The sequence below is a fragment of the Miscanthus floridulus genome, chromosome 1 (genome assembly GCF_019320115.1).
Source record: "Miscanthus floridulus cultivar M001 chromosome 1, ASM1932011v1, whole genome shotgun sequence".
Classification (NCBI taxonomy): Eukaryota; Viridiplantae; Streptophyta; class Magnoliopsida; order Poales; family Poaceae; genus Miscanthus; species Miscanthus floridulus.
Genome location: NC_089580.1, coordinates 187,539,467 through 187,600,414, shown reverse-complemented (window position 1 = coordinate 187,600,414; position 60,948 = coordinate 187,539,467). Strand labels below are relative to the sequence as shown.

General features: G+C 48.0%; 1 long non-coding RNA gene across 1 annotated transcript; it reads left to right on the top strand.

Moving 5' to 3' along the window:
• Positions 1-21,568: 21,568 nt before the first annotated feature.
• On the top strand, positions 21,569-23,846 carry LOC136505657 (uncharacterized). The gene is made up of 3 exons (XR_010771275.1): positions 21,569-21,795; positions 23,225-23,326; positions 23,504-23,846. It is a non-coding gene; the product is annotated as an uncharacterized lncRNA (long non-coding RNA).
• The last annotated feature ends 37,102 nt before the right edge of the window (positions 23,847-60,948 follow it).

Sequence of the window (60,948 nt, the reverse complement as noted above, 5' to 3'; positions counted from 1 at the left end):
GCACATTTGAGTTAGAGAGCACTTGCACTTGATCATCTTCATCATCATTCACTTGCCTAGGCCTCAATTCACCAATATCCATGTTCTTCATGGCATTTGAAAGTTGAATACCTCTAACATCTTCCAAGTTCTCATTCTCTACTTGTGAACCCTTGGTTTCATCAAATTCAACATCATGAACTTCCTCAAGAGTACCACTATCCAAATTCCAAACTCTATATGCTTTGCTTATAGTGGAGTAACCAAGTAGGAATCCTTCATCACATTTCTTGTTAAACTTGCCCAATCTTGTGCCTTTCTTCAAGATATAGCATTTGCAACCAAAGACCCGAAAATATGCAATGTTGGGCTTTCTACCATTCAAGAGTTCATATGGTATCTTCTCTTTCAATAGGTGATAATAGAGGCAGTTGCTACAATAGCAAGCCATGTTGATAGCTTTGGCCCAAAAGGATTGACTCACATTGTACTCACTAAGCATAGACCTTGCCATATCGATGAGTGTTCTATTCTTCCTCTCAATAAGGCCATTTGATTGTGGAGTGTACTTGGTCGAGAATTAATGTCTAATTCCAAATTCATCACATAACTCATCAATTCTAGTGTTCTTGAACTCACTACCATTGTCACTTCTAACTCTCTTTATGATTGTTTCAAACTCATTGTGAATGCCTTTGACAAATGATTTGAATGCTGCAAATACATCACTTTTGTCCACTAGAAAGAATACCCATGTGTATCTAGTGTAGTCATCCACTATCACAAATCCATATTTGTTTCCACCGATACTAGTGTATTGTGTTGGCCCAAACAAATCCATGGGCAATAACTCAAATGCTTTACTAGTGCTCATCATGCTTTTCTTAGGATGGGTGTTTCCAACTTGTTTGCTGGCTTGACAAGAGCTACAAAGCTTATCCTTTTCAAACACAACATCTTTCAAGCCTTTAACTAAGTCATGCTTAATCAATCTATTCAATTGTTTCATTCCAACATGACCAAGCCTTCTATGCCATAACCAACTCATGCTAGACTTAGTGAACAAGCATGTAGATAATCTAGCTTCACTAGCATTGAAATCAACCAAGTATAGATTCTCATATCTAAAGCCTTTGAAGATCAAGTTAGAGCCATCTACACTTATGATTTCTACATCATCTACTCCAAATATGCATTTGAATCCAAGATCACACAATTGTGCCACGGATAATAAATTGAAATTCAAGCTCTCTACTAGCAACACATTGGATATGCTCATGTCATTGGATATTACAATCTTACCAAGCCCTTTGACCTTGCCTTTGCCATTGTCACCAAATGTGATACTATCATAACCATCATTGCCATTGGTATTGATTGAGTTGAACATTCTTACATCACCGGTCATGTGTTGAGTGCACCCACTATCAAGAACCAAATGCCTTCCTCCAGCTTTATAATTGACCTACAAAAGAAGATCAATTCTTTTTAGGTACCCAAACTTGCTTGGGTCCTTGAAGGTTAGTAACCAAACTCTTTGGCACCCAAATGGCTTTCTTCTTTGAGCCCATCCATGATTTGCCAATGAACTTAGCCTTTACACCATTTGTACCCTTAGTAAGCATATAGCATGAATCAAGCTTAATAAAGGACACATTAGCATTTTTGTTCTTATTTTTGCATTCTTGCTCTTTGTGACCAACTTGCTTGCAACTAGTGCAAAACCGACCATTGTTCTTCACAAAACTAGTCTTGTGAGGAGCAAAGGCCGCTTTGCCTTTCTTGGGGGTATAGCCCAATCCCTATTTGTAGAGAGAAGCTCTTTGGCTACCCAAGGCCATAAGCAAGCGGTCCTCACCACCATAAGCCTTAGCTAGGTTGTGAGTGAGCTTAGTGACCTCCTTCTTGAGGTTTTCATTCTCAACCGCTAGTGAGGTATCACAAGTGAGACCATCACTACTAGATGAGGTAGAAGTAGAAGTGCTATAAGAAGGGTTAGTAGTAGCAACAATGATAGGCATAGATAGTGATGTATCAATTAAATCACAAGTTACACCTACATCACAAGTTTCAACATGCTTCTTTTTATCTTGTTCATTAAGCAAAGTGGAATGAGCTTTTTCAAGCTTTTTGTGAGCCTTGCCAAGCTTCTCATGGGCTACCTCTAGCTTCTCATGAGTTGCTTTGAGCTCATCAAGGGCTTGCTTAAGGGCTTTTACTTCCTTCTTCAAGCTCTTGCATTCCCTTCTCTTAATGTCAAAGTGTTCTTTAGCATATTCTAGCATGTCAAATAATTCATCTTTAGTAGGTTCATCATCATCACTATCACTATCATTTTCACTTTCATGTTCATTATTATTAACGTGTTCTTCATCACTTTCATCATCACAAGATTGTACCTTAGTGGCCTTAGCCATGAAGCATGATGAAGATTCGAAGAGAGAAGGCTTCTCATTGATGGCAATGCTTGCAAGAACCTTCTTCTTGGTGGTCTTGTGATCATCACTATCATCATCATCATCACTTGAGGAAGCATCACTATCCCAAGTGACTACATATGAACCACCCTTTTTCTTCTTGAAGGCCATCTTGTCCTTCTTCTCTTTCTTTTCCTTCTTATCCTTCTTCTTGTTGTCATCATCATTGTCACTATTGTATGGGCATTGAGCAACAAGATAATCTTTGTTTCCACACTTGAAGCACCTTCTTGACTCTTCTTTGTTCTTGAATAAAGATTTCTTTCTTCTTGCACGATAGCCCTTCTTCACCATGAACTTGCCAAATCTCTTGACAAATAGAGCCATCTTCTCATCATCATCATCATCCCATGAATCATCTTCTTCACTAGAGGTTTCTTGCTTGGCTTTGGCCTTAGATGATGTGGCTTTGAATGCCACGCTCTTCTTCTTCTCATCCTTCTTCTCATCTTTCTTCTCCTTCTTTTCTTCCTTCTCATCATCATCTCTATAGGTGTCATCGGTCATTATATCTCCCAATACTTGGTTTGGTGTCATAGTGTCCAAACCGCTTCTTACTAGAATGGTGACCAATGTACCAAATCTTGAAGGCAAGCATCTCAAGAACTTGTGAGAGAAGTCCTTGTCCTTCACCTCTTCTCTAAGTGCTTTGAGATCATTGATAAGCACTTGGAGCCTATGGAACATCTCTGGCACACTCTCATCGTCCTTCATCTTGAAGCTTGCAAATTTCTCTTTGAGAATGTATGCCTTTGCACCCTTCACGGCTTGAGTGCCCTCAAATGATTCTTCCAACTTCTTCCAAGCTTCATGTGCCATCTCAATATTCTTGATTTGATCAAATGTTCTTTCATCAATTGCATCATGAATGGCACTTAGAGCAATGTCATTGTTTTGGAGAAGCACTTCTTCGGCGGCGGTGGGATTCTCTGGATCACCAATCTCAATTTTGGTTTCTACCACCTTCCACACCTTCTTATTGATTGACTTGATGTGTGTGGTCATCTTTGACTTCCAATAAGGATAATTTGTGCAATCAAATTAGGGTGGCTTCTTAGTGTTGTTGATTTGAGCCATTTTAACACCGAAGGTTGTTAAGCCTCAAATAACGGTGACCTTGGCCCCGATACCACTTGAAAGGTCCTAATGGCTAGAGGGGGGGTGAATAGCCTAATAAAATTTCTACAACAACACTTAATAAAAGGTTAGACAATTATGAGGCAAAGCAAGTGTTGCGTTAGCCTACTCAAAATGCAAGCCACCTACCACAATTCTAGTTTAGATAGTGTCGATTCACACAAGAGGTATGACACTACCATATGTTAGTGTGCTCTCAAAGGCTAACTAAAGAGCCACACCAACCAAGCAAGCAAGCTCTCACAACTAGTTACACTAAAGAGCTTGTCAACTAGTTTGCGATAATGTAATCGAGAGTGATCAAGATAGTTATACTGTCGTGTAGATGAAGAACCAACCAATCACAAAGATGAATAACAATGATGACCAATCACCTCAGAATCAAAGATGAACACAATGATTTTTACCGAGGTTCACTTGCTTACCGGCAAGCTAGTCCTTGTTGTGGCGATTCACTCACTTGGAGGTTCACGCGCTAATTGGCTTCACACACCAAACCCTCAATAGGGTGCCGCACAACCAACACAAGATGAGGATCACACAAGCCACGAGCAATTCACTAGAGTACCTTTTGGTGCTCCGCTAGGAAAGGTCAAGAACCCCTCACAATCACCATGATCAGAGCCAGAGACAATCACCACCTTCGCTCGATGATCCTCGCTGCTCCAAGCCATCTAGGTGGCAGCAACCATCAAGAGTAACAAGCGAAATCCGCAGCAAAACATGATCACCAAGTGCCTCTAGATGCAATCACTCAAGCAATGCACTTGGATCACTCCCAGTCTCACAATGATGATGAATCAATGATGGAGATGAGTGGGAGGACTTTGGCTTAGCTCACAAGGTTGCTATGTTAATGAAAATGGCCAAAGATGTGAGCCATAGCCGGCCATGGGGCTTAAATAGAAGCCCCCACGAAATAGAGCCGTTATACCCCTTCACTGGGCACACTACGCTCTGACCGGACCCTGGACTTAGCGTTCGGTCCACTAATGGACACCATGTGTCACCAGCTTCAAATGTTGTTCATCATATATCAACGGCTATGAAGCTGACCGGATGCTCTGGCAAAGCTGACCGGACGCTGGAGCCTCAGCGTCCGGTCGAATACAGTATGGGTCGAAACCTGGTTTTCTTTGACCGGACGCGTCCGGTCCACCTTGACCGGACACAGCCCATCGTCCGGTGGTTAACCCTAGCCTCTGTACTGCCAGTCAATGCGACCGGATGCAGCCAGTCAGCGTCCGGTGATTTTGGATCCAGCGTCCGATCACTTGACCGACGCTGGCATCAGCTCTGTTTTCACTTCTAACTTCTCCACCCTTGCTCCAATGTGCCAACCACCAAGTGTGTCACCTTGTGCACATTTGTTAGCATATTTTCACAAATATTTTTAAGGGTGTTAGCACTCCACTAGATCCTAAATGCACATGCAATGAGTTAGAGCATCTAGTGGCACTTTGATAACCGTATTCCGATACAAGTTTCGCCCCTCTTTATAGTACGGCTATCAAACCTAAATGTGATCACACTCTCTAAGTATCTTGATCACCAAAACAAAATAGCTCCTATGGTTTATACCTTTACCTTGAGCTTTTTGTTTTTCTCTTTCTTCTTTTCAAGTTTAAGCCCTTGATCATCGTCATGCCATCACCATTGTCATGCTATGATCTTCATAAGCTTCTCTACTTGAAGTGTGCTACCTATCTCATGATCACTTTATAAACTAGGTTAGCACTTAGGGTTTCATCAATTCACCAAAACCAAACTAGAGCTTTCAATCTCCCCCTTTTTGGTAATTGATGACAACCCTTATACAAAGATATGAATTGAAATTCAATTGAATCCATGTTGTTTGCCCAAGCATATTTACCATGTGTAAAAGGATATGGACAAGTTTCATGAACCCTAAGTGGTAGCATTTGCTCCCCCTACATATGTGCTAAGAGTTTGGATTGAAGCTTGCACACATGCTTAGATAGGTAATGTAGGAGTCAATGTCTACCAAATGATGCTAAGGTATAAAAGATGGACCTTTGAAGCGTGATACCAATCGGAGTGCACCAATTTGCCATCCTTAGCACCATGGTTAGTTCTATATCACTTGGAAACATACTTTTAAAAGATATCACTTATAAAGACTTACTTGGAAATGAAAGTTATCTAGTGATTTCATTTCATCATTCAATCTTACAACTAACATTTATCACACAAGCATGGATGTGTAAGTTTAATACTTGTGCCATGCAAGCAAACATATGAAATGCACATTCAAATGCACTATACAAGTTCATGAGCTTGCTCCCCCTACTTGTGTGCTCAAAATTTTAGTTGATCCCTTTCCTTTATTATATCTCTCCCCCTATGTCATATATCTAGATATCTTTATGTTTGTTTCTCGCACTCTTATCTTTCCCTCTTATCTTTGTTTGTCTCTCCCCCTTATCTTTGTTTCTCTCCCCCTTTGTCATCAATGACCACAAAGGTTCTAAATAGAATTACTTGTAGGGTCGAGATTATCAATGTCAATCAATGGGGTGAGGGTTATTTTCCCAAATTTGGTTCAATTCTAGATTATTCCCCAAAGATATTTAACTCGGTTTGATCGAAGCACAAGATTCTTCACCGCCCGTTCGCCGAAGATGTCCGCACTTGTTGCGCGCTTCCTCGATGCAGGAACCTCCGCACACCGTGCGGCCTCCTGCTCCTCACTAGCGGACATCGCCGTAGGGTCGCGACGCTCCGCCGAGGTCACAGCGACCCCCTGACTCTCCTCCTCATTGGAGAAGACCGTGTCATCCAAATCCGTAGGATCATCCGACGTGAGTTCTAACTCGACGTCGCTCCTACGTTCCCTAGCCCTCATGCGTTGGGCAACCTCCTTCTTCTTCTCTTCCTTCCTCTGAACCTCCTGATGAGGACATCGCCACGCTAGACACACCGACGCCATGGTCTTCCCCAAGTTGCAATTCGTTCCTAACTCAGCTGCCACGTCGCCCTCAGATTCAGCAGACACGTCGTCGCTGTTTTGGTCATAACTTTCTCATACAACATCGAAACGGGCCGTTCTTGGATGCGTTGGAAAGGGGACGACGACGCCGTCGTTTTGGATCTGGTCCTAGCTCCAGAAGGTCCGTGGATCATTCTGTGTGACCACGGCAAGGTGTTGCATCACCTATTTGGGCCAACTTGGCCATGTACCGTGTCGGGCCTTAAGCCCAGGTTGTGGGCGCCCAACCCCTAACCGTCCCCAACCCTAGGTCGAGTCTTAGACTATAAACACAGCCACCGCCGCTGCTACACAATTGGGTTTTGTTTAGAGTTTAGTTTTCCATCGAGAAACTGAATCGTTCATTGTAACTGTGGTGACAAATCCTTTTACAATGATCCAGGGCCCCGTTCTTGATCTCCTCCACTATGTCGATTAGTCCTTTGGAACCGAGTTCTTGAATCCTCTATTGCTATTCGCGTCATTCATATTTGCAATTTCAGATTGCGTGTTTTACCTTCTTGCTTGTGCTCTTCGATTCGCTTGCAGGAAAAGCGTTCTTGGCGAGGTCAATCAAGTTGTGCTTGGTTGATAACCAACGGAGCAGTGGTATAACGGTTGCAGGGTTCGAATCGCGTCTAATTTGAAGCCAGATCGCCAACGTCGAGATCTCCACAAAATCGAACTTACCGGCTACCTCTCGAAAGATTGGGCCTGTACTCATCAATTGGTATCAGATATTTCAGGTTTACCGCGAGGTATAATCTTGTTTGCCTTAGATTCATATTTGTTCATTACCTAGAGTCCACAAAAAGCCCAAAAATATTTCAATTTCCGCTGTCCTATCGCCCTTTGTGCCTTTGCAATTTCGTTTCAGATTCGTGTTGTTGAGTTTGTGTCCGTGGTCGAGTCTTGTTGCTGGTTTAGGATTGTGTTCGTGGTCGTAGTTCAATTGCCCGTTGCTGTGATTTTTGTTTTCCGCCGCTATCCCATCCACCGTTCCCAAACAACAAGTCGAAGCCACCACATTACTCGACTTGCCCCGCTAGCCGCCTTGTGTAACTTCTCACCGCCGCGTAAACCCTAGATAGGTTGCCAGCCGCTCTTATTTTGCCTGCATCGCAGCCCTCCTTACATCATCAGGCGAATACCTACTGCTATTAGTCACAGTGATGATCCTGTGATCGGTGTTAGAGTTTAGGGACGCTTTGCCCTAACTGCCACCGTCGTGTTGTGCCTTCCGGAAAATATACCTTGAGATACCTTCGGTAAAACAGGCATAACTTTTCGCTCGTTTATCAGAAAAATCTGAAATTTTTTCAGCAGCTTCTTGACACCATTTGGAGCCAACCCAAACTTGGCTACGCCTTGTTTGGTTTCATCAGAATTGCCAAAAAAATTCGGGAAAATATAGAAAAAAATTGTCAAAGTTTTTGCACGCTTTTCAGAGAACCTGCTGAATTTCTGTAGACCACATCCCACCTCAGTTGTAGGTGCCAATTTTTGTGGTTGCATCTTTTGTGATCCTTGTTCAGAGAAAAGTATATAAAAATAGTGAAAAAATAAAAAAAAAGTTTGTTTCCTACTAGTGCCTTTTGGAAGAATCCAGGAAAAAAATTCAGGAAAAACGGAGAAGTCTGGGCTATTTGCTTGTTCTGTGAGTCCTTTCGATCGTCCTTTGTTTTCACCTTGTTGCGCTACGTCTCGACACATCTTAGCCAGCACCTGTGATTTGTACTTTGGATCCAGATTGAACAATCGTTACTCTGCACTCGTTAATTGCTAATCCTTGCTGTCATATTGTGTGCCTACACATAGCTCCACATATTCTTCTGTCAGCACAGGTTCATCTTGCAACTGTTACCCACGCTCAACAACAGATTGCTTCGCCACTTTGGTTTTGCTCCTGTTTGGCGTTGGTAAGAATACAGGCAAGACGGTGGTAAGCTGCTTGTGATTTTGCATTCCACTTTCACCACCATCACCACCACCACCACTTCTTTCCTTTTAGTTGATAGGGATAATACTTTGGTGTTGTCTTTTTCTATCTTCTAACCATGGCAGGAACTCCGATGGACTTCAATGAGTGCGTGTCCAAGGGCGAGCTTACAACGTTCATGACTGAACAACGCAATCTTATGACCGAGCTGATGCGCAATGTGAACAATTTGGTCACCCGCATTGAACAGCTTGAGCAACGCCCTCCACCTTATCGTGCTGATGATGAAGATATGGATGCTTTTGGTGATCAAGATGCGTATGCTGACGGTGGTGCCCGTCGCCACCTCAACTTCAATCGTCATGGTATGGAAGGTAATAATCATGGTAATAATGATCCTTTTGCTAAAATTAAATTTAGTCTACCTCCTTTTGCTGGTAATGTTGATCCAGAGGCATATTTAGATTGGGAGCTTGCTGTTCAACAAAAAATTGATTCTCATAATGTTCCTGCTGAGCATAGAGTTAGACTTGCTACTAGTGAGTTTACTAATTTTGCTTTGTTCTGGTGGAGTGATCTTTGCAATGCCAATAATGCTGCTGCTGTGCCTCAAACTTGGAATGTTTTAAAGCAACGTATGAAATCTCGTTTTGTTCCTCCTTATTACCAACGTGATTTACGTTTGAAACTACAAACTTTAAAACAAGGTGATAAAGGAGTAGAAGCATACTATCAAGAATTGCTTATTGGTTTAGCATGTTGTGGTATAAATGAAGATGATCATGATGCTAGTGCTAGATTTTTGGTGGTTTAAACCATGATATATAGAACATACTTGATTACAAAGAATGGCGCAATTTTTCCCAATTGTATCATCTTGCTATTAAGGCAGAACGAGAAGTACAGGGACGCAAACAACACCAGCCTTTCAGGTCTAACAATGGGAGGAATTTTTAGCAGCGTTCCGAGCCAGAGACGCCCAAGCTTCCTGTTGCACCACAGCCATCTACACCTCCATTTTCTTCTGGGGTAAGTAAATTGTCTAATGTGTAGTTTTCACAGCTGAAGAAAGGTGGCACTCCGGGTGCTTCTACTAGCTCCTCCTCGTCTAGCTCTAAAATCATTTGCCACTGATGCAAAGGCATGGGACATGTCATGAAGGAATGCCCCAATCGTCGCGCTTTCATTGCTACCGAGGATGGATATGTAAGTGCTAGTGATGTTGAAGATGATTTAGCCCCTGCTGCTAACATTGATGTAGATCCCACCGAGGGCGATCAAGACAAGAAGGCCATCACCATTAACTCCGTGGCTGTTGCCACAGACTACCCTAGCCTTCTTGTGCAGCGTGTGTTGAGTACACATGTGGGACATGAAGACAAGATGAAGATCCAACGCCACAATTTGTTCCACATGTATCTCATTGTGCAGGGTTGTCGTGTTCTCACTATCATTGATAGCGGGAGTTGCAACAACTTGTGAGTTCAGATTTGGTTGACAAGCTTGGCTTGACCACACGACAACATTCGTATCCATATAAACTTCAATGGTTCAATAATAGTGGTAAGACTAAGGTAACTAAATCAACACGCATTAGCTTTTTCACAGGCTCTTATCATGATACTGCTGATTTTGATGTTGTCCCTATGCAAGCTTGCTCCATTTTGTTAGGTCGCCCATGGGAATTTGATAATGATGCTTTACACCATGGTAGAACTAATACATACACTATCATACATAAGGACAAGAAAATTACATTGCTGCCTTTGTCTCCTATGGATATTATTAAACATGCTAATGAGATCAAAAATAAACCTCCAACAGACATTGCTAAAAATAATGGGATTAAGTTAAAAGGAGGTGCTTTTCTTGCTACAACTTATGCTACTACTGAGTTATGTGATAATCCTGATGCACCATGTTATACTATGTTTTGTCAACCTTTTATGTCTGGTGCATTGCCTGTTGTCACTAACCTTTTGCAGGAGTTCGCTGATGATGGGATGGAGTCGAGGACGACTCCAAATCTAGAAGGAGGGGATGATGAGGACATCGCCAAGATAGAGTCGAGGACGACTCCAATTCGAGAAGGGGAGGATGATGAGGACATCACCATGCTGGACACACCGACACCATGGTCTTCCCCAAGTTGCAATTCGTTCCGAACTCAGCTGCCACGTCGCCCCCGGATTCAGCAGACACGTCGTCACTGTTTCGGTCATAACTTTCTCATACGACATCGAAACGGGCCGTTCTTGGATGCATTGGAAAGGGGACGATGACGCCATCGTTTTGGATCTGGTCCTAGCTCCAGAAGGTCCGTGGATCATTCTGTGTGACCACGGCAAGGTGCTGCGTCACCTATTTGGGCCAACTTGGTCATGTTTCATGTCGGGCCTTAAGCCCAAGTTGTGGGCGCCCAACCCCTGGCCGTCCCCAACCCTAGGTCAAGTCTTAGACTATAAACATAGCCGCCGCCGCTGCTACACAATTGGGTTTTGTTTAGAGTTTAGTTTTCCATCGAGAAACTGAATCGTTCATTGTAACTGTGGTGACAAATCCTTTTACAGTGATCCTGGGCCCCCGTTCTTGATCTCCTCCACTGTGTCGATTAGTCCTTTGGAACCGAGTTCTTGAATCCTCTATTGGTATTCATGTCATTCATATTTGCAATTTCAGATTGTGTGTTTTACCTTCTTGCTTGTGCTCTTCGATTCGCTTGTAGGAAAAGCCTTCTTGGCGAGGTCAATCAAGTTGTGCTTGGTTGATAACCAACGGAGCAGTGGTGTAATGGTTACAGGGTTCGAATCACGTCTGATTTGAAGCCGGATCACCAACGTCGAGATCTCCACAAAATTGAACTTACCGGCTACCTCTCGGAAGATTGGGCTTGTACTCATCACCTCCCTGGTTCTATTCTTCTTCTGGGCATCTACCGCCTCCTTCTGGGTGGCCTGCTAGGCCCTGCCCTCTGGTCCCTTAGGAAGGTGTGGCCAGGACTTGTACCTTTCAAGCCCCTACAGAATGGATGGCCAAGGATTAAGAATCAACAAAAGCAGAGGAAGAAACACAAACAAAATAAGGGATCATACCAGGTTGGACACGACCAAGGCATTGAATGGTATGGGTTTCCCCACAACCGTATCCTTGGACCTCAACTACAGCACTCAGCCAAGGTGACTCCAGACCTCGTCATCTGGCAGGTCCTCCGGCAACACATGGTCTGGGCCCGACCGGCTACCGTACATCCACATCGGCTGCGTCCTCTCTGTCAACGGTGCAAACCAACTGCGGAAGAGGGTCTGGAACACCTGCACCCCATCAAGGCCATGCCTTATGAGCTTCCGAAGCTCCTCCTTGATTACCTCCACCTTGTGGCTCTCCATGCGGGCACAACCCCATGACCAACTTTTCTGCTTCACCGGCCGCACACCGGTGAACGCCGAAAACGACGCCTCCACCAGATTCTGGATGTAAAACCACTCCCCATGCCACCCCCAGTTGGAGTCACATGGGGTGTACATGGGATACGAGCCTCCCACGCTCAGCTTCCTCTGCAGGGCGAACCCCCCCCCCCCCACCGGTGTGGTCTCGACCGAATTCCCCGTCGTCATAGCTCTCCCAGAGAAGAAAAGCTGGAAGAGATCCACGTGCGGCTCCATCCCGAAGAAAGCCTTGCAGACGGTGACAAAACCAGCAATGTGCAGCACCCCATCAGATTGAGGTGCTGCAGCTCCAGACCCCACTCATTGTGGAGCCCGCGCAGGAACCAGTGTACGAGGTATCCTAATCCATGCTCATGAAAGGTAAGGAAAGAAACCACCTCGTTGGGAAGAGGTTGTGGGAACTCCTCCCTCCCCGGGACCCTCCAGTGCGCCACCTCCTACGGCGGCAGAAACCCCTTCATGACGAAAGCCTCCAGCACCAACGTCCTCATGGTGGACGACCTCTAGTCCAACATTTCCATGAGTTTCTCTCTCCTCCCTCACTCTCTCCCCTTTCTTTCCTAGAAACCTCCACGGCTCTCAAGAACGCTCACGGCAAAAGGAAGAGAGAAGGTGACGGTAGATGAAGAACAGGCAAAAGAATGGAACGAAAACCCTCTCCCTTCTCCTACTTAAGGAAAAGGGAACAACAGTTTGGGAAGGACGTGTCAATCAGGGAAGCTAGAACGATGGAGTGAGAACCTCTCTCTTTTCCATTTAATGCAGATAAGATGTGCCCTGAACGATGAGACATGCTCTGCCCGATAGAACGGCTCCTGATCAGAAGGGACGTGGCCTGGTCATGGCCCACCACTACCACACAATGGGCATAGGAATCAGGGAAGGACGTGGCCTGGTCATGGCCCACCACTACCACACAATGGGCATAGGAAAAGGGAATAGCAGTTTGGGAAGGACGTGTCAATCAGGGAAGCTAGAACAACGGAGTGAGAACCTCTCTCTTTTCCATTTAATGCAGATAAGATGTGCCCTGACCGATGAGACGTGCTCTGCCCGATAGAACGGCTCCTGATCAGAAGGGACGTGGCCTGGTCATGGCCCACCACTACCACACAATGGGCATAGGAATCGAGGTGCCACCGCATGTGGGTGGCTCCCCACTTCCCTAGGACAGACCTGGGGAGACCAAAAATGAAATCTACATCGAGAAACCATCCGACCCCCTGAGTCGATCAAATCACTCTGGATAGACACCAAGAGATAGGTAAGGAAGCAAAGGGGCACCCTGATGAGGACATGGCACCTTCGGATATGAACAATGATTATAAGGTACGCTCGTTCCTACATTTGCATAGTGGCTTAGGTTATAATTCACTTGGTTCCACATATACATGTCACTATTTGATTATAGGTTCAAATGTGTTTCATAATGGAAGTTCATCAAAGTTGAACTTTCGGTTCGTCGGTAGCCCGATAGTGCCTCATTGGGAAGGCCATAACTCATCCATCCGGAGTGCGATCGAGGTCAATGAGCACTTGATGGAAAGCTTGTTTGATAAGCTTTCAAATAGATCTAGTCCCATCTCAATATCACATTGGCAAGGCCTCCAAATCACCAATATATTCTGTCGCTATTTCTAGTGAGAGCCACACTGTCGTCATGGGCTTGTTAGACATCCTTGGGACCCAGGCTCAAGTTGGAGCACGCCCCAAGAAGATGGAGAACACCTAAGAGATGGCCTTGGATGTCCTCCTCCTTGGCCACCACCTTAGGAGGCCAGCAAGGACGTCCAAGCCAAGCTAGAGGCCCAGTCCAATCCGAGTTCGAGTCTGCCTCGGCAGTCAGTACCAGTCTGTAATAAAACGGACGCCCAAGACGCATCCGAACTCCGTTTTCGATGATCCACATATGGATGGAAAACTAATTTGATAAGGAAGCCAATCCAAGTGGTTTCACGTCAAAACCTCTTCGGAATCAACAGGAATCGTCATGCCCTATGTAGGCCATGCTGATTCCATCACAAACAACGAGCACGGGTCCCGGTCGCACATTTCCGACTGAAGCTCTCCGAACCCCATCACTCAGGTCATCAAGGTGAGCATGTGTTCATTAAATACAAAAACTATTCACACAAGGGCTCACCCACGATTGACAAGCATAGGTCCTAGTCGGACACTTCTAACTAAAGCTTTCCGAACCCTATCACTTAAGCCATCAAGGTGAGCAGTACCGAACCCCTCTATTTCCTTATAAATCATTTCATACATCCATATGCACATCTCATTCCATACGCCCATGCCTCTCGGACGATTCAGGCCCTAAACTACCCGGGGGCTCGGGAACTAAGCATCGCACGTGCAGCGAAATTCACCACAACGCTCCGTGTTGCGTCACGAAGCGGTGGTTGCCTCATTCGACATGAGCAACCAACAGAGCCAGGGGAGAAAACCATAGATGAGCCCCGTGCGGCCCTCGCCCAGTCTGGCAGACCCAGTCATCTCAACCTTCTCATTCAATCCTAAACCTCTCGCCAGGCCCACAGAATCTCCATCGAGGGAGGCCATAGGCCACCCGGGTCGATCTCTAGAACGACATAGGCATCTATCGGGTTGCAAGTAAAGGAGTAGTGGAATGTTATAAGAGGGCTATGCCGACCCTGTCACAAACGACGGACCCGGATTCTGCTCAATCACACCTGTTAGCGAACACATCGAGCTAGTCTTCGAGCCCGAGCGATCGGGACAAGCGACGAAATTCAGCCCCTCCGGTTGCGAGGAACCAAGGATGGGGTAACATACACAACTCACATCGACCCCCATGAAGGCCCGACAGGGCTCGGGGGCTCAAGACAAACGCCAAAAATCTAGGGACCGCGACTCCGAACTCGCGTAACGGCTTCACTTCCGACTACGCTCCAAAAATCTAGGGACCGCGACTCTAAACTCTCGAAACGGCTTCACTTTCAACCGTGCTCCAAAAAATCTAGGGACCGCGACTCCGAACTCGCGTAATGGCTTCACTTCCGACTGCGCTCCAAAAATCTAGGGACCGCGACTCCGAACTCACGTGAAAACTAACTACCTCGGCCGCCCAGGCTGCGCCAAGGCCAGGATCCACGACTCTGACCCACTCGGTCCCATGGCGTACACCGACACCAGGACCCACAGTCTCAGTCTTGTCTGACCCCTAAACTAACTATTTAGAAACCACGGGACACACCGACACCAGGGTTTGTCCAAACTAACTCCCTCACCCGATCCCACGGCGCGCATCGACGCCCAGACCAGTGAGCTCTGTCTTGTCCAAAACTAAACTGCCTCACCCGATCCCACGGCGCGCATCGACGCCAAGATCAGTGAGCTCTATCTCATCCAAAACTAACTACCTCACCTGATCCCACGATGTGCATCGACGCTAGGATCAGTGAGCTCTGTCTCGTCCGAAACTAACTGCCTCACCCGATCCCATGGCACGCACCGACACTAAGATCAGTGAGCCCTATCTTGTCCAAAACCCTTGACTGACTCCCTCGCTCGATCCCATGGCGCGCACCGACGCCGGGATCCACAAGCTCCCTCTCACCCAATCTCTCAAAACAAACTAAAAAACTGCCTCGGCTGCACAACGACGCCTCGGATGATAAAATTCTATCTCAGACTAAAAACACGCACATATGCCCACCAGAACAACACCCCCTAGATGGTTCTGCCTGAACCGCTCGGGGGCTCGGGGGCTACACCTGCGGGTGTGCTCACGTGCACCCCCATCGGCAAGACAAAAATCCACCGAACGATTCGACCCAAATCGCCCGGGGGGCTCGAGGGCTTCTGTCGGGTTCATAAACTTGGGGTCCCCTCGAGGACCGGCTTCTGCACTAAGGCTTGGCCCACGAGTCTAAATACAACAGGCCAGAAGGACAGCCCAGTCGCTGACCTGGACCGAAAGGAGCGGCGCTCGCTCATCGACCCCTTGGGCCCACCACTTCGATCAGAGCACTCGCTTTGGCCTCTAGTCACCTCCGGATGCCCTCTTCGATCAGAAGGCCTGGCCCAAAGCGCTACTTCTGACTTTGACCCTGTGTCCCTCCGACTAGGGCTCATAGGAACCCTGCTCACCGCTCTTCTTCGATCGGCGCACTCAGAGCCGACTAGAGCCATCCGACCAGGAATGCCCGTTCGGTAGGAACTAGAAGACGTGCGGAGAAAGGCAAGGCAAGGCTCACAAGTCAAAACCACTGTACCAGGGACCATACCGTACATGGAACAGTACTCTGCAGTGGTTGGGGAATAGGTGAAGGAATGGGATGAAAGCCCTCTCCCTTCCCCTATTTAAGGAGGAGGCGTAGCAGTTGGGGAAAGGCAAAGGATTGGGGCAAAAAAAACCTCTCCCTTCCCCCATTCAATGTGGATGGGATGTGACGGGACGTGCCCTGACCGATGGGATGTGCCCTACCCGAAGAGACGGCGCTTGGTTAGACGAGACATGGCCTAGGCATGGCCCACCACTACCGCATGTTGAGCACGGGAAACAAGGCATAACCACACGTAGGCGGCCCTCTGCCTTCCCAGGCAAGACTTGGAAGGGCCCAACAATGGGATCTCCACCAAGGAGAGACCAATGGGCTTCCTAAGTCAATCAGACAGCTCAGGCGAATATCGAGCGACAGGTAAAGAGCAGAGGGATGCCCCATGGGGGCCATGACCGACTCCATCATGAACGACGAGCGTGGATCCCATTCGGACATATCCAATAAAAACTCCTCAAGCCTGTCACTCGGGTTATCAAGGTAACTCTACCAATCCCTCTTACTTTATTTATTTGGATACATGATCATTCATTCATCCATTCTCATACACATATTCGCACATTCATTTGCACATTCATTCATCCCATACATCCAAAGCATCACATATGCAGTTAATGCATCACAATGCTTCATGTTGCATCACAAAACGGTAGTTGTCTCATTCAACATGAGCAACGACCGACTAGGGTTCGAAGGCCAGCCCACAAAGGGCTCGAGGCCGCCTCACGTCAAACAGAGCTAGGGGAGAAAAACATAGATGAGCCCCAGCGGCCCTTGCCCAGTCTGCTCTAAAGCAGACAAGGTCATCTCAACCTTCTCGTTCGATCCTAACCTCAAGTCATGCCCACAGAATCTCCATCGAAGGGAGGCCAGCGGGCCACTTGGGTCAGTCTCCAAAATGACCTAGCCATCTATTGGGACATGGGTTAAGGAGTAGTGGAATGCCATATGAGGGCTATGCCGACTCCGTCACAAATGATGGACCTAGATTCCACTCGAACATGCCCGTTAGTGAGCTCACCGAGCACGTCACTCGAGCCATCGAGGCAAGCAATGTTAGCTCAGCCCCTCCGGTTATGAAGACCATGGATGGGGTAACGCACGGAACTAGACCAATCCCTGCCAAAACCCAATGGGGCTCAGGGGCTTAGGTCACCCGACACTGACTTAGGAAATCAACAGACCACGCAGGACACGGTCGGGACAAACACGGGCAAACACCCCGAACAATAGTCTATGGCCCCAGGAAAAAAGAGTACTAAGTTACTCAGCCTCCAACCGACTCACCAGCCAGATGCAGGCTCGGGGGCTATACCCGTGGGTGCGCTCGTGCGCACCCGCTGTCAAAACAAAAATTCCCTGCTACCAAAATGAAAAACCCCCAGACGATTCTATTCGAATCACCCGGGGGCTTGTGGGCTACACCCGTGGGTGCGCTCACGTGCACCTATCGTCAAAACAAAAATCCCCTCGCTGCCAACAAAACCCCCCAGACGATTCTATTTGAATCACCCGGGGCTACACCCACGGGAGCGCTCGCGCGCACCCACCGTTAAAAAAAATTCCCCCACATGAAACCCCCCAGACAATTCTATCCGAATCGCCCGAGGGCTCGGGGGCTACACCCGTTGTCAAGACAAAAAAATCCCCTAGATGATTATACCTGAATCGCTTGGGGGCTTTGGTCGGGTTCATAAACCCAGGGTCCCTCATGGACCTGCTTCCCAGCAAAAGCTCGGCCTAGCAGACAATGTTGCGAATGATGTGCAAACTCCTGGGCCGGCCCAAAAACCTAACGACAGGCTAAAAGGGTGATCCAGCCTCCAATTGGAAGGCCTGACCGAGGAGAAACAACGCTCGCTTTCGACTCTAGGTCGACACTCCAACTGGAAGGCCTGGTCAAGAAAAGGAACGACGCTTGCTTCCGACTCTAGCCCGCCTCACTAACTAGAAGGCCTGACCGAGGAGGGACGATGCTCGCTTCTGACTTCGGCTCGACTCTCTGACCGGAAGGCCTGGCCAAGGAAAGGAATGGCTCTTGCTTCTGACTCTGACCCGCCTCTCCGACCGGAAGGCCTCGCTCAATTCTGACTCTGGCCTACCTCTCCGACCGGAAGATCTGGCCAAAGAGGAACGATGCTCGCTTCGGACTCTAGCCCGCCTCTCCGATCGAAAGGCCTAGCCAATGAGGAACAATGCTTGCTTCTGACTTCGACCCGCTTCTCCGACCGGGAGTACATCGAACCTCTGCTTATGGCTCTTTTCCGACCGACGCGGTCTGAGCAATCTAGGAAACAACCAAATAGGGATGCCTGCTCGGTAAGGACCCTGAGCAGGCGAAGCAAGTAAGATAGGGTGCTGAAGTCAAACCGCAATACCGAGGATCGTACCCTACACACCAGCAGGACAATACTATCAGGCCATGTCAGAAGGGTGCTCTATAACCTTCTAGACATGTCAGAACATGAACAATGTTGTGGGCGCCGACATTTGACCTATAGTATGGTAGGCGTCGACATTAGCCATACCAGAAGAACATGATGAAACCAACCACATGCATCAGAGCGTCAACAATATTGTAGGCGCCGACAAACCACCTTGTACCCGACAGCGTGGGCAACAAGACTAGGTAGCACACACACTCTCTCCCTCTCACACACTCTCTTGTAAAGCCATCCCCTTCATCTATAAAAGGGATGTGCTCTCTCCAAAAAGATGATGGATCGAACGAGGATCGTTTGACAAATGATTCGAACAACCTATGATTCGAACGATCACAACAGAGCACACGCTCAAATACTTAGCGCATGTAGGAGCTTCCATCTCTCTCGGCCCTTCGGTTCAGAGTCCGATCGGACCTCTTGCACCCCCATCTTATTTCCTCTCGTTTGTAACCCCACAACAAACTTTGAGCACCTAGGCTTAGGAATAAAGTCACCGACCAACTCAAACTGGACGTAGGGCACATTGCCTAAACTAGTATAAACACTATGTCATTGAGTGCTAGGCCACATCCGATCACAACGTACGGCAAAACTACAAATATTTACGTGTTGGTCACTTATCGCACTGACAACTACTATATTTGGAGCAATTGATCTTCACATGTGCTACAAGCCTCATAGAACTAGGGATGTCAATAGGCCCCGATATCCAATTCCTCATGGTGAATTCCTCTATTAGGAATAGGGGCAGATCAGTTCTTCTCCATGGGGATTTAAACGAGGAAAACACATCCCAATGGGCACGCGGGGATGGGGATAGTTCTTTGTCCCTCGTCCTGATCCCTGCATCCCCGCCTAGTTTTCATATATGCACTTATATATCACTAGAATTTAATGATGGAATATATGTATATGTTGCAATTCGCCAATTTTACACTTATGTTAAAAATCATTAATTACTTTTATGTTAAATATGACTTACCATAAATATTCTGGGAGCATCAATGCGGGGACAAGGATCCTCATGGGGGATTATTCTCCACGTGGGGATCGGTATAAGGACCAAAACTCCTCTATGAGCTTTCGCTGGGATGGAAATGGAGATTTTTCCTCCCCATAGGGATGGGGATGAGGAGCCATTCTTCCTGTCTCCATTATCATCTCTACATCTCTACTCCAAAAAAGAGCAAACCGGACCCATTCATTACCTGTGGTGAAGCCTGTTCGCTTGATCATTTCTGTGGCTTATAAGTTGGCTGATGCTGTTTTGTTCAAAGAAAAATATTGTATCATGGCTGATACGATCAAGCGAACAGGGTCGCCCCCAATCTCCCCTGCCTCCGCATGATCGCAGTCGTCTCCGCAGCCCCGCGTCACCGGCACTCTACCTCATCCCCCGTGCTCCTCGTTACGCAAGGCCGCCCACCAGCCCCTGCTCCACTCCACCCCTATCTTGCCCATCCACTACCCTACTCCACCACGCTGTTGGGCTACCCAACCGCCCTACCTGCAATTCCCTAGTCGCTGCTCCCTCTCCCACTGAAACGATCTGGCAAGTGGCTAGAGGGGGAGGTTGAATAGGTCTCTTTCTGAAATTTAATCAACTTCACAAAACCAGTCAGAACGTGGAACCTTCGGGCCAGAGCGTGAAGGTTTCGGGGCTAAGCGTGGAACCTCCGGGATCAGAGTAAGAAATCGATCTACTGTGGAATTTAACGAATGAAAAATAGATCGAATGTAATACCAGCCTTCCTGAGAAGTGTGTTGAGCTATCCTAACAGTTGGTTGCACCTAGAGGATGAGGGATTCATAGATCGGATGCAAACCCTAAAAATCAATTCAAATCACAAGTAATAGCAATAACAACAGCAATCACAGAGGACACGAGGATTTATCCTGCGGTTCAACTCACCACAAAGGCTTGTCTACGTCCATGTTGTTGAGGTTAGCCACAAAGGCTATGAAGTCTCTTTCAACTCGCTCCTCTTCTCCAACCTATCACCAAGGCAATAGATTGGAGGGTTCCACTAAGTCACAAAGGGTAATACAAACATCCCGGTGCTCAACCACAACGGATTGGGAGCTACCGGACGACCGCTAGTCGTTAGGAGCCAAGCTCCAAGAGTAACGAACACACCAAGCGGCTAGGGCTTCACCAAGTGCACAAGAACAGAGAAGAATGATCTTCTCGAGCTTTCTCACACTCTCTAGAGCCAAATCCCTCAAGGAATCACAAAGATTTGAGCAAAGAAGTTTGGAGCACCAAGCTTGGGAGAGAGAGAGCTTCTGTTCGTCAGGAATGAAGGAATGGAGAAGATGACCGTTGGGGGCGAAGGTGTATGGTATAAATACCACCCACGTCACCGACAAAATGGTCGGGTCTGATAGACCCTGGAGCCTCCGCGTCTGGGCGCGGAGGTTCCTCGTAGGCCAGAGTAGATAGGAATTCAGTTCAGCTGGCTTTTTGTGGCTGAGATTATTTGAGATGTAGATGGAGTTTTGAGCACTTGAGTCCACCCAGCACACTATTAGTATCCCCTTAATAGTACGGCTTATCCTATGACTCAATTATAAAATATAAAATGAATTAAACTAGCTCTTAAAGCTGTTGCAAGCCATTCATTCGAGTTGGGGGTCTCCTCCTTTGTTTCTTTGCATCCACGATTAAAGATATGCTGTTAGACATTTATCAAAGCTATTAGTCATTTAATTATGTGGTCAATATCATCAAAACCCATTTAGAGCTTGATTGCACTTACACCCACTCTAGATCTGCAATGTCGGCCTCGAGACATCGAGAGCGCTGAGGTGGAGGCCGATTCTCCCGATGGCGTCATGGAGAATAAGACCTAGCCGGCCAAGGGCCTGCGGCACCGCCATGCCCTGCTAAGGGCAGTGCTGTCGCAATGGCTTTGGCATCCAGCGAGAACAACCCGCCCTTCTCTCAATGACTCAATCCCATCGGTTCCAGGGGCTCCTCACCTTCGCCACTGTGCTTGACCTGCCCACCAGTGCCCATGTAGTCGCGCCCATCGCCGACCACGGCAAGCCTGTGGCTTTGCCTACCCCGACCTCAGGTATGTCCACATCTCTTAATCTCTTCTTCTCAGGATCTCTAGATCCTGAAATTTTTATCTCTTATTTCTGATGGGGTTTCTAAACTGAGAGATTGTTGGATAGATAGATGATTCAACGCGAAACAAACAATGCCCATGTTAGACAAGGCTTTTAAATTAATGCTAAGAGATTTTTGCTGGAACGAGTTTCTTCCTCTTTGTGGCCAGATCAAGAAAGTGAATTGTTCAACAATTAGATTAGAATTATTGGAACACGTGATTCCCTACTCACTTTTCCCTTCCTACACCTGCATCGCACGCCACAGTATTGTTTAAGTGAATGAAAAACGATATGCGTCGATCCACGATGCTACTATCTCTCTATCTATCAACTCCTTAACTGACAATCTGTAGCTACGTTATTTAGTTTATATGATTTGACTCCTTAGTCTTATATGGAGATACCTTTAAACATGCATCTTCTTTATGGTTGAACAACATGAAGTTCAAAGAGTTCTTGAGCAATGCTAATATCTCTATATCAACTGGTATCCATTAGCTGAAAACATGAAGTTTTAGAGTTGGTCTTTCTGGTTTGCATGTCTCTGAATATTTTCTTCTAGGATGGAATCTTACAACTGCTGCATGGACGTACATGGATCTTTGTCTTTGATATGCAAATCTTGAACTTGTAAACATGGTTGCAAATTGGAAGCTGATTACTTAAATTGCGAAACTGTGTCAAATCTTGAACTTCTAAACATGGTATGCTCTTCTTTTTCTGTACTGATAATATGGAGACGCATGGCCAAACATGGCCAATATTTGCTACTGCTTCACAAATAAAGTTAGGGACACATGTTTGGACTTTGGAGGTTGAGAACTACAAAGCTAAATGACAAACAAAAAAAATTCACCGTCATATTTGTTCAAATATAAAGAACAGGACTTCACTATAGAAACATAAATTTGTGAATATCTTTAAGGCATAAATTTGTGACAACAAAGAAGCTGCAAGCATAGGTAGGTCCTTCTAATCCCTTTAAGTTTTCAGAAAAACCAATATAGCGAACAACCACACACACATGCTAGCAGCCGGCCAATGTTCCTAAAAAACAAAGATTTCACATGCTGTGCAACACCCTAGAGGAAATATAGAAATTCAAACATATCTCGCAATTGCAATTTGAATAGAACAACATCAAAGTAGTCTATGCTCTATTGGTAAGTAGGAAAATATGTTAACTCATGACATGCTCCACTGGTAAGTAGGAAAAATGTACCAAGCTTCAATTCCCCTCAGCACTTCCAAAGTTAAAGCAAAGTTTCTTCCTTTTCAATGTTTCACTAACAATATGTTATACATTCGATCAAAAAAGTAGCTTGCACAGGAATCGAAAGTAGATTGACCATGATTTGTACTGCCCTCATTTCTACCATGCAAACCTAGGAGAATACAAACAAGATGTACTCTTTTCTACTGAAGAAAGGGCATTTCATGGCATCGGATTGACCAAACATTTCATCTGAGATCAACCAACCACCATTGCAGGTATGTAGTTAGAATTGGAAATAATCCAAAAAAAAGGCCTTTACATCTGTGCATTGCAGAGAGATTAATTGCTTAGTATGGAGGAGGGTATACAAAACTACTAGCTGTGTTATAGCATCGGCAATGCAAGGATTCTATTTGGTTGCACATTCAGACTAACTGCACTATATTCTGCAGTAATGAAAATTTCAGAGCAGATTAATTGCCTGAGACTGCAAGTTTCTACTCCGTGTGACAACGAGGCTGGCAGCAACAGTAACTGGCTTCCATGAACTGGAATACTCGATGGCCTGGCATCCAACGCTGGCACACCATCTGTTTTTGTCCAGCATTTAGCTACTTCTTTGCATGCGACATGTAGTAACTATTATATATAACTATCTGTATTTGGCATTCCAAATTTTAGTAGATCCTAATGTCTAACGGCCTTGATAGCTGAAATAGATGTGTTGTAATGAATTCCCTTGCAAGTTTCGCGGTCGTGGATTGATGACATCAAGATTGAATCATCTTATATGTATGGTTTGATTAATATATTTCCACTTGTATCAGTGATGCAAATTAATAGATCATGTGTCGTTTTAACTTGTTTTGAAAACCTTTCTTATGACAATAACTAATTGGATTAATATAGTTTTTTCATCCGTAGCAACGCACGGGCATTAGCTAGTAGAACCATAAAGACGATTGGATTAAAAGGAGGTTGTAACTATCGAGCAACTACTATGGACGGTTGACGTGGCTTAACATTAGAGGAAAGTAATTAGGTTTTATGACCCTTAAGGCGTCCACTAACGATCCTAGCTAGCTGCTAGCTATTTTGTGTCCACATTAGCTCATTTTACGAGATGGCAAAAGTTACCCACCAACAATCTAAAATACAATCACAAGCCAAGGAACATGAGGCCCAAGTGTTGGAATTTTTTTATCCTTTTCGCATGGAAGATTCATCTTTGTTGTTGGAAAAGGTTCCTGCTCGCTGCCTACTCTCCCTCGTGTCGTTTCATAGCAAGTATAATGATTAGGTGGAGGAGGGTAGAGAGAAGGGAAAGGAGAAGCGGGCTGTAAGTTTATAGTCCGTTTAGGCACAAGAACCAAAAAAAATTTATGAGAGAGACATATGGCCTATGTATTAATAGTGAATAGCTAACTATTACATGGGTGAGCTGAGAGAAGGCTAAAAATAACCTTCCAGCCGGTTGCTCGCTGTATTATTAGCCTTACTCTCATATGCTACAAGCTAGTGACGAAACAGTCATCAGCCAGTTTTAATGGGCATTTCTTGAAGGTTTCATACACATTAAATAGAATGACACGTTAGCAAAATCGAAATCTTTGCATGATTTGAGGACGCAGAATGGAAACGTTCCGTGGGGTGAAACGTTCCAGCTCTGTTTCCCAGACTTTTTTTTTAATTTTAACCCTTTTTGAATATAATTTTAAATCTAACACTGTCAGTTTTTTTAAAACTAACATGTTTGGCCACGCCTATTGCTATGGCGCGGCCAAATGCATGTGCCGTGATATGCATGGCGGCGCGGCAGAGGCCTTACGTGGCAGCGACCATCACTGTTGACCGCTGACGTGGCAAGGCTCTGCCGCGCCACCGATCTTGGCGCGGCAGTGCCGCGCCCTGATCCATGGCGCGGCAGAGCCCGGTATAAACACCGCCGCTGCCTCTTGCCCGAGCAGTCGGCGTTCCGCGAGAAACACAGCAAGGCAGTGCCGCCGCGCCCGCCTTCGCCCGCGCCTGGCCACGGCCGAGGACGCCGCCACCGCGCCCGCACGCAGGCGCGCCTCCCCCTCCGGCCGCCTCCATCCCTCCTCGTCCTCGTTTAAGGTTCTGATGCATATTTTATTTTCGTTTGAATAATGGATATGATATTATGAATGGAGTTAAGGTTAGCTGAAAAATTTTGTTTGGGAACTATGGTGAAGATATAAGTTTGAGTTTGTCAATGTTAAGGTTAATTATTTAGTTAGAAGTATGTTTGCCATGCAATTTTTTGTTGCTATAATTGTTGTTTATAATATTTTAGTTCCATTGAAAATGATTACATTTTTCATTAATTTGCGTTGTTTTGATTGATGTTTAATTTGAACCGTTTTATTAGATGGAAGACATGCTTCGGGAGCAGTTATGGCGAAAACGGGGTCGTCCTAGAGAAATGTACCCCGACGAGTCTAGCAAAGATGCCCCCGTCCCTCCTAAACTCCCTGTCCCTAATTGTGACTGTGGTCGTCCGGTCGACGTGTTTCAATCGAGACATCCGGACACAGCGGCTCGTTGCTTCTACACGTGCAGTCGTTTTAATGTAAGTAATTATTTCCGTATATTTTTCTTTCCATTTGTATTACTAGGTTACTAATATTTTGTTAAATTTTTATTGTGTAGGACCATGAGAGGTGCTTTTTCTTTCAGTGGATCGACGGTGCAGACAAGTTTGACCCTAGGTACCTCCTTTTCGACGATTGGTGGAGAGGGCGACATCCACGAGAGCACTTCGAGCGGTGGGTTCCACCTCTCCCTAACCCCCCTCCAATGACAGTTAAGGAGAAGCACTTAGCCACAGTTAGATGACTCGAGGAACCTCCTCTATGCCATTGCGGAGACCGATCCGTGATAAACCCTGACAATACGTTAGAGTTTGTGTGTCCAAACAAGTATGAAGTAAGTGCAAAGTGTATTTGTTCAAAAGTTGAGGTATATGTGTCATGTGCTAATGTCACGTTATTTAGGTGTATTCAATGGCGAAGTGTCGTTTTAAGGAGTGGTTGTATGGTCCTAAGAACAAATGGCCCGAAGAACCTCCAAAAGCAAAACAAAAGAAGCTAGATGAGCATAGAAAGCGAGCTGATTGCACCGTTGAATCACCGATTGTGGTGTCTAATGAGGGGGAGGAGGAGGAGGACGACACTGCAAGACTAAGCAAGCTCATCGCTCTAGCAGAGGCGGGCTTGCCAGTGGAGGAGGCTGAGGATGACACTGCCAGACTGAGCGAGCTCATCGCTCTAGCAGAGACGGGCTTACCGGCGGAGGAGGCTGAGGACGACACTGCCAGACTGAGCGAGCTCATCGCTCTAGCAGAGGCGGGCTTGCCAGCGGAGGAGGCTGAGGACGACACTTCTAGACTGAGCGAGCTCATCGCTCTAGCAGAGACGGGCTTACAAGCGGAGGAGGATGACAACGCGTTCTTCACTCAGGCCGCAGATGAAGCGGAGGCCGCTTACTACAGGTAAAAGGCAGATCAGCGCAATGCAGGTGACCCTAGCCACAGCAACAGGGTTGTGGTTGAGGATTGCTACTCGGACGACGAGTTGCCGACTCAATATGTTTCTGACTGAGAGTTTTTTATTGTATATTAAGTGATCACAACTGTTTGTATCATGCATTCAAAATTTATAAAACGAACATAATCATTTGCCGCGCCGTAGCCCGGGTTCAGTTGCCACATAGGATGGTTCTACACGCCATAGACCACGGCGGTCTGTGTCGCGCCATAGTACATGGCGCGTCAGTGACGCGCCATCGCACATGGCGCGTCAGTGAGGTGGTCAGCCAACGGCCAGCCAGCAATAATTTAGTTGTTGTCGGTGTTGTGTTAAACTACAGGTGCTGTACAAAATGAACATTAAGCTAATAAATGGACGACGAGTTGGCACATAATATTTTCATTTGTTTATGAGTACAAGTTTTCAACGATAATATTCGTTCGACATAAGTTCGACGTAATGAACTAAGTCCCACGAATGTAAGGAACCCTTGAACGCCTCTTGGAAACCTCATCGTCCAGTAGAAGAAGGGGGTCGTCGTACTCCACATCAAGAAGGGGGTACAGCTGGTGCGGCGTGGGAGGGGCCATCCTATTACAAAATGATAAACAAAGGGTTAGTGTATTCAAATTAATATTTTTCAGATAAACATTATGTACCATAGCACAATTTAAACTACTTGTTATGTAATATGAACACAATATAAAATCACCTGTTGTCTTCTATGCCGGCTAGCCTTGTGGCCAGATTGCTTGCAAACGGAGCAAAGATTCCTGCCACGAGTCTCGTTGAAGTCTCCCCCGCTGTACATGTCTTCGCCGTACCCTCTCATAGCGTCCATGTCCCCCTTCAGTCGCTTCTTCTTCCTTCTACCCTTCCCTACCTTCATTAGATCCGGATGCGGCACGTAGTAATAACCATTATAAGGTGGCCACTGTATTGAGTCTAGGTATGGCTCGAAGCTCATCTCCTAAATACTAACGGTGTTCGAACGGAGATACAAGGTTAACATATATGGTAGATCCTCATAGTTGTACCCGTGAACCCTACAGTCCATGATCATATGAGAGCAAGGGGCATGCATGATCTGAGGGACGTTTCAACTGCACTCTACCTTCTCAAGATCAACTCGATAGTTTCGTCCACCATAACGTTCGCCGCCCAAGCTTGTGCCACCATTGCCCCGTACACTAAAGATATGACGGCAGGGTCCATACGGCTCGGTGGTGTGCTGCTTGGCCAATTCCTTGGCCTCCTTCAAATGTCCAGCTCCGGCCTTTTCAAAACGCCCCTGCTCAGCTATATTTCTCTGTGCAAGTTCCCACATCTTCACAAAATATTCGTTGCACTTATGAAAGGAGAACTCAATAATTCCAGACACAGGCAATGATCGAACTCCGCTGAATATACGGTTGAAGGACTCCGAGGAGTTAGTAGTCATGATGCCATACCTAAAACCCCCCTCGTCATATGCTAACACCCACTGAGCCTTCTGTTCCATCTACGCCTCTAACTAGGCTTTTCCCGCTGTATTTACCATCTTGTCTACTTCTCTCTTTGTCTCCTTGAACTCGTGCTCTGTACGTACACAACATAGAGCCTTTACTTTGTCACATACCTTCTTCTTCCACTGACGCCGCTAGAAATTTGCGGCAAAGTGTCTCATGCACCATCTATGTACTAGAGGCGGGAACCCATCTATTTGCTCACCTGCAATATTAAGAAGCCCTGCGTGACAATTGGAGATCAAACATATAGTGCGAGTTGGACCAAGCACTTCAACATGTAGTAGCCGCATGAACCAAGACCATGATTCATTGTTTTCTCCCTCTACCAAAGCAAAAGCCACGGGTACTATCTGGTCCTCAGGATCAACAGCAACAGCCATCATCAAGGTGCCCTGTAGTTTCCTGTTAGGAAAGTGCCATCAACAAGTACGACTGGCCGACAAAACTGGAATGCATGTTCTGTTTGCGTGAACGACCAGAACACATGATAGAGGACATGCCTCAATGGGTCCTGAAAAAACATCCCTCCGGTGTCCACAAACCATTTCAAGCTAGGGTTGTAATAATGCATTGCACATAAGATGCGGGGCACCCTATTGTATGCTTCCTCCCAAGTACTCCATCGAATCGCGAGAGCGATTTGCTTAGCACGCCAAGCCTTTCCGTACGACACATCGTACCTAACGAATCTAGATATGGACTGTTGTAAAGAAGACACCGAGATGTCATTATTGTCATCAATGAGGCCCAATATACGACGGGCAAGGTAACGTGCAGTGAGCTGCTGATGATTTTCCTTCCCCCTATTGTCTAGGGAAGTGTGGGGTTCAATAACTTTAGTTATCCTCCACTTGCCATCACTCTGTCTCCTTTGTGCATTTAACCTCCATAGACAACCGTTTTTGCATATCAAGTGGTACCTCAACTCATGGTCCGAATGAGTTACGGTGTACGGTCTATGGTGGTACACAACATAGTCCTGAAGGAAGAGTTTCATCTCTGACATTGTGTTGAATATCATCCCCTTCCTAAGGGGTTCTTTCTCATGGTTATACAATGAATTCCTACACAGCTGGAGACCGGTATCATAAACTGCCATATCCGTCATGCTGACATCCCTATAGTTCGGAACGCCCCTAAAAGGTACGTTCTTGGACCTTAGTTGCTCAAGCTCAGCCGCTGTGTAAGGTGGTGGTGGAACATATTGCTGCGCTTCGCTAATTCTGGCCCATAAATCATAGGGGTTATCATCTGCAGCCAAATATGTGACTAGTCTACCCTGAACATGGACACCATGTAAAACCTCGGTTCGTACTGGTAATGGAATAGTATGAACCGGTACTGGCATGGCATCAGTCGGTGTTGCCACAACATCTATACCTCATTAGGCATCATCAGAATCATCTGAATCACTGCTAACTACATCACCGATCCTGTCCTCCGCCTCCTACTCCTCTTCCTGTTCGAACTCATTCACATCGAAGTCATTGCTTATACAGTCTACTATAGTTGAATGAAACTGCTCCCGCATCAACTGACTGTCCAAATCCATGTTATCCTGACTTGCTTCCCGTTCGACACATAATTCTTGTTCATTGCCTCCAAAACCATCAATGGACGGGCCGTCCTGCACACCATGCATCCTGTACCCATTCTCCACCACCACCTCAGTCATGGGCACATTGGAACCTTGAAGAACCCTTGTGTAGCGGGACCAGTGAGCAGGGTCGCGCGAGGGCATGAGGACATAGTGTGCCCTAGTCTTCCCAGTATCAAACCTCCCCTTGAGTGTGAAATCACCCCCAAACTTTGTATTCAAACGGACACAAAGGTCGTTGAAGCTAGGAGGTTCATCAAACCATTCCAATTCTTCTTCCACATCCTCAAACATACCATCTTCTCTCTTAACACTTCATCCGAACAAAACTCTAACACAACAATCCATCTGCAAAAACATTTCAAGAAACTTCATGAAGTCGTCGAAATCATCGTACGTAATGTCCATATTAATATTATTACATTTTCTAACTATAACTATTCTAACCAATCAAATATTAACATCTATATAAGGCTAACTACAATAACTTATTAGACTAAATCCAATGTACAACTAGAGTAAATAACTGTACTAACTAAACTATCTTACTTTACTACCTATACTAACTTATTATATTACGTATACTAACTAAACTAACTAACTTTACTAACTATATTAGCTATACTTTGATAATTTTACTAACTTTATTAATTGTGCTAACTATATTAGTGAAGTACCTCGCTGCAGCACCTAGGCGGGCAGCCGCCCTGCGTGACCGGAGGTTCTGGCCGGAGGGGGAGGCGCGCCTACGTGCGGGCGCGGTGGCTGCACCGGGCGATCGGCGGCCTAGCAGGCGCGGCTCGCTTACTGCCTCGGCTGGCTTGCTGGCGCGGCGGGATAGCTGGCATGGGCGGACGCGGCCGCGGCGGACGGCGTCCTCGGCCGCGGGCAGGCGCGGGCGAAGGCGGGCGCGGCGGCACTGCTGTGTTTCTCGCGAAACGCCGACTGCTCGGGCAGGAGGCAGCGGCGGTGTTTATACCGAGCTGGCGCGGCACTGCCGCACCAAGATCGGTGGCGCGGCAGAGCCTTGCCACGTCAGCGGTCAGTGGTGATGGTCGCCGCCACGTAACGCATCTGCCGCGCCGCCATGCATGGCGCGGCACAGGCATTTGGCCGCGCCATGGCAATAGACGCGACCAAAAGTGTTAGTTTAAAAAAAAAACTAACAGTGTTAGATTTAAAATTATATTTAAAAAAGGGTTAAAATTAAAAAAAAATCGTTTCCCACGACTTGGAAACTGCACGACACAACCATTGAGAGCTGTTCGTTTCATCACCGGGATCCCGTACGGCTGCAGCTTCACGCGCGCTACTACTTCCCTTTTCAATTCCTCGCCGCCTTCTCCCGCCATTCCTTCTCCTGCTGTCTTCCGTTCTCCATCCCCTTGCCGCCTTGCGGAAAGTGGAGCAGAGCAGCTCTCAGCAGATGGATCCAGCAGCTCCGACGGTGGTCAGAGTTTCTGGCCGGCGCGGCTCCGACGCGGGAGGAAACTGGCGTGGGAGCAAGCAGCGCATGCAGAAGGTAGCGGTGTCGCCTGCGCCACTGTCGTCCTCCTCACCAGTGCCGCTATCGTCCTCCTCAGTCTTCACCAGCGCCGCCGTCTACCTCGTCACCTGCGCCACCACCGTCGCCTACAAACTCGACCGCGCCGCCACCACGTCTACTTGCACCACGGCCACCTCAAGTAGCAGAATGGGGACCCAGACCAAATGTTCCATCCCCCATGGAAACTTCTCTCAAGACCCATGGTGAGTTGTTTTGGATTCCAGATCCGAATCTTCTTGGTGGTTGATCTCCATTTTACCACGACCACCTCAAGTACCTTCTTCTTCTTTTATCAGAACCTGAAAGTACCAACGAGATGTAGGCAAGGATTTCCATGCATGATGTTGTAGGCAAGGAGATTCTTCCGTTTTCTGTAGTATATGCATCCTGTAAGATGTACCGATTTAAGGATAAATCCTGATCTGAATGTGAATGATGCAGTGTGAAAATGGCCCTGTGAATGGTGTTTTGTGAAAGAGAAAAATTTATGGCCAGTGCCTCAACTTACACGAGTTGTCAACTAGGTCCCTCTACTTTTAAACTGTTATTTCTGGGTCCTATGAACTTGCATCGGGTGTCATCCAGTTCCAAACAGGTCCAAACCCGCTTTGGATGCTGACATGGCACACTGATTGTACACTTGCGTGGGTCCTACACATGGGGCCCACATGTCAGTGGTTATATTTTTATTTAGTACACTCGTTGGCCGCCGCGTGCGCCCCCGCCGGCCGGGGCCACGCCCTTGCCCTTGCCCCGTTGTCCGCGGCGCCTGCCCAGCCACGAGCTTTGGCACTTCCTGCAGCAAAGGTATCTTCTTCGGAAGCGAATCCTCTTCGACAGTGGAGGCAGAAAGACAGAGAGGTCACGGCGGTGCGGATCTTCTTCGGCAGTGGAGGCAGAGAGGGAGGGGGAGAGCGAGCGAGTAGAAGGGTGAGGGAGAGAGCGGCGGCGGCGGCGAGCCAGCACACGGCCGACCTAGGGGCGCGGCGGTGCCCGCAGCGCCGAGCCCGCGCGCGGCCGACCCGCGGTGACGTCTGTGAGCTTCAGGCGCCGGCGTGACTGCCCCGGCATGCCCAGCTGCTGCTGCTGCTGCAGGAAGCTCTGGAGATCACGGCTGGGCGGGCGTGCGCGGCCCCGGCGGCCACTGGTGGGTGCGGCCATGGCGGAGTGCGGCGGTTTTACATTTTCCTTTTTTATGCTGTGCAGAAAATTAAAATAAATAAAAATATAACCAACTGACATGTGAGCCCCACATGTAGGAGCTTAGCTAGTGTACGATCAGCATGCCACGTCAGCATCTCGAGCGGGTTTAGACCCGTTTAGACCTGGATGACATCCGATACCAAATTTATAGGCCCAGAAATAAGAATTTAAAAGTAGGAGGGCCTAGTTGACACCTCGTGGCAAGTTGAGAACCGGCCATGAATTTCTCTTTGCGAAAACTACTCTCTGAAATACTCCGTAAATCAGTGGTTAAATAGCTCTCTGAAATGCCTGTATGCCTGTTCTGAAAAGCCTGTATGCATGTTCTGTATGCCTGAAAATAGCTCTCTGAAATGCCTGTTCTGCGAGTCAGCATCAACAAACACTTCCAGTCTTATTTTCTTTGCTGTTCTGTATGCATGTATTTGATCTCGTGCTTAGGATCCAACTCCAGCTTGGAAGTTTGGCTACATAGTTTATATGGCATATTTGATCACAACAGAGTGCAATAATTATTTAAAACAACGAAATGAAACGGTTAAGAATTATTATTTAGTAATTAATTAGGGATTAATCTAAGAGGTGTCTTTTCACCCCTCTCTCTCACACACTTGTAATCGCCCACATAGGCCTAGTGTATATATATACACACACTGTTTATTGGAAATACACCATGAACATTTGCATCTCTCGCTTTTGTCTCGCCCTGTGCTTTCAACACGTTATCACGCACTTCGTTCTCCACTGAGCAACTACCGAGAAGAACAGGAGGCTGCTGAGGCCATGCATCTGTTCTCACCGGCGACAACAGCGAACGTCCGCACATACTGCAACGCTGCCGTAGGCTAGCATCGTCATCTGCATCCTGCATGAAGAAATGAAGACGGCGGACTGCATCAGCAATACGAACCGCACTACCGAAGCATCATACTGGAATAAAATGCCACGGTATCTTCGTCGAGGAAGGAGTACAGTCAGAAATCATGGTTATTCATTAATCTACGATGTTCTTACCTTTCTAAGAAAGCCAAGATTATTTCTTCCAACTCTTTTGCCGGAGAGGTCTGTTGTGGCGGCGTTCGCGAGCCCCAGGCTGTTGGCCATGGTGCTTGCTTGGCCGCGTGCGCCTGGCTAGTGGCGACGCTCCTGTACCGGACGCCCCGTCGGCGGCGGCCGCCGGTGGTTGCGGTGACCGCGTGCGCCCAGCCAGCGGGGGCAGTGGCTCCTGTGCGCCTGCGCGCAAGGCCGGAAATGGCGGCAGCGCACCTAAACTGAGGCCGGCAGCGGTGCTCGGGCGCCCGGCCGGCGGTGGCTCGCCTTTGCGGACCAGACCGGTTACGGTGTTCGCGCGCCGGTCGGTGGGCTCGCTGCGAGGCCTGTGCGTCTGACCGAGCATGGCGGCAGTGGTTGCTGGCGGCATCCGGCACCAGAAACGCCGGTAGTGCCCGCGTCTGGCCGGCAGTGCCCGCGGCTAGTGACTCCACGATCGGCAGCCCTGCGCGGCTCCGAAGGAAAGCGACCAGGCAACCGGGACAACAGAGCGGCCTAGAGACGGCATCCCGCGGGGCCTCGTCCTCGCGGTAGGCGGCCCAGCGCAGCCTGGTACCCGCGATCGCCGGCGGCGGCCGGCTGCTCCCTATGGCGTCGACCAGGCGACACTCGCACCGGTGACAGGCAGCCCGCGCGGCCTCCGCACTCACGGCCGGCGGCAGTTGTTGCGCTCGTTTGGCCGTAAGGACGAGCGACGGTTTCGCACCGTCCGTGGCTTCGAAGAGAAGAGGGTAAGATTGTGCCATTTTTCTTCTTTTTTTGCACATAGACCTTTCCGGTTTATGTGAATTACATGATAATTCTTATCAATTATTAATGTATTTTCGTTCCTATGGTTTAGCCCACTCATTTTTAACGCAAAATACTACTACAATATACTGCATTTATATTTGATGATATAAATGCTTGTTTTAGACCTAATGGTTTAAACAAATTATGATGCACATTATCTACTAGCGTAAATAGATTATTTTTTAAGACTTATGAGTCTTTAGAAATTGCATCATAATATTTTATATTACGAATAATTTTACTATGTTAATTTTATACATATTTTATGTATCTATGATCTTCTGTTTTAGTCATGGACTCTAACAGTATTAGTATTGTAGAGTTTTTACTTCTATACATTGTTTTGTTTTTAGACCAGAAAATTGATCATGTCTAAACATACATAGTTTGCTGTTTTTGTTGTGTCGGGTTCATAAACCCAGGGTCCCTCGGGGACCGGCTTCTACACTAAGGCTCAGCCCAAGAGTCTAAAAACAACAGGGCAAAGGAACGGTCCAGCAACCGACCGGAAGGCCAGGCCCAAGAAGAGCAACGCCCGCTCATCAGCTACTTCGGCCCACCTCTCCGATTGGAGCACTCAATTCGGGCTTTGGCCGCCTCCGGACGGCCTCTCCAATCGGAAGGCCTGCCCCGAGCCCTACTTCCGACTCTGACCCCGCGTCCCTCCGACTGGGGCTCATAGGAACCCTGCTCACCGCTCTTCTCCGACCGGCGCACTCAGAGCCGACTGGAGCCATCTGACCGGAGACGCCCGCTCGGAAGGAACCAGAAGGCGTGCGGGGAAAGGCAAGGCAAGGCTCACAAGTCAAAACCACTATACCAGGGACCATACCCTACATGGAACAGCACTCTGCGGCCACCCTGACACAAACAGTATTGTAGGCGCCGATGTCTCTCACTACAGTATTGTAGGGGCCGCTAAAACTCCCAGTAAAACCCCCCGCGTGTCCCTGGACATCGATAGAGGTATGGGCACCAGGATTTACCGTACCGGGAGAACATAGCGAGGCTCCTCACATACCTCTTGGCATCAAATAGTTTTTTGCAGGTAGTGACGTCAACCCTTCCTAAAGAAGATAGCGCCATCTCCCACGTGCACCTGACATTCTACAGTGACATCAACAGCATTGTGGGGGCCTACCACTATCCGATCCTCGTCAGCGTGAGCAACAAGGCTTAAAAACATCCGTACCCTCTCTCTCTCACACCTGTAAAGCCATCCCCTTCATCTATAAAAGGGGATGGACTCCCTCCAACAGAGGAGACCGAATGATCGAAGACCGATTCCAGTAGGCTAGAGTTCCTTAGATCGATAGCTCACAACCACATAACCACCAAGTTCCGACCGCAAGCACACGCTTGAACACCTAGCTCATAGCGAAGTTCCTGTCACTCTCGGCCCTTCCGGTCGGAGCCGACCGGACCTCTTGTACACCCCATTTTTCTCCTTCTCGTTTGTAACTCCACTGCAAACTTCGAGCACCTGGGCTTCGGAATAAAGTCACCGACCGACCCTGACTGGACGTAGGGTACGTTGCTCGAACCAGTATAAATCCTATGCATTGAATGCTAGGCCACCTCCGATCACAACGTATAGCAAAACTATAAATATTCACTAGTTGGTCACATTCTGCACCGACAGTTGGCGCCGTCCGTGGGGAAGACGCTGTACGTTCAACACCTTTTTGGTCATCGGATGGCCCATACTTCTGCCACCCCCACTGTGGTGGGCTCGGGCAATACGATTCGCTTCGGGTCGTTGGAGTTCCCCGCACTCTCGCCCACCGGGATGCGGGTTCCACCCGTCTTCGAGCCATCCTAGGCCTTTCTCTTCGGAAGCCTAAACTTCGTCGCCTACTGGCTCGGCATACTACACCTCCACGAGGAGGCTCGCGACCCAGCACTCATCGGAGGGACGTCCTCCATCAACTCCGGGACACGCGACTTCGACGACATGGCATCTGCGCTTCATTCCAAGCAAACTCTCTGCTCAAATCCCGTTGTGAGTAATATACACGCTGTTATGTACTCACTATTCTCTATCTTCCGCCGATTACCCGGTGGAACCCTATTGTCCCTAACGCAACCACCGTACGGCCAGTTCCCCTACGGCCTCACGTCTTCCGCTCGTGCCGCCCCCTCTTGCATCCGAATTCGTCGGAATGGTGAGCTATGCTCCCACTTGTTTCTTTGACCTCATGGATGACGATGGCGAGAGTGATGGCTCTAGCATCGGCGACATGGCACCTAGCCACCGTCTGTCCTAGGAGTACGCCATGGCGAACCCTCTAGGACACCCACCGATGGAAGCGGAGTTCTCATGGACTCATGCCCCTCCGGGCCCTCATGCGGAGACCCCCGAGCTCACACGTGAGCACGGGGAGGAACTGCGACAACGATGGCTACATGAGCCACCGGCTGCACCAGCGCGCTCGGTGCTCCACACTGCGCCCCATGCGCATAGACCGGTGAACGACGCTTGGAGTCACGCCCGTTAGCCCCAGCGCAACATCCTGGTTCGGGGGACTAATCCCCCGTAGTTCACTCAGGCCAGTCAAAACATTGCCGCCGCAGCAATGCTCCTACGCGACCTGCCCGAGCCAAACAACCCTCACGAACGAGCGATCCACCAGAACCTTCGGGCACTGCTAGAGACCGCCACCGTTCAACAAGCGGAGTGCTCCATATCACGATGCCGACTCGTGACCTCGCTCCCCGTCCGGGGAATAGGGACACAACATATGGGGCACTACACCCTATCACTGCAACAACCACAGAGTGTGGCATAGGAAGCCGCAATGGCACCTCACCTCGACTTGATGACCGCCCCATGCCGACCGCCTATCTACGCGTGGCTCGAGCCGAACGAAGACACGCGTAGCGTCGACCAGAGTCCCAGCCCTGACCGCCTGGGACCATGGATCTTTGTCCAACCATTCTAGCAAGTGTCGTTCCCACCACGCTTCAACGAAGGCCACGACAAAGGAAAGGCCAAGCGCGAGGATCGAGATGAGGGCCCCTCCACGCAGAGGGGAAAAAGAACAGAAAGGATCGCCGCCAACCGGCTAACTTTGTGTTGGTCGCCGTGGCCGATCATGCGGGCACGTAGCCCCAACAAGACCCTTCGGGCCACTTCCATGACCTCATGGAGAGCCCGTGCACCAACCACGACTATCCCGTCAAACACCTCTACAAGGACTACCAGCTCCTCAAGCGCATGCTGAGGTAAGCTGGCAGGCCAAAGGGAGAAAAAGGCGAGGAAGCAGCAACCGAAGAAGGGGCATAGCAGGCAAGGATCTAGACGACTGAAGGATGAAGTGATCCGACCGGACATCTACCAACTAAAGGACAACAATGACGACGCTCTCTCTGAGCACCTTGGAACAGCTATATCGTTTCTTCTTTTCCTAAGTTTCAGTCTTACCTTTACTTAGCGAACGCTCCTATAAAAGCACCCCGACCCGAAAACTTTTTGGCTCGAGGCGCTTGGGGATCCACTAGGGGGCTCTACTACCCCTCTATTTTTGTTTTTACTTTAAGTACTCTTTTACTTTCATATGGAGAAACTCCTTCCTACCCAAATAAAAGGGCAGTTCGTTCCTTTGATTTACCTTACGTAACTTTGCTTTAGAATATTCCGACTGATCGCACCCTGCCTTTTCCTATGGTTACAACCGTCCGAGCCTCATGGGCCATGCCTCGGGCTTGCAAAGTTGCAGCCTATGGAACAAACAGGCAGGTACGAGAAAGAAAGAAATTTAAAACAAAATTATGCTACAGGAAAACTAAGGAACAAAAGGGAACAAGCTTCCCCGAACAGAGCAACTCCATCACAAAAACAAAAACCGATTGCAGTCATTAAAACACACACGAGCGTTTTACACAGGGGTCCCCCCATGAACTTAAACTTCTTACGTTTACTAATTACTTATATTTATCAAGGTATTAAACCAGCCCAGCGGCATCAGCTGTCGGCGTGACTGACGAAGGCACAGGCTGCTCATTCCCCAGCAGCACGACGTTCGACTCGATTGGGGCCGAGGCAACATTCCCCCCCTAAACTAGGCTCCATGCTATCTGCAGGTTCGGAGGCATCCTCACCATGCATGCTTCGGGCCATGTCTTCACGGCGAACATCTATCACCCACTCGGCGGAGACTTGCTCTAACACCGACCACGCATGCGGCAGTAGGCTCTCCCCGATTGATTGGATGTCCTCCATGCTCAGGCCTTCAGCATACCCGCCATAGATAGTGGCGAAGTCTAGATTCGGGTGGTACGTTGCCACCGAGGTCAGCACCCCCGATGCCCTGTAAAACAGCCTGCTCCTAATAAGGTCCTTGACCACGTCTGGGACCTCCGCTAGCTAGACAGCAAGCGTGCTAGTGCTTGGCACCGACCGAAAGACTTCTGAGACGACGAGCTGGGCAACGTTGCAGATCTAGTCAAGGTCTCCCTCAAGAGCACATCGCTCTTCATGGGACTTGGCCAGCTCCTCCGCATTACGGCTGAGGGTCACCTTGGTCGTCTCTAGGTCCCGCTCCAGCATCTTTACCTTTCCATCCTACTCTAGGAGAGGGGCGACAAGCTCAGGAACAGGTTGAAGAAAGAAACCAATGCAATGAAAAAAGGGAACATACCAGCATGAGAATTCTCAAGGGTAGAGAACTACTCCACCTATCGAGTCGCCTACGTGCATAGCCAGGTGTTCACCTCCTTCGTCTCCATCACCCGATGTCAAAGTGTGAGCACCTCCTGGTCTACCTCTGACCGAGCCCTCTGTTCCGCCTCTAGGGCCTTCCATGCTGACTCCAAGGCGACCCGCTCTGATGCCAGAGCACTCCGCTCCAGCTCAAGGGCCACCAAGGCCTCTTGAAGTGCCATCTCGGTGCTCGCCAGGGATGCCCATAGCTCCGCCTCAGTCTCCGCCTAGCGGGCTTTTGTCGCCTTGAGCCCTTGCTCGGCGGTAGTCGCCCGCTCCACTGCACGATGTCCCTCCGCCCATGCCACGGTCGCTTCGGCTACCTAGTCCTGGGACTCACGGTGAGCAAACTCTACCCGACGCTCGAGCTCAGCCATCCGGGCGTGTTCCGCCCAGAGGAAGGAAGACTTGCAGGACAACATCTTCCTTATATCCTACAAAAAACAAGCATGCTAAAGACAACCAACGAAAGATTCAAAGGTTGAGGACAAGTACTAGAAACTCACCTCCACAGCGAGCTGCAGGTCACCCTCAACCAATTGCTGAGCGAACTGAGCCTGTTTTTGGGTGCTTTCAAACTTCGCGGATAGCTTGGTAAGCTTGGACACCGCGGCATGCCCTTGCCCCCCAAAAATGTCCCAGAGCTGACACTCCTAGGAATCCCAGAGGACGAACCTCACCTTCAATGGGTCCTCAGGGTAGGGCCACTCTAGGTCACCCTCTGGCGAACCACCGGAGGGCCCACCCTCCAACTAGACCACCGCCAGCTCCCACAGCGATGCTGCCAGCTCCCGCGATGACATCGCCAGCTCCCACGACGACACTGGCGGCTCCGCCACGATGTCCACCTTGTCATCGAATGGGATCTCCACCACCTCATCCACGTGGAACGCCGCCAGGCATCCCAACTCCATCCCGATCGCCCTTCCCTCCGGCGCCTTTGGCTCCAATAGCAAGGATAAGCTATGCGGCCCTCCACCTGGCGAGATAGGGAGCTCTCCCTCCCTCATCTCTTCCACCAAGACCGGCGAAGGAGGGGCCACATGAAAGCTCTAGTTTGGTTTTGGTGAATTAATGAAACCCTAAGTGCTAACCTAGTTTATCAAGTGATCATGAGATAGGTAGCACATTCCAAGTGATAAAGCAAATGAAGATCATAGCATGATGATGATACCATGGTGATGATCAAGTGCTTGAACTTGGAAAGAAGAAAGAGAAAAACAAAAAGCTCAAGGCAAAGGTATAAACCATATGAGCTATTTTGTTTTGGTGATCAAGACACTTAGAGAGTGTGATCACATTTAGGTTTGATAGCCATACTAATAAGAGGGGTGAAACTCGTATTGAAATGTGGTTATCAAAGTGCCACTAGATGCTCTAACTCATTGCATATGCATTTAGGATCTAGTGAAATGCTAACACCCATGAAAATGTTTGTGAAAATATGCTAACACATGTGCACAAGGTGATACACTTGGTGGTTGGCACATTTGAGCAAGGGTAAAGAAGTTAGAGGTGAAAAGGAGTTAGTCTTGCTGGTCACAATGTGACCGAACACTGGTCCCAGAGGAACCGGCACGTCCGGTCAATTGTAACAGCAGAGACGTTAGCATCGGTCAAACGACCGGACGCTGGGTCGCTCAATGATCGGACGCTAGTGAGGTGTGTCTGGTCATGTTGTCGGGCAGCGCACAGAGGCAAGGGTCTCTGACCGGACGGTGGCAGGGTCCGGTTGTGCTTGACCGAACATGTCCGGTGGGCAAAAGGCGTTTCTAGAACCTTACTAGAAATGACCGGACGCTTATGGCTCAGTATCCAGTCAGTTATAGCGCAGTGTCCGGTCAACTTCAGTGACCATTGATATCTGGACATGTGGCTATCATTGGGCGACTAGACGTTGAGGTCCAGCGTCCGGTCAACATGACCAGTGCGTTCGGTCAACCTGTGTTGTGCCCAGTGAAGGGGTACAACGGCTCTATTTTATGGGGGCTTCTATTTAAGCCCCATGGCTAGTTGAAGCTCATAACCTTTGGCAATTTTCATTGACATGGCAACCTTGTGAGCTTAGCCAAAGCCCTCCCACTCATCTCCATCATTGATTCATCATCTTTATGAGATTGAGAGTGAATCCAAGTGCATTGCTTGAGTGATTGCATCTAGAGGCACTTGGTGTTCGTGTTTCACTATGGATTTGACTTGTTACTCTTGGTGGTTGCTGCCACCTAGATGGCTTGGAGCAGTGAGGATCGTCGAGCAGAGGTTGGTGATTGTCTCTGGCTCTGATCATGGTGATTGTGAGGGGTTCTTGACCTTTCCCCGGTTGAGAGCCAAAAGGTACTCTAGTGCTCATGGCTTGTGTGATCCTTATCTTGTGTTGGTTGTGCGGCACCCTATTGAGGGTTTGGCGTGTGAAGCCAATTAGCGCGTGAACCTCCAAGTGAGTGAATCGCCACAACAAGGACTAGCTTGTCGGCAAGCAAGTGAACCTCGGTAAAAAATCATTGTATTCATCATTGATTCCGAGGTGATTGGTCTTCATTGTTATTTATCCTTGTGATTGATTGGTTCCTTCATCTACACGGCGGTATAATCTTCTTGATCACTCTCTTTACATTACCGCAAACTAGTTGACAAGCTCTTTAGTGTAGCTAGTTGTGAGAGCTTGCTTGCTTGGTTGGTGTGGCTCTTTAGTTAGCCTTTGAGAGCACACTAACATAGAGTAGTATCATAGCTATTATGTGAATAGATACTATCTAAACTAGAATTATGGTAGGTGGCTTGCTTTTTGAGTAGGCTAGTGCAACACTTGCTTCGCCTCATAATTGTCTAACCATTTTGTTAAGTATTGTTGTAGAAATTTTATTAGGATATTCACCCCCCCCCTCTAGCCATTAGGACCTTTCACCGTGAGGGTTACCTCAGACGCAACCCCTGCCATCACAACAGGATTGCTGCCAACATTGACGCCACTGCCGCCTTATCAGCAGCCGCCCTAGGGGCACCACCCCCAGGAGGGAACGCTACAGGGTAGGCCTCCAAGTCTCCTACACGAGGGTCGAAGCGGTGCTCAACCCTGGCATCCCCCGGCCGCTGACAGAAATTACAGATGGGTCACACTCCAAAAGGACTCAACCAGCAAAAGATCGAAGGGTAGCAAAGGGAAACATACCAGGAGGTGAGCGGCATGACCCTGAAGGCAGGCCCCAATAGCAATGGACCTACAGGATGAGGGCCGCTCCTAGACTATGACCCATGCCCCCTCACTTCGGACAGGGGTGGAGTCGTCCTGCCTGGCCTATGGGTCACTACGACCGCCAGCTCGAGACTCCCCGACCAGAGCAGCAGATGGAGCATCCTTCGACCGTAAGTCACATGTCGCCCGAGCACTAGTCTGCTCCTTAGACCACCCGGACTGCTCGACTGCACCCACAATAGGTAGGGCCTCCTCCGGCTGCGAGCCCGGCATTAGCACCGGTCCCACTGGCACACAAGTGCTAGTCTGCTCCTCAGACCGCCTGGCTCGCTTGGCCGCATCCGCCACAGGCGATGACGGAACTGGTGATGCCATCGAGGGGCACAGTGACCGTGTCCACTTCGCTGCCCGTTCACCGATGACGTACGCACTCACAGCGCGCTTCCTCGACACAGGAACCTCCACATGCCACGCGGCCTCCTCCTCGCCAGCGGACACCACCGCAGGGTCGCGACACTCCGCTGAGGTCATGATGACCTCCCGACTCTCCTCCTCATCGGAGAAGACCATGTCATCCAAGTCCGTAGGATCATCCGATGTGAGTTCTGACTCGACATCGCTCCTACATTCCCCGGCCCTCATGCATCAGGTGACCTCCTTCTTCTTCTCTTCCTTCCGCCAAACCTCCCTGGTTCTCTTCTTCTTCCGGGCATCTGCCGCCTCCTTCTGGGTGGCTTGTCGGGCCCTTCCCTCTGGTCCCCTAGGAAGGTGTGGTCGGGACTTGTACCTTTCAAGCCCCTACAGAACGGATGCCCCAGGATCAAGAAATAACAAAAACAGAGGAAGAAACACGAACAAAATAAAGGATCATACCAGGTTAGACACAACTGAGGCATTAAACGGTATGGGTTTCCCCGCAACCGTATCCCTAGGCCTCAGCTGCAGCCCTCGGCCAAGGCGACTCCAGACCTCATCATTTGGTAGGTCCTCCGATGACACATGGTCCGGGTCCGACCGGCCACCATAGATCCACATTGGTCGCATCCTCTCCGCCAATGGCGCAACCCGGTGGCGAAAGAGGGTGTGGAACACCCAAACCCCATCGAGGCTGAGCCTTATGAGCTTCCATAGCTCCTCCTCGATGACATCCACCTTGTGCCTCTCCGTGCAGGCGCAACCCCATGACCAACTTTTCTGCTTCGCCGGCCTCCCACCAGTGAACACCGAAAACGGTGCCTCCGCCGGATTCCGGATGTAAAACCACTCCCCATGCCATTCCCAGTTGGAGTCGCATGGGGAGTACGCGGGATACACACCTCCCGCGCTCAGCTTCTTTTGTAGGGCGAACCCTCCCACTGATGCGGTCTCAGCTAAATTCCCCGCCGTCATAGCCCTCCCAGAGATGAAGAGCCAAAAGAGATCCACGTGCGGCTCCATCCCAAGGAAAGCCTCACAGACGATGACGAAACCAGCGATGTGCAGCACCCCCATCGGATTGAGGTGCTGCAGCTCCAGACCCTACTCGTTGAGAAGCCTGTATAGGAACCAGTGCATGGGGTATCCTAATCCATGCTCATGGAAGGTAAGGAAATAAACCACCTTGTTCGGACAAGGTTGCGGAAACTCCTCCTTCCTAGGGTCCCTTCAGTGCGCCACCTCCTACGGTGGCAGAAACCCCTTCGTGATGAAAGCTTCTAGCACCAACAACCTCATGGTGGATGACCTCTAGTCTGACATTTTGGTGACTTCCTCTCTTCTCCCCCGCTCTCTCCCCTTCCTAGAAACCTCCGTGGCTCTCAGGAATGCTCACGGCAAAAAGGAAGAGAGAAGGCGGCGGCAGATGAAGAACAGGCAAAAGAATGGAACGAAAACCCTCTCCCCTCTCCTACTTAAGGAAAAGGGAGCAGCGGTTATGGAAGGACACACTGATCAGGGAAGCCAGAACAATGGGGTGAGAATTTCACTCTTTTTCATTTAATGCAGATAGGACGTGCCCTGACCGATAAGACATGCTCAGCCCGATGGAATGGCTCCTGGTCAGAAGGGATGTGGCCTAGCCATGACCCACCACTACTGCATGATCAACCACTACCACACGACAGGCATAGGAACCGAAGTGCCACCGCACACAGGCAGCTCCCCGCTTCCCTAGGCCGGACCTAGAAGAACCCAAATGATAGGTAAGGATAGACACCGAATGACAGGAAAGGAAGTGAAGGGGCACCCCCTGTAGGCCATGCCGACTCTGTCACGAATGACGAACATGGGTCTCGGTCGGACGTTTCCAACCGTAGCTCTCCGAACCCCATCACTCAGGTTGTCAAGGTTCTGGTCGGGCATTTCCAACCAAAGCTTTCCAAAACCCCGTCACCTAGGCCATCAAGGTCCCGGTCGAACATTTCTGACTAAAGCCCTCCGAACCCTGTCACTCCAATCGTCAAGGTAAACACTATCAAACCCTCTCTATTTCCTTATAAATCATTTCATACATCCATACGTGCACTTCATTCCATACGCCCGTGTCTCCCAAATGATTCGGGCCTAGAATCGCTCGGGGGCTCGGGAACTAAGCATCGCACGTGCAGCGAAATGCACTAGAACGCTCCGTATTGCATCACAAAGCGGCAGTTGCCTCATTCAACATGAGCAAACAACAGAGTTAGGGGAGAAAATCGTAGATGAGCACCGTGTGCCCTTCGCTCGGTCTGGCAAACTAGGTCATCTCAACCTTCTCATTCGATCTAGAACCTCTCACCAAGCCCATAGAATCTCCATCAAGGGGAGGCCATTAGGCCACCCGAGTCGGTCTCCAGAACAACCTAGGCATCTGCCGGGCTATAGGTAAAGGAGTAGTGGAATGTCACAAGAGGGCTCTACCGACCCCATCACGAACGACGGACCTGGATTCCACATGATCACACCCGTTAGTGAGCTCACCGAGCTAGTCTTCGAGATCGAGCGATCAGGACAAGCAACGAAACTCAGCCCCTCCAGTTGTGAGGAACTAGATGGGGTAATGCAAAAACAACTCACATCGACCCCCATGAAGGCCTGACAAGGCTTGGGGGCTCAAATGCCAAAAACCTTGGGACTGCGACTCTAAACTCGTGTAACAGCTTCACTTCCGACTGCACTCCAAAGAAATCCAGGGACCGCGACCCCGAACTCACGTTGACAGAATCTACGACATCCGGCTACGGCTTGGGACCATGACTCCAAACTCGCGTAATGGCTTAATTTTTGACTACATTCCAAAGAAATCCAGGGACCGTGACCCCGAACTCGTGTCGATAGGATCTATGACATCCGGCTATGGCTTGGGACCGTGACTCCAAACTCGCGTAACGGCTTCATTTCTGACTGCACTCCAAAGAAATCTAGGGACCGTGATCCCGAACTCACGTTGATAGGATCTATGACATCTAGCTATGGCTTGGGACCACGACTCCAAACTCGCGTAACGGCTTCATTTCCGACTACGCTCCAAAAATCAAGGGACCACGACTCCGAACTCACGTGAAAACTAACTCAACTAACTACCTCGGCTATCTAGGCTGTGTCGAGGCCAGGGATCCACGACACTAGGACCCACGGGCATGGTCACATTCATCCCCTAAACTAACCATTTCAAAACCACGGCGCACACTAACGCTAGAATCAGCGAGCTCTCTGACTACCGAACTAACTCCCTCACCCGATCCACAACGCGCATCAACGCTGGGATTAGTAAGTTGAAAAATGCCTCGGATACACAACAACGCCTTGGTTAAATTCCGTCTCAAACAAAAAACACACACACATGCACGCTAAAACAAACACCCCCCAGACGGATCCACCTGAACCGCCCGGGGGCTCAGGGGCTACACCCGCGAGTACGCTCGCGCGCACCCACCGACAAAATAGAAAACTTCCCCTGATAGCATAGAACACCCCTAGATGGTTCTGCCTGAACCACCTAGGGGCTTGGGGGCTACACCCGCGGGTGCGCTCGCGCGCACCCACCAACAAGACAAAAATCCCCTAGATGATTCTACCCGAATCACCCGGAGGCTCGGGGGCTCCTATCGGGTTCATAAACCTAGGGTCCCTCGGGGATCGGCTTCTACACCAAGGCTCGGTCCAAGAGTCTAAAAACAATAGGGCAAAGGAACGGTCTAGCAACTGACCAGAAGGCCAGGCCCAAGAAGAGCAACATCCGCTCATCAGCTACTTCGGCCCACCTCTCTGACCGGAGCACTCAATTCAGGCTTCAGCCGCCTCTAGACGGCCTCTCCGATCGAAAGGCTTGCCCCAAGCCCTACTTCCGACTCCAACCCCGTGTCCCTCCAACCAAGGCTCGTAGGAACCCTGCTCACCGCTCTTCTCCAACTGGCGCACTTAGAGCCGACTAGAGCCATCCGACCGGGGACGCCCGCTTGGAAGGAACCAGAAGGCGTGCGGGGAAAGGCAAGGCAAGGCTCACAAGTCAAAGCCACTATACCAAGGATCATACCCTGCACGGAACAGCACTTTGCGGCCACCCTAACATAAACAGTATTGTAGGCATCGACATCTCCCACTATAGTATTGTAGGGGGCGCTAAAACTCCTATACGGTAACCCTCCCCCCCCCCCCGCGTGTCTCTAGACATCGATAGCGGTATGGGCACCAGGATTTACCATATCGGAAGAACATAGCGAGGCTCCTCACATACCTCTAGGCATCAAACAATTTTTTGCAGGTACTGACATCAACCCTTCCTAAAGAAGATAGCGCCATCTCCCACGTGCACATGACATTCTACAGTGACATCAACAGCATTGTGGGGGCCTACCACTATTCGATCCTCATCAGTGTGGGCAACAAGGCTTAAAAACATCCGTACCCTCTCCCTCTCACCTATAAAGCCATCCCCTTCATCTATAAAAGGGGATGCACTCCCTCCAACAGAGGAGACCGAATGATCAAAGACCAATTCTAGTAGGCTAGAGTTCCTTAGATCAATAGCACAACCACAGATGCTTGCCGCGACGTAGAGGAGGAGGGGTTCTCCCCGTTCAGGAGCAACGATCATCGAGACCGATGTTAGTGATGCTTTGAGGCTCTCCAAAGCATATTGTGCTTCCTCAGTCTAGATGAAAGAGTTCATATTTTTGAGAAGCTTGTAGAGAGGCATCCCTCGTTCGCCGAGCCATGAGATAAATCGGCTCAGGGTAGCCAAATAGTCGGTTAGCCTTTGTACGCCCATGACATTGCATATAGGGCCCATGTTGGAGATGGCCATGATTTTTTAGGGTTGGCCTCGATGCCATGTTCGAACAGGATGTATCCAAGCAGCCTCTCCTTCGGAACCCCAAAAACACATTTTTGGGATTCAATTTAATGTTGAACCTTTAGAGGTTCATGAACGTTGCGGCCAAGTTTACGATCAGGTCGCAAGATTGAGCTATTTTGACCACTATGTCATCAACATAGACAACGATTGTTGGTTTTGGCCACTCGACTTGATCAGGCTAATCGAGCGGGTCGATTTGATCGACGAAGCATTACTGCATGCATCGTTGATAGGTGGCGTCAGCATTTTTTAGACCGAAAGGCATGGTTACGTAACAATATGAATCATACAGAGTGATGAATGAGGTCACGAGCTGGTTGGACTCTTTCATCACGATCTAGTGATAGCCTGAGTAGGCATCTAGAAAGGATATGATTTTGCATCATGAGGTGGAGTCGACTATCTGGTCTATGCGTGGTAAAGGAAAGTGGTCCTTTGGACATGCCTTGTTGAGGCTAGTATAATCAACGCATATTCTCTATTTCTCGGTCTTCTTTTTAACAAGAACAAGATTGGCGAGCCAGTCTAAGTGGTATACCTCTTTGATGAATCCGGCTGCTAGGAGTTTGGTGACCTCCCCGCCTATGGCCCTATGCCTCTCATCGTCGAAGCGATGCAGGCGTTGCTTGGCGAGCTTCGAGCCTAGGATGAGGCGTAGTGTGTGCTCATCGACCTCTCACAGTATGTCTAGCATGTCGGAAGATTTCTATGCGAAGACATCGCGATTGGCGTGCATAAAGTCGGTGAGCTCATATTCCTATTTGGCCGGGAGCTGGGTCCCGATCCGCACTGTCTTGGTTGGGTTGGTGGGGTTGATCCCCACCGCCTTGGTCTCCTTGAGTGGGCAGAAGTGAAAGGTTCTAATGGCTAGAGGGGGTGAATAGCCTATTAAAATTTTCTACAACAACACTTAACAAGCTAGTTAGACAAATGTGAAGGCGAAGCAAGTGTTGCGCTAGCCTATAAAAAATACAAGCCACCTACCATAATTCTAGTTTCTATTGTCTCTAACCACACAATGGCTATGGCACTACACTAAGTTAGTGTGCTCTCAAAAGCTAACTAAAGAGTCACACTAACTAAACTAACAAGCTCTCATAAGTAGCTACACTAAAGAGCTTGACAACTAGTTTGTGGTAATATAAAGAGAAAGAGCAAGATAGTTATACCGCCATGTCGAGGAGTGAACCTATCAATCACAAGGATGAATACCAATGAAGACCAATCACCTCAAAATCAAATGATGCCACAATGATTTTTACCGAGGTTCACTTGCTTATCGACAAGCTAGTCCTCGTTGTGGCGATTCACTCACTTGGAGGTTCACATGTTAATTGGCATCACACGGCAAACCCTCAATAGGGTGCCGCACAACCAACACAAGATGAGGATCACACAAGCCATGAGCAATTCACTAGAGAACCTATTGGCTCTCCGCCAGGGAAAGGTCAAGAACCCCTCACAATCACCATGATCAAAGCCGAAGACAATCACCAACCTCCGTTCGACGATCCTCGCTACTCCAAGCCATCTAGGTGGCGGCAACCACCAAAAATAACAAGCGAATCCCATAGCGAAACACCAACGCCAAGTGCCTCTAGATGCAAACACTCAAGCAATGCACTTGGATTCACTCCCAATCTCACAAAGATGTTAAATCAATGATGAAGATGAGTGGGAGGGCTTTGGCTAAGCTCATAAGGTTGCTATGTCAATGCAAATGGCCAAGAGAGTGAGCTAGAGCCGGCCATGGGGCTTAAATAGAAGCCCCCATGAAATAGAGCCGTTGTACCCCTTCACTAGGCACACCACGGGGTGACCGGACACGCCGGTCAGATCGACCGGACATAGGACCCCAGCGTCTGGTCGCCCAATGCTTGCCACGTGTCATTGGCTTCAAACGTTGATCACCCAATTCAATGGTCATTATTACATTTAAGTAGTGATCGGACACGCTGCTCAAAGTGACCGGACGCACCAACACTAGCGTCCGGTCATTTCCAGTAAGGTACTAGAAGCAAAAAATCACGACCAATCGCGTCCGGTCATGACCGACCAGACTCACCCAGCGTTCGGTCACTCAACATCTCCCTTGTGTGCTGCATATGTCATCATACGTCATACTGATCGGACTCAGGCCCTGAGCATCCAGTCATTTCTCGCACCAGCGTCTGGTCATGAGACCAAAATCGCATGCTCATTGCTGCCATTGACCAGACATGCTGGTCCTATCGAGATCAACGTCTAATCACTTGCAGTAACCTCTGTTCACCTGGGTTTAGCCACTGGATATGTCTGTTATGCTCTGTGAAACCCTATCTTTTCTGTATAGTGCGTCGGTGAAGCTTCTTACCCTTGCTCAAATATGCCAACCACCAAGTATATCACCTTATGCACATGTGTGTTAGCATATTTTCACAAATATTTTCAAGGGTGTTAGCACTCCACTAGATCCTAAATGCATATGCAATGAGTTAGAGCATCTAGTGGCACTTTGATAGCCGCATTTCGATACAAGTTTCACCCCTCTTAATAGTACAGCTATCGATCCTAAATATGATCACACTCACTAAGTGTCTCGATCACCAAAAACAAATTGGCTCCTACCACTTATACCTTTGCCTTGAGCCTTTTGTTTTTTTCTTTCTTCTTTTCAAGTCCAAGCACTTGATCATCACCATGGCATCACCATCATCATGTCATGATCTTCATTTGCTTCACCACTTGGAATGTGCTACCTATCTCATGATCACTTGATAAACTAGGTTAGCACTTAGGGTTTCATCAATTCACCAAAACCAAACTAGAGCTTTCAGGAAGTTAGTCAAGGAGGTTGGCTTGCTGCAGTCCAGGACTGGTGGAGTCAACAACTCCCTAAGCCATGGGAGCTCGGATGAGTTGATGATGGCAGTGGCGAGCTCATAATGCTCGCAGTCGCACATGTGGGCATGTGAAAAGGTGCTACCCAGAGTGATGACGTAGTTTGGTCCTAGCATCTTCAACTTTAGGTTGGTATAGTTGGGGATCGCCATGAACTTGGCGTAGCATGGCCGCCCCAAGATGGCATGGTAAGACCTCGGGAAGTCCACCACCTCAAAGGTAAGCACCTCCGAGTAGAAGTTGGCTCAGTCGCCAAACGTGATGGGTAGGTCGATCTGCCCGAGCGGGTATGCCTATGTCCCCAGGATCACACCATAGAAGGGAGAGCTCACTTGGCGGAGCTACGACCAGGGGATGTGCATGGCGTCGAGGGTGTCGACATAGAGGATGTTGAGGCTACTGCCTCTGTCCATCAGCACCTTGGTGAGGCGCTTCTTGCAGATGATGGGGTCGGTGATGAGCGGGTAGCAATCCAGTCTACCGACGTGAGAAGGGTGGTCCCTCTAATTAAAGGTGATTGGAGATTCCAACTAGCGAAGGAACGTGGGGACAGCCATCTTGGTGACACATGCCTCTCTGTAGCACACTTTGTGCTAGCGCTTGGAGTAGATGGCATCGAGTCTCTCAAAGATCATGATGCATTCCTCAGGGTTGAAAAGTCATCCCCATCCTTGCCCGTCGTGCCTCCTTTCTTGGTTGCTGCTTCCTTGCCCTTTCCTTCTTTTGGCCCGCCGACCTATCATAAGAAGCGCTTGAGGAGCTCGTAGTCCTTGTAGAGGTGCCTAATGAGGTAGGCGTGGTTGGTGCATGAACTATCCATGAGCTTGTCGAAGTGGCCAGGCTAGCCCTGCTGGGGCTGCTTCCCTGTGCGATCGATCGCGGTGACCAACGTGGAGTTGGCCAATTGATGCTGATTCTTCTTGTTCTTTTTGCCCCTCTGTGTGGAGGGGCCCTCATCTTGATCCTCGTGCTAGGCCTTGCCCTTATCCCAGCCTTCGTTAAAGATTGCTCCAACCACCTCCTCACCGCAGGCGTGGTTCATGGTGACATGGAGCAGGTCGCAGGTGGTCCAGGGCTTCAGACAGCTAAGCTTGTGAATCAAAGACTCATAGGTTGTTCCAGAGAGAAACGCGCTGATGATGTATGCGTCGACGACATCAGGGAGGGAGTTGCATCATTTGGAGAACCAACGGATGTAATCCCACAGGGACTCGTTGGCCTCCTGCTAGCAGCTCTTGAGGTCACAGGAGTTCCCCGAGCAAACATATGTCCCCTAAAAATTCCCAATAAAGATCCTCTTGAGGTCTGCCTAGTCGCGGATGCTGTCATGTGGGAGAAATTTGAGCCACGCTCGAACATGTTCCCCCACGTAGATGGGGAGGTATTGAATGATGAAGTGGTCATCATCCACTCCTCTGGCTCGGTAGGTGAGCCAGAAGTCTTCAAGCCATATAATGGGGTTCATCTCCCTGGTATACTTGGTGATGTTGGTAGGCGGTTGGAAGTGCTATGAGAACGATGCTCTTTGGATGCATCGGCCAAAGGCTCGTGGTCCTGAGCCATCTGGGCTAGGACTCCGGTCATCAGGTCGGTGACCATGCCTAGGGTGCATCTCACCGGTCCCCTCAATGGTTTGGTCCAAGCCCGAGTTGCCTGCTCTCACTGTCGCCCGATGGACGTCATCGTCATGCCGGGCCTGACGCCGGTTGTTGATGATGCTACGAGCGTTTCAGTTCAGCCTAAGGTGTTCGCGCATAGGCGGGCGGTATTGAGCGGGCGCTAGATCAGGCCATGGTGCAGCTGTGGCCTCCTGTTCCACGCCGGCAATTGTAGCGGTGAGCGAATGGATTGATGCATCTGGTGCGTCCCCACTCCACTGGTGGAGAGAGAGGGTGTGAGTCTATGTCATGATGTGGAGCTCTCCGCCTATTGAACGGCGACAATTTCCACCAGTGCCTAGAGGTTCTAGTAGACCGCCTATTGCAAGGGGTCGACAGGCTCTAGAAGGCCACGCAGAAGCATCACCTAAGCGGTGTTGTTCTGGCCAGCCTGAGCGAATTGTGGGGGATCATTCCCCCCATCCATGATATTGCACTAGACCTAGCGGACACGACTCTAAGCGCCGCTCACTGGGTCACACACATGGGGCGCAGCGTGGTGCGCCGAGCGTGCTGGCGTAGGTGGCGGTTGGTTCTGCCACCTTTGTCGTAGCTCCTCGCCGTGCTCCTATGCACACGCAAGGGCCTCCGCACGAGGGTCTAGAGGGGTGTGGGTCTATAGAGACTCTACCACCATCGACGGCTATCCTAGAGTGTTCGTCATAGCGTACTCCCAGGACAGAGGGTGGTTTGGTGTCATGACATCGCCGATGCTACAGCCGTCGCTCTCAACATCGTCATCCATGAGGTCATGAAAAGTGGCGGGGGCACATAGCTCGCCATCCCCACAAACTCATATGCGAGAGGGGATGGTGTCAGCATGTTTCAGAGCCCCCGTGCATACACGTTTGTGAGGGACGCAAGGCCATAGAAGAACCGATCGTATAGCAGTCATGGTAGGGACAATGGGGTCCCTCCGGAGAGTCGACAGAAAATATGAAAAAGCGAGTAAAGAATAGTATGAATGCTACTCACAATGGGGTTGGAGCCTAGTGTAGGCTCAGAGTGAAGCGCAGGTGCCTCGTTGGAGAGGTCACCGGGTGGGCTAGAACCGACGGAGGGTGCTCCTCCTCCGACAGGCATCGGGACAAGTGACTCCTCGCGGAGGCGAAGCACGCTGAGTCGGTCGGCGACGAAGTCTAGGCTTCCGAAGAGGAAGGCCTAGGATGACTTGAAGACGGGTGGAACCCACATCCCAACAGGTGGGAGTGTGGGAAACTCTAGTGAGCCAAAGCGAGTCATATCGCTTGAGCCCGCCATGGCGAAGGTGGCAGAAAGGTGGGCTATCCGATGACCAAAAGCGTGAACGTACGGCGTCTTCCCCACAGACGGCACCAACTGTCGGTGCAAAAAGTGACCAACACATAAATATTTATAGTTTTGCCATACGTTATGATCGGATGTGTCCTAGGACTCAATAACACAGGGTTTATACTAGTTTAGGCAACGTGCCCTATGTCCAGTTTGAGTCGGTCGGTAACTTTATTCCTGAGCCTAGGTGCTTGAAGTTTGCTATGGGGTTACAAACGAGAGGAAATAAGATAGGGGTGCAAGAGGTCCGATCGTACTCTGGACCGAAGGGCCAAGAGAGACGGGAGCTCCTACGTGCGCTAAGTATTTGAGCATGTGCTCTGTTCTGATCGTTCGAATCGTAGGTTGTTCGAATCATTTGTCAATCGATCCTCGTTCGATCCGTGGTCTTTTTAGAGAGAGCGCATCCCCTTATATAGATGAAGGGAATGACTTTAAAAGAGAGTGTGTAAGAGGGAGAGAGTGTGTGTGCTACCTAGTCTTGTTGCCCATGCCATCGGATACAAGGCGGTTTGTCAGCGCCTACAATATTTGTTGATGGCCTGATGCATGTGGTTGGTTCCATCGTGTTCTTCTGATATGGCTAATGTCGGCGCCTACCATACTGTAGGTCAAATGTCAGCGCCCACAACACTGTTCACGTCCTAACATGTCTCAAAGGTTGCAGAGCACCCTTCTAACATGGCCTGATAGTACTGTCCTACTGGTGTGCATGGTACGTTCCTTGGTATTACGGTATGACTTCAGCGCCCTATCTTACTTGCTCCGCCTGCTCTGGGTCCTTACCGAGTGGGTGTCCCCGTTCGGTTGTTTCCCAGATGGCTTCGACCACGTCGGTCAGAAAAGAGCCATAAGCAGAGGTTCGGTGTACTCCTAGTCGGAGAAGCGGGTCGGAGTCGGAAGCGAGCGTCGTTCCTCCTTGGCCAGGCTTTCTAGTCCAAGAGGTGGGCTAGAGTCGGAAGCGAGCGTCGTTCCTCCTTGGCTAGGTGAAAGGTCCTAATGGCTAGAGGGGGGTGAATAGCCTAATAAAATTTCTACAACAACACTTATCAAAAGGGTTAGACAATTATGAGGCGAAGCAAGTGTTGCGCTAGCCTACTCAAAATGCAAGCCACCTACCACAATTCTAGTTTAGATAGTGTCGATTCACACAAGAGCTATGACACTACCCTATGTTAGTGTGCTCTTAAAGGCTAACTAAAGAGCCATACCAACCAACCAACCAAGCTCTCACAACTAGCTACACTAAAGAGCTTGTCAACTAGTTTGTGATAATGTAAAGAGAGTGATCAAGAAGATTATACCGCCGTGAAGATGAATGAACCAATCAATCACAAGGATGAATAACAATGAAGACCAATCACCTCGGAATCAAAGATGAACACAATGATTTTTTACCGAGGTTCACTTGCTTGCCGGCAAGCTAGTCCTCGTTGTGGCGATTCACTCACTTGGAGGTTCACGCGCTAATTGGCTTCACACACCAAACCCTCAATAGGGTGCTGCACAACCAACACAAGATAAGGATCACACAAGCCACGAGCAATCCACTAGAGTACCTTTTGGCGCTCCGCTGGGAAAAGGTCAAGAACCCCTCACAATCACCACGATCGGAGCCGGAGACAATCACCACCCTCCACTCAATGATCCCGCTACTCCAAGCCATCTAGGTGGCGGCAACCACCAAGAGTAACAAGTGAAATATGTAGCGAAACACGAACACCAAGTGCCTCTAGATGCAATCACTCAAGCAATGCACTTGGATTCACTCTCAATCTCACTATGATGATGAATCAATGATGGAGATGAGTGGGAGGACTTTGGCTTAGCTCACAAGGTTGCTATGTCAATGAAAATGGCCAAAGATGTGAGCCATAGCTAGCCATGGGGCTTAAATAGAAGCCCGCTCGAAATAGAGCCGTTATACCCCTTTAATGGGCAAAACATGGGCTGACCGGACGCTGCAGTCCAATAGACCAGATGCAGCACCGGACGCTCCGGTCGTGAATACTGGACACGTCCGTTTGGCATACCGAACATGTCCGGTAGCCCCTAGACTGCCACGTGTCCTGTTCAAACAAACTTAGCCATTGCTGCCCCTTCTGCTGATGACCGGACGCTCACACCGGACGCAGAGTCACAAATGAGCGGACGCTGAACCGCAGCGTCCGGTGGAGTATAGTAAGCACCCTAGCTCGACCAGACACGTCCGGTGGTACCAGACCGAACGCTGTCAGTGTCTGATTGGCTGCTCTACCATATACTATTGTTTCTGGTTCACACCGGACGTGTCCGGTGTGGCGACCAAACACGTTCGGTCACTGAGTCTGTCGCCAAGATACCAGACGTGTCCGGTCACATACCGGACGCGTCCGGTCACTCTGTAATCAGCGCGACTGACTCTTCTTTGACTCTATCTTCTTTACCCTTGCTCAAATGTGCCAACCACCAAGTATATCACCTTATACACATGTGTTAGCATATTTTCATAAACATTTTCAAGGGTGTTAGCACTCCACTAGATCTTAAATGCATATGCAATGAGTTAGAGCATCTAGTGGCACTTTGATAACCGCATTCCGATACGAGTTTCACCCCTCTTAATAGTATGGCTATCAAACCTAAATGTGATCACACTCTCTAAGTGTCTTGATCACCAAAACAAAATAGCTCCTATGGTTTATACATTTGCCTTGAGCTTTTTGTTTTTCTCTTTCTTCTTTCCAAGTCCAAGCACTTGATCATCATCATGGCATCATCATCATGTTATGATCTTCATTTGCTTCACCACTTGGAATGTGCTACCTATCTCATGATCACTTGATAAACTAGGTTAGCACTTAGGGTTTCATCAATTCACCAAAACCAAGCTAGAGCTTTCAATCTCCCCCTTTTTGGTAATTGATGACAACCCTTATACAAAGATATGAATTGAAATTCAATTGAATCCATGTTGCTTGCCCAAGCATATTTACCATGTGTAAAAGGATATGGACAAGTTTCATGACCTCCAAATGGTAGCAATTGCTCCCCCTACATATGTGCTAAGAGTTTGGATTATAGCATGCATATATGCTTAGATAGGAAATATAGGAGACAATGTCTACCAAATGATGCTAAGGTATAAAAGATGGACCTTTGAAGCGTGGTACCAATCAGAGTGCACCAATATACCATCCTTAGCACCATGGTTAGCTCAATACCACTTGGAAACAATACTTTGAAAAAAAAGTTATCTAGTGATTTCATTTCATCATTCAATCTTACAACTAACATACATCACACAAGCATGGATGTTTAAATTTAATACTTGTGCTATGCAAGCAAACATATGAAATGCACATTCAAATGCACTATACAAGTTCATGAGCTTGCTCCCCCTACTTGTGTGCTCAAAAATTTTAGTTGATCCCTTTCCTTTGTCACATCTCTCCCCTTATGTCATATATCAAGATATCTTTATGTTTCTCTCCCTTTATGATATTTCTTCCCCTTTTTCACTATCTTTACTACTATCTTTGTTTCTCTCCCCCTTTGTCATCAATGACCACAAAGGTTTAAAATATAGATAGTATTACTTGTAGGGTTGAGATTATCAATGGCAATCAATGGGGTGAGGATCATTTTCCCAAATTTGGTCCAATCTAGATTATTTGCCACAGATATTTAACTCGGTTTGATCCAAGGACAAGCTTCTTCACACCTCCAAATAAGGGTTATCTTGTACCATGTTGAGTTAAATACTTAAAGCTCATTTTCTAGATCAAACACTAGGTTTACAAGCCCATAAACATGTCATATGCTATCACTAGATCAAATCAAGCATAGAAGCAATAATGATATCATATAAACATCAAATTCATTTGATTTTCATGAATGAGGCTAATAAAATAGAACCACTTGAAAGGTCCTAATAAAATTGAAAATGTGACTAGATGCACTAATCATGTCCTTAGCAAAGATGTATGTCATGCCAATCAACTTTTACCTTGGATTGCTCGAAGGAGAGGCATGTCATATGAGTGGGGGGTGCATCAACACATATTTGAGAAATCCAATATGTTCAACTCATTCCTTAGCTTGCAAAACATTTTCTCATCCAATGGCTTGGTGAATATGTCGGCAAGTTGATCTTCGGTGCCTACACTCTCAATGCAAATGTCCCCTTTTTATTGGTGATCTCTTATAAAATGGTGGCGGACATCAATACGCTTTGTTCTTGCATGTTGAACCGGATTATTGGTTAGCTTGATTGCACTCTCATTGTCACATAGTAATGGCACTTTCTTGAACTTGATTCCAAAGTCACTCAAAGTGGCCATCTAAAGTACTTGTGCACAACAACTACCGGCGGATATGTATTCGGCTTTGGCGGTTGATAATGCAACACTATTTTGCTTCTTTGATGATCATAAAACAAGTGATCTTCCCAACAATTGACATGTGCCCGAGGTGCTCTTCCTTTCAACCTTGCATCCCGCATAGTCCGAGTTGGAGTAACCAACTAGCTCAAACTTTGCTCCTTTGGAATACCATAAACCAACATTTGGTGTATGCTTCAAGTACCTCAATATCCTCTTTGTAGCCTTCAAATGACTTTCTCTTGGTGAGGCTTGAAATCTTGCACACATGCATACACTAAACATGACATCCGGCCTTGATGCGGTCACATAGAGTAGGCTTCCAATCATAGACAGATACAACTTTTGATCCACCATATTTTTACTTGCATCACTATCCAAGTTGCCATTGGTTCCTATTGATGTGCTAATGACTTTGCTATCACTCATGCCAAACTTCTTGATCATGTCCTTGATGTACTTGCCTTGACTTACAAATGTACCATTCTTCAATTGCTTGATTTGAAGACCAAGAAAGTAACCCAACTCTCTAATCATGGACATCTCAAACTCATTAGCCATCACCTTTCCAAATTCATCACAAAAGTCTTGATTGGTTGATCCAAATATGATGTCATCAACATATATTTACAATACAAATAGATCTTTTCCAATCTTCTTGATGAAAAGAGTGGTGTCAACCTTGCCCATTGTGAACCCTTTAGAGAGTAGGAAATCCCTCAATCTCTCATACCATGCTCTAGGTGCTTGCTTCAAGCCATACAATGCCTTCTTCAACTTATACACATGGTTGGGCTTCTTGTCATTTTCAAAACTGGGAGGTTGCTCAACATATACTTCTTCATTGATGTAGCCATTGAGAAATACACTCTTAACATCCATTTGATAGAGCTTGATATTGTGGGCACAAGCATAGGCTAGCAAGATTCTAATTGCTTCCAATTTAGCAACCGGGGCATATATTTCTCTAAAGTCAAGACCTTCAACTTATGTATAGCCTTGTGCTACCAATCTTGCTTTATTCCTTACTACTATCCCATCTTGATCTTGCTTGTTTCTAAAGACCCATTTGGTTCCAATCACATTGTGTCCCTTTGGTCTCTCTACTAATTCTCATACTTGATTTCTTGTGAAGTTATTCAATTCTTCATGCATAGCATTCACCCAATCAACATCCTTCAATGCTTCATCTATCTTCTTTGGTTCAATGGTGACACAAATGAGAAGTGTTCACAAAATGATGCCAATCTTGATCTTGTTTATACACCTCTAGAAATATCACCAATGATAGTGTCCAATGGATGATCTCTTGCAATATTGGTTGGTTGGAGGATTGGAACTTGATTGCTTGCACTTGCTTGTTCATTGGGTTGAGATGATGTACTAGCCACTTGATCTTGTTCATTATCATGAGAGCCACTTTCATTAAATTGATTTGTATCATCTTGCACATTTGAGTTAGAGAGCACTTGCACTTGATCATCTTCATCATCATTCACTTGCCTAGGCCTTAATTCACCAATATCCATATTCTTCATGGCATTTGAAAGTTGAATACCTCTAACATCTTCTAAGTTCTCATTCTCTACTTGTGAACCCTTGGTTTCATCAAATTCAACATCATGAACTTCCTCAAGAGTACCACTATCCAAATTCCAAACTCTATATGCTTTGCTTATAGTGGAATAGCCAAGTAGGAATCCTTCATCACATTTCTTGTCAAACTTGCCCAATCTAGTGCCTTTCTTTAAGATATAGCATTTCCAACCAAAGACCCGAAAATATGCAATGTTGGGCTTTCTACCATTTAAGAGCTAAAATGGTGTCTTCTCTTTCAATCGGTGGCAATAGAGGCGGTTGCTACAATAGCAAGCCGTGTTGATAGCTTCGGCCTAAAAAGATTGACTCACATTGTACTCACTAAGCATAGACCTTACCATATCAATAAGTGTTCTATTCTTCCTCTCAACAAGGCCATTTGATTGGGGTGTGTACTTGGCCGAGAATCGATGTCTAATTCCAAATTCGTCACATAACTCATCAATTCTAGTGTTCTTGAACTCACTACCATTGTCACTTCTAACTCTCTTGATGGTTGTTTCAAATTTATTGTGAATGCCTTTGACAAATGATTTGAATGTTGCAAATACATCACTTTTGTCCACTAAAAATAATACCCATGTGTATCTAGTGTAGTCATCCACTGTCACAAAGCCATATTTGTTACCACCGATACTAGTGTATTGTATTGGCCCAAACAAATCCATGTGCAATAACTCAAATGCTTTACTAGTGCTCATCATGCTTTTCTTAGGATGGGTGTTTGCAACTTGTTTGCCGGCTTGACAAGAGCTACAATTCAAACACAACATCTTGCAAGCCTCTAACCAACTCATGCTTAACCAATCTATTCAATTGTTTTATTCCAACATGACCAAGCCTTCTATGCCATAACCAACCCATGCTAGACTTAGTGAACAAGCATGTGGACAATCTAGCTTCACTAGCATTGAAATCAACCAAGTATAGATTCTCATATCTAAAACCTTTGAAGATCAAATTAGAGCCATCTACACTTATGATCTCTACATCATCTACCCCAAATATGCATTTAAATCCAAGATCACACAATTGTGCCATGGATAGCAAATTGAAATTCAAGCTCTCAACTAGCAATACATTGGATATGCTCATGTCATTGGATATTACAATCTTACCAAGCCCTTTGACCTTGCCTTTGCCATTATCACCAAATGTGATACTATCATAACCATCATTGCCATTGGTGTTGATTGAGTTGAACATTCTTGCACCACCGGTCATGTGTTGAGTGCACCCACTATCAAGAACCCAATGCCTTCCTCCGGCTTTGTAATTGACCTACAAAAGAAGATCAATTCTTTTTAGGTACCCAAACTTGCTTGGGTCCTTGAAGGTTAGTCACTAGGCTCTTTGGTATCCAAATGGCTTTCTTCTTTGAGCCCATCCATGGTTTACCAATGAACTTAGCCTTCACACCATTTGTACCCTTAGTAAGCATATAGCATGAATCAAACTTAATGGAGAATACATTATCATTTTTGCTTTTGTTTTTGCATTCTTGCTCTTTGTGACCCACTTGCTTGCAACTAGTGCAAAATTGACCATTGTTCTTCACAAAACTAGTCTTGTGAGGAGTAAAGGCAGCCTTGCCTTTCTTAGGGGTATAGCCCAATCCCTCTTTGTAGAGAGAAG